The 72,089-nt window shown below is 36.2% G+C and overlaps 1 protein-coding gene across 5 annotated transcripts; it reads right to left on the reverse strand.

Moving 5' to 3' along the window:
• Nucleotides 1-27,454: 27,454 nt before the first annotated feature.
• Nucleotides 27,455-58,639, reverse strand: PWWP3B (PWWP domain containing 3B). 5 transcript variants are annotated; one of them, XM_044235247.1, is made up of 6 exons: nt 58,558-58,639; nt 55,694-55,879; nt 51,344-51,519; nt 48,960-49,140; nt 33,736-33,870; nt 27,455-31,220 (listed from the first exon to the last, which is right to left on the reverse strand). In XM_044235247.1, the coding sequence occupies exon 6, from the start codon at nt 31,002-31,004 to the stop codon at nt 28,914-28,916; it is 2,091 nt and encodes a 696-aa protein (XP_044091182.1). In that variant the 5' UTR covers nt 31,005-31,220; nt 33,736-33,870; nt 48,960-49,140; nt 51,344-51,519; nt 55,694-55,879; nt 58,558-58,639; the 3' UTR covers nt 27,455-28,913. The 5 variants fall into 5 exon arrangements, with proteins under 5 accessions (XP_044091182.1, XP_044091183.1, XP_044091184.1 ...); XM_044235248.1 differs by having other exon boundaries at nt 48,960-49,145; XM_044235249.1 differs by lacking the exon at nt 51,344-51,519 and having other exon boundaries at nt 48,960-49,145; nt 55,694-55,874.
• Between the last annotated feature and the right edge of the window lie 13,450 nt (nt 58,640-72,089).

Raw genomic sequence — 72,089 nt, forward strand, 5'->3', positions numbered from 1 at the left:
ACCTTGAGAACATTATGCTTAATGGAAAAAGCCAGTCACAAAAAAACACATATGGTAAAATTCTACCGAGATTAACTATATAAAATAGTCAAATTTATAGAATGAAAGAGTAAAACAGTGGTTCCAGGGTCTGGGTGGAGAGGAAAATGACAAGTTATTAGTCAATAAGCATCAAGTTTAAGTATAATGCATAAGCTTCAGAGAATCTGTCATATAATATTATACCTATAGTTAACAATAATATACACATAAAAATTTTGTTATGAGGGTAGATTTTATTTCGAGTGTTCTTATTAAAATAAAATAAAAATTTTTACAGTAACAAAATGCCCAAATGCCCCAATTATCAGTTTCCTATGCTTTTTAAAAAAATGATTCATTTTCCCCAATTACTGTTAGGTTGAAATAAAATTGTCAATCAAAAATTTTTAGTTATCTATTGATAGTCATACTCAATAGAAATAGTGATTTGGAAGCTATACTCTGATAATTATTTACCGAGTGATTGATTGGCATATACCTCAAGGAAAAGAAATCTTCGTATGGAGTGCTTTCTTAATAAGTGTACATTTCTTTCTTCTTTTTTTTTTTAGATAAGGGAGGGGTAGGGTGAGATAGAGAGAGAGAATCTTAAGCTCCACACTGGGTGTGGAGCCCATCACAGGGCTCCGTCTCACAGCACTGAGATCATGACCTGAGCTGAAATCCAGAGTTGGTACCTAACTGACTGAGCCAACCAGGTGCCCCAATAAGTACATATTTATTATTTTTTTTAATTGTGTTATGTTAGTCACCATAGAATACATCATCAGCTTTTGATGTAGTATTCCAAGATTCATTGTTTATGCACAACACCATTTATGCATAACACCAAGTGCTCTGTGCAAACATGTCCTCTTTTAATTTTTTATTTTTTATAAACATATATATTTATCCCCAGGGGTACAGGTCTGTGAATCGCCAGGTTTACACACTTCACAGCACTCACCAAAGCACATACCCTCCCCAATGTCCATAACCCCACCCCCCTTCTCCCAATCCCCCTCCCCCTAGCAACCCTCAGTTTGTTTTGTGAGATTAAGAGTCACTTATGGTTTGTCTCCCTCCCAATCCCATCTTGTTTCATTTATTCAAACATGTCCTCTTTAATACGTACCACCAGGCTCACCCATCCTCTCACCCCCTCCCCTTTAAAACCCTCAGTTTCTCAGTGTCCACAGTCTCTCATGGTTTATCTCTCCCTCCAACCTCCCCCTCTTCAGTAAGTGCACTAAAATGTCTCCCATGAACACCAACATCCATAGACTGAAATTTATTTTTTTCACTTTTATCCAAAATTCACATCACTAAAATTCTAACCCATCAGAACTTCTTGTACTATGTAGCCTGTGGAAATTTAGAGGCAACTGAATGGAGTATTTCCTAAAAATAACAAATAAGGAAATTTTACTATACTAAAAGATATTTGTAATGATTTTATGTAATAAAAATATTTTGGCTATTCTGGCACCTAACACTAGATTAATTTTATAATTTCCTTTGTGTAATTAAAGGAACTCCCAATAATTATTTTGGTATTGAATATAAAGGACAATTTAAGGTAAATTTAGATCTTTACTAGAATTCAATATTTTTCCCAAGGTATACCCATTTTGTTAGGGGGATTTTTAATACATAATGTTACATTTTAAAATACTACATACATTTTTTAAAAACCATAAAATTAATTTAACCCTCTATTGGATTTCCACATTTTATTCTATGTCTACTAACAGAATCCAAATGAATGAATCAAAGGTTAAATTGGCTCTCTCTGCACAGGTGTCAGGCTATTTTATGGTACAGAGACCAGGGAATTAAATAAATACTGGTGACTCAGCTCTTCACCACTGCCCTCAGGAGGGGCTGAAACTCTATCAAATTACCAGGGAGATTAGACCGAGATTCTCCAATAAAATAACTCACTGCCTCAAAGACACATGGAAAAAGACACATGATCACAGTCATATTGATAGTAGACTCCCCAGTAGGCCTGTTTTGGATGCATGTATGCCATTCTTTCTGACTATGAATATCCTTGCTAACTGTTTCTCCCTCTGACCGTTAGATAGCACATTCCAGTTGTCATAGAAACCAGAGTATCAGCATAACAATCAGCTTTACATTAGTTTTCCAAGGAAGCTATGAAGTACAAATTCCTCCTCAGAATTGATGCAGTGAAGATATTATCTCAGCAATTCCTCCAAAATTTACATTGGAGTAAAATAAAAGGATTTTAAAACAAGGAGTTAAAATGGATGCTATAAAGGATGGTTAATCATTCCAGATTTCCTGTCATATGCAGCAAAACTGGTTTCAATGTCTCCTTAGGATCACCTCAGAACCTGAAATAACAGATGCTTGTGCTGGAGGGGATTTCAAAATCCACATCACCCCAAAATCAGGGCAGTCAATACCTCCAGATGACCTACTTCACAAAATTACCACATTCTTTCTATTGCATCTTAAGTTTATCATTAATATCATGACCTTACACCATAGTTCAGTGGTTCACTTATTACAGTCCTAAACTAAATGAATAAATGAATGAGATAAAGCAGAAAGTGTTAGAATCTGGACATTGAGATGACTCTAATAAGGAAGGAGAACTGGAGTAGTATTTGAGAATTAGATTTTCCCTCCACCAAGATCTTTGTTGATAATGGAGCTACCTAATTATAACAGGAATATATTGAGGCCAAGTCCAAGGATTTTTGTTTGGTACATTTGGGACAACACAGAGAGGACAAAATTTAGTAAATATTAACCTTCCAGATACAGCATTAGGGAAAACAGTCACTAAGGATCTTCCTGTGTTAAGGGCACTGGTAAATTTTCGGACAAATGTTTATGAAAATGGTAGTATGAAGAAAATGATACCAGGAAAGATAAGCTTACCTCCAGTTTCAGGACAAAATGACATAGACTAACATTCCTTTCTCCTTCTCTCTAAATACTGCAGGAATAATTCAACAGACAGTATTAAAAGGACTCTGAATGTTGAAGGAAGGTGACAAGCCAGGGAACTCAAGATGTGAGGAAAGACACAGTAGTGTCTGTGAGTCTATTGTGTTTTCTTTGTATCTCTTACATATTCCTGATTGGGTGCCAAAGAGGTCTACAATCTGGAAGCTCTCACAGGCATAGACAAAAAACAAAGGAGAACAAGAAATCTACTCTTTCTGTCTAAAGGATCTGGGTGAAGTGTACCTAGCAAAGATTTAGTGAGGAGACCCACCCTTCCCAACTATAGGAGCAGTGGTGGCATATTCAGTAACAGCAGCATAGTCATAAGGACCTAACCAGGGACTTATTCCACATGCCATGTGTGAAGTATTGGTGGACCAGTTTGTCACAGCATCAGCAACCAAGGCTTAATATTTCATGAACTCCTACCCAGTGGTATTGGGCACACAGGTGGCAACTGAAGAGATCAAGAGGGAGACTAGCAGAGCCAAACAGTCAGCCAGAATAGCACTGAATTGAGCTCTGAACACTAAACTGCCATTTGAACTAAAGGTCACAAAAGTTAGCCCAAAGCTATTAGCTAGATCTAAAAAGAGGTGACCACTTATTGAAATGGGATATAAGATCATGAATCTCCCAAAATAATAGTCAAAATATCCAGAATTTGTTTAAAAAAAATCACTCATCATATCAAGCACCATGAAAAACAACTTGAATGAGAATAGACACACAGAACTCCATAGTATTTTGGTACAAAGGAATACAGGACAGAAGATAAATATGAGGCTGCTACTTTAGGGATTATGCTGTTTCCTAAGCAATGATAAAATCTACAGATTTCCATAGATAAAACACTCATAGGTGAATGTTTCTCTTATATACTATGTTAAGATTAATTAAAAAATAAGGAAGAAGTTGCTCTGGCTGAGGTGGAAGAGGTTGCTGCCTGTGTTCTCCTCAAGGATTTTGATGGATTCCTTTCTCACATTGAGGTCCTTCATCCATAAAGAAGATGTGGTGTATATATATACAATGGAATACTATGCAGCCATCAAAAGAAATGAAACCTTGCCATTTGTAACAACGTGGATGGAACTAGAGGGTATTATGCTTAGCGAAATAAGTCATTGGAGAAAGACAACTATTATATGATCTCCCTGATATGAGGAAGTGGAGATGCAATGTAGGTGTTTGGGGGGTAGGTAAAGAATAAATGAAACAAGATGGGATCAGGAGGGAGACAAACGATAAAAGACTCTTAATCTCACAAAACAAACTGAGGGTTGCTGGAGGGCAGTGGGTAAGGAGAGGATGGTGGAGTTATGGACATTGGGGAGGGTATGTGCTATGGTGAGTGCTGTGAAATGTGTAAATCTGGCGATTCACAAACCTGTACCCCTAGGGCTAATAATACATTACATGTTGATAAAAAAAAATAAAAAAGATTTAGGGGCCCCTGGGTGGCCTAATTTGTTACGTGTCTGCTTCAGCTCAAGTCATGATCCTGGGGTCCTGGGACTGAGCCCTGCATTTGTCTCCCTGCTCAGTAGGGAGTCTCTTTCTCCCTCTCCCTTTGCCCCTCTTCCTGCTTCTGCTCTCTCTCTCTCTCTCTCTCAAATAAATAAAATCTTAACAAAATAAAATTTAGGTACATTTGATGATGACCATGATCAGAATAGGTAAGTACACACACAGTTTCCTCTAATACATGCTTATTCAGATTAGAGAGACTGAGCTGGAGTAGGACACAGCTCTGCTTTCTCTTAACAAGCATAGTGCTCGCTTCGGCAGCACATATACTAAAAATCTCTTAAGCATAGAAGGGACCCCTCTGTGGTCAGTTGAGGTACTCAAAAGCAAAAAGAACCCATTTCAAACATCCTGGGATCTATGGAGGATGTGCCAGGAAAGTCCAGAAATATACTTGTATATAAACTGGGTGAAGATTTTCAAAATTTTTTTTAGTGAGGGGAAAATGAAAAAGGATACCAAGACACTTATCCAGACTTTATAGTTACACAAAGAAGATAAATTTAGGTAGGATTGTCAGATTTAGCAAATAAAATTATAGAATTCCTAGTTAAATCTGAATTTCAGATACACAACAAATATTCCCAAACTTAAGGGGAAAACATTTAGTCATACAGCATTAAATATGATGTTGAGTACCCTTTACCATTTTGAGGAGTTTTCTTTTTATTATAAGTTGTTGGGTGGTTTTATCACAAATATATGTTGAATGCTATCAAATGGTTTTTCAGCATTGATTGAGAACACTTTTTCTTTTGTGTGTTGATAGGTAAATTGCATTAATTGATTTTGAATGTATAAGCAATTTTGAATTCATGGGTAGTCTCCACTTATTGATGATATTTATCCTTTTATTATTGTTGAATTCAATTTCTAATACTTTGCTAAGGATGTTTTATCTATATCAATGACAGTTACTGATCTGTATTTTTCATTGTTTTGTAATTATTTTGTTTGTTTATGTCTTTAGTAAAACATTGTTCTTATAAAATGAGTGTGAAGTGACTCTTTACTTTCTATTTCATAGAAGAATTTGTGTAAAACTAATAATATTTATACTTCAAATATTTTCTAGATTTCTAGATTTCCCTAGAATTCCCCCGTGAAGACACCTGGATCTGGAGTTTTCATTATTGGAACAATTTTAACTAGGAATATAATTTCTTCAATATATGTAGAGCTATTAAGGTTATAGATTCCCTTTTGAGTGACTTCTGGTAGTTTCTTTAAGACAGTGAGTTTATATTAATTATGTTGCTCAATTTAGTTGTATAAACATTTTCATATTATTTCCTTATTATATTTTTACTTCTTATAGTATCTGTGGTGATGTCTTACTTTTAATTTCTGATCATTGATAATTCATTTCTTTTGTCCTTTTCCTTGATTAGTGAAGCTACAGTGTTATCATTTTTTTAGTTTTTATTTAAATTCCAGTTAGTTAACATACAGTGTAATATTAGTTTCAAGTGAAAAATTTAGTGATTAAACACTTACATACAACCCGCGGCTCATCACAACTGCCCTCCTTAATTCCCATCACTTATTTCACTCATCCCCTAACCCTCTCCCTTCTTGTAACCATCAGTTTATTCTCTATAGTTGAGTCTATTTTTTGACTTGCATTTCTCATTTAAGCTATACTGATTATCTTCCTGTATCTTTGTTTACTTTTCATTTTTTCACACATTATGTGTGTGAAATTATTATTAATATTGACATATATTATTTGTTTCAGGAGTACTGGTCTGTGATTCCTCAGTCTCATATAATACCCAGTGTCCATTACAACACATACCCTCCCCAAGGTCCATCACCCAGTTACCACATCTGCTTAACCCCTTCCCTTCCAGCAACCCTCAGTTTGTTTTCTAAGATTAAGTATCTCTTATGGTTTGTCTCCTTTTCTGGTTTCATCTTGTTTCATTTTTTCCCTCTTTTCTCCTATGATACTTTGCCTTGTTTCTTAAATTCCAAATATCAGTGAAGTCATATGATAATTGTCTTTCTCTAACTGAGTTATTTCACTTAGCCTACTACCCTCTAGTTCCATCCATGTCATTGCAAATGCCAAGATTTCAGTTTTGATGGCTGCATAATATTCCTCTGCATGCGTGCGTGCGTGCGTGTTGTGTGTGTGTGTGTGTGTGTGTGTGTGTATCACATCTTCCTTATTCATTCGTCTGTTGATGGACATCTAGACTCTTTCCATAGTTTGGCTATTGTGGACATTGCTGCTATAAACTTTGGGGTACAGGTCCCCTTTCAGATCACTACATTTGTATCTTTGAAATAAATACCCAGTAGTGCAATTCTATGTGGTAGAGTAGCTCTATTTTTAACATTTTGAGAGTGGCTGTTTTTCAGAGTGGCTGCATCAGCTTGCATTCCCACAAACAGTGTAGGAGCATTCCCCTTTCTCCCCATCCTTGCCAACATCTTTCATTTCCTGACTATATCGCCCATTTTTGTAAAAAAAACACATATATACGCAGTGTGTAGACACACACACACACACACACACACACACACCCAAAGAAGGAGAGAGAGAGAGAGAGAGAGAGCTATATGTGTGTATGATAGAAGAAGAAATGCTGATAGAATGATCACCAATATATCAATAGATGCTGTGGGATTATGAGGGAATTTTTTTCTTCTTTTCCACTTAATTATGTGCTTTCTAGGGGCATCTGGGTAGCACAGACAGTTGGGCATCCAACGTTTGGTTTCAACTCAGATCATGATCTCAGAGTCATGAGATTGAGCCCCACCTTGGTTCCACACTGATCAAGGAGTCTGCTTGAGATTCTCTCTCCCTCTCTCTCTGCCCTTCCTGCTCATGTTCTCTCTCTCTCAAATAAATAGTAAAAATAAATCTTTAAAAAAAGTATTTATTGGGTCACCTGGGTGGCTCAGTGGGTTAAGCCTCTGCCTTTGGCTCAGGTCAGGATTTCAGGGTTCTGGGATCGAGCCCCGTATTGGGCTCTCTGCTCAGTGGGGAGCCTGCTTCTTCCCCTCTCTCTCTGTCTGCCTCTCTGCCTGCTTGTGATCTCTCTCTGTCAAATAAATAAATAAAATATTCAAAAAAGTATTTATTTTCTAAATTGTATAAAATAAACATATACTTTTGTGAAAAGACAAGTTATTAAAAGTATAATATGGTTATATTATAATATATGTGTTTCACATAATTATATTGCTATAAATAAACAAGTAAATTTTAAAGTTCTTCCTTTGCCTATGATATGCAAAATTATTTAATATATTTTAAAACCATTATTTAATGATTTTTATTTAGGCAAACAAAAACAAGGTGTACAAAAATAAGGAAAAATAAATTACTTCATAAAAATATTTTTAGGGCCCCTGAGTGGCTGAGTTGGTTAAGCAGCTGCCATTCACTCAGGTCATGATCCTAGAGTCCTGGAATTGAGTTCCACATTGGGCTCCCTGTGGGAAGTCTGCTTCTCCCTCTGAGCTATCCCCTCTCATGCTCTCTCTCTCTTTCCCTCAAATAAATAAAATAAAATAAATCTTTAAAACATTTTCTTAAAAGGTCTATTTTTTTATTCTCTCTGCCTCTCTTTTTCTTGGCTTGTTTGTTTTGTTTCTTAAATTCCACGTATGACTGAAATCGTGTGGTACTTTTCTTTTTCTGCTTTATTTTGCTTAGCCTTATACTCTATAGGTCCATTCACGTCATTGCAAATGGCAAGATTTCATTATTTTTGCTGGGTAGTCGACTAATATATCCCATTGTTTATATACGCCTTCTCTTCTTTATCCACTCATCAGTCTGTGGATACTTGGGTTATTTCCATATTTTGGCTATTGTAGTTAATGTTGCTATAAACATCAGGGTGAATGTAATTCTTTCAAATTAGTATTTTTGTATCCTTGTGTGAATACCTAGTAGTGCAACTGCTGGATGGTAAGGTATTTCTATTTTTAACTTTTTGAGGAAACTCCATACTGTTTTCCTGAGCACTCCCACCAACAGTATAAGAAGCTTCTCCATTCTCCACATTTCCCTGATTTGCATTTCCCTCATAATGAGTGATGTCGAGCATCTTTTCACATGTCTGCTTGCTGTCTATATGTTTTCTTTGGAAAAATGTCTGTTCATGTATTCTGCCCTTTTTTAATCTAGATTGTCTTTGGGCATTGAGTTTTATAAACTCTTTACATATTTTGGAAACCAACCCTTTATCAGATATGTCATTTGCAAATATCCTCTCCCTTCCCATAGGTTGCCCTTTAGTTTTGTGCATTGTTTCCTTCACTGTACAGAAGATTTTTTTAAATGTAGTCTCAGTAGTTTATTTTTTGCTTTTGTTTCCCTTGCCTCAGAAGACATATCTAGTAAGAAGTTACTACCATTTTTTGTTTACCTTTTAGAGTCAATTTGTGGGGCACCTGGGTGGCTCAGTGGGTTAAGCCTCTGCTTTCGGCTCTGGTCATGATCTCAGGGTCCTGGGATTGAGCCCCACATCGGGCTCTCTGCTCAGCGCGGAGAGCTGTCTCTGCCTGCCTCTCTGCCTACTTGTGATTTCTCTCTCTCTGTCAAATAAATAAATAAATAAAATATTTAAAAAATAGTCAATTTGTGTTTTCATTCATTTCTCTATTGACATTCTGCTGTTCAGTTTATTGACTTCTACTCTTATTTTGATTATTTCATTCTTCTTGCTGCTGTAGGTATAATTTGATCTTCTTTTTCTAAATTTTTAATGAGGTAACAGATCATTGGGGATTTTTCGAAAGTTTCATCCATCCTCTCTAATTATTATTTTTTGTGATAAAGACACAACATAAGTTCTAACCTTTTAGTAAAGTTTTAAGTATACAGTATATTATTATTAACTACAGGCACTATGCTGTACCATATATCTGTAAGATTTACTCATCTTGCATAACTGTACACTTTGACTAACCCTCCCAATTTATAAGTCTTCAGAAATCATAGGAGTTGAGTGACAAATTTCTCATGGGCTTTACTTTTTTAAAAAATACAAAGAAAGAACAGGTTTCAAGAGATTTTATTTCCATACTACCCTTTCATTCAACTCATATAACATATATTTATACATTCAACATCTCTTATGTGCCAGGCAATGCTTAAGGTACTAGATATGGAGCAGAAATAAGACAAAAATCCCCATTGTCCTGAAGGACATTCTAGGGAGCTCATCATGGGTATGAATAGAAAGCAGAAGCAACTTCCAGATTTGTAAGGCAATTATCCCATGGAAAATAATATTCCAAGAACACAGCACATGATGCTGCCAAAGACCATAGCAACAATTATACAACATTTGGTGCAAAGAAGGTACATAAACAAAATCTTGGCTTCAGTATTGCCAATTATTATATGCAACTGGTTTATATGATAAAGTCTAATCATAAATTCACTGAGAAAAATCTCCTTTTAAGAGGTTAATCATAGAATCACATTGTTAAAACACGCATGAAGACCCACTCATGAATACAGTTTCTTCTATTGGAGAATGTCATTAGAAGGATGGCTATCTTCTAAGTTTAGAAATTGGCAATGATTAACAGCCCCAATCACTATGTCTTACCTGAGGTGCCTATATTTACTACCAGTATATTTAAATCCTCTTAATTACCATCTATACTCTGAGCCTCATGACTTTGGTATGATGATACTTAGTGCATGTATCCCTCTAGTGCATGTGTCACTCTAGTGACAGTTTCTAGGCTCTTTCATGAGCATACATTTTTAATCCTTTACCATAATAGCTGTTACCACTTATTCATACAAAGGAATTGTGTGGGTCTGTGAAACCTGCCTAGAACTAATCAGTCAGATCATCAAGGTCATAGGGTAAAGGATCAACAATCAAAAGTCAATTGTACATCTGTATGTTGAACAGACATGCAGAAACCAAAATTAAAAAAAAAACAATATAATTTATTATAACTTCAAATGAAATGAGATACTTAGGTATACATTTATCAAGGCATGTATAAGATCTGTATGCCGATAATTACAAAATGTGGGTAAAAGAAATCAAAGAAGACCTAAAATGGAGAGGCTTACTGTGTTCATGGATTGGAAGCAACATAGTAAAGATATAAAGTCTCCCCAAATTTATCTATAGATTGATTTCAATTCCATAAAAATATTAGTACTTTTTTAGATAGAGATAACCATTCCAGAAACCAATATTGCACTTTATGTTAAACAGTCTGAGGGGTTTGAAGTGGCGGGGGGGTGGGAGGTTGGGGTACCAGGTGGTGGGTATTATAGAGGGCACAGCTTGCATGGAGCACTGGGTGTGGTGAAAAAATAATGAATACTGTTTTTCTGAAAATAAATAAATTGGGGAAAAAAATAATAAAATAAAATGGGCTAAAAATTGTATATATAAAGGCACAGAATTTAACATACCCAAAACTATTTTGTAAAAGAATAACACCACTCTTTCTAATGTTGTCTGTGTGTGTGCTGTCTCTATATCATGTCTATCTACTTATCTCTGTCTCTATTGCTACCTCTATATCACTAGCTCTTTCTTTATCTTCTATATAGTAATTAACTTATCATTGAACTGGTAGGGAGACAGATATATAGCTCAACCCCGCAGAATAGACAACCAGAAATAGACACATACAACTATGCTGCCCAACTGATCTTTGACAAAGACGTAAAAATAATCCAGTAGAAGACAGATGAGGTTTTCAACAAATGGTGTGGAATAATTGGACATCTACAGACAAAAAAAAAGAAAAGAACTTTGACCTAAATATCATACCTTCTTTAAAATTTTAACTTAAAATGAAAAATCTTTATAAAGCACAAAATTATAAAATCTCTAGAAAATAAAGCATAGGAGAAAATCTTTGGGACCTAAGGTTAAGCAGAGTTCTTAGTTTTTACAATAAAAGTAATGAAAGGGGCACTGGGGTGGCTTAGTTGGTTAAGCATCCAACTCTTGGTTTTGGCTCAGGTCATGATCCATGGGTCATGCTATCAAGCCCTGCACTGGTCTCTGTGCTCAGTAGGGAGTCTGCTTGAGAGTCTCTCCCTCTGTCCCTAGCCCACTCACTCGCTCTCTCTTAAATAAATAAATAAATCTTATCTTACATTTTGTTTAACCATTCTTCTGTCAACAGCCATTTGGGTTGCTATTGTGTATTTATTAGATTCCAGAATTTCAAAAATGTTTATTCTGACAGTTTCTGCAAGCTTATAGTTTGCTTCAGTAGAATGAAAGAGACTTGGACTTCCCTACTCCACAACTGCAGCAGTTCCATTTGAATAAATATTTTTTAAGTTTTACATAACACTTTGAAATCAACACTGAAAATGGGTATAACATATTATAATTTGTGTTTGCAATTATTTTTCCTATAAGTCTGTCTTCCTTTTAAAACATTAACTTGCTGATTAAAAGGGAAGTGGACAATCACCCATCCAATAGAAAATGCACTGTAACTTTTATTAAAGGAGCTTCTGTAAAGTGAGGGGAAATTAGGAAAGTGGTCTCATTCTCCCCACAAATTAAACTACCATAGTCATTACTGTGAAAAAAATATATGTAAATGACATTATATGTGAGATGCACTTGATCTATAATAGTAGATTAAAAACGTAGTTAAGCCCCTAAGTATTTATTTTCACATCAAGTTTTAAAAATAAAATAGTTTTCCAAACATTTATTTTCAAAAAAGGTAATGTTTCAAGTTAAGATAAACAATGAGCTTCAGACTTTAACTTTTAATTTATATTTAACTATACTCAGATATTTGTCAAATTTGGCTAAATGGCTTTTTCTACAATACATTTCCAAATTCTTAGATCCTGGTCCATCTACTTCTTCTAGCAGCCTGGTATAACTTACCAGTCAGCCTTTATATTATCAGAACCTATTAGAGCTACTCTAGAAATAAGCCAGATGATAAAGCTTGCTTCATTTATGACAAACGACTATGTTTTTGGAGACACAAGAGTCAGAACAAAGTGCTTATATTTCTTACAGTTTATAGCAAACTGTATAGAATCTTAAGTAGTTAGCCTTAATATGGATTCATATTCTAGAGTAGCCAGAGAATGAATACAATGACTCTAGCTACCTTCCACATATTGTCAGATGGTTATATTAAGAAGATCCAGTCACTCTCAGGAGGACAGCCAAAATCCTGTCTATTTTAAGAAGTCATTCAGCCATTGAAGAATTGATACTTCCATAAATGGAATTTCAGGAAAGGAAGAGTGAACAATTTTTATCAACGTTGCCAAAATGATTTATTACATGATGAAATTTCATTCACATACATAAAGACTGAAGACAGATACTGCATTAACTTTATTTTTTAATTTCAGACTGTTCTCTTGCAAAGGCAATTGGAGTTAGTGATAATAATTAAGAAAGCATCTTTGTCATTGGCTTAACGTTTGGAAGACATTTTTCCAAAAATAAATAGGTATAATTGGAAAAATTTTATGAATTATGTTTAAAAATCAACAGTTTATATCAATGAAGAAAAAAATGGGAAAAAGTCAATTTATATTTCAGGAAAATATATACAAAATTTTGAAAATTATTAGTTTAATATCTGACACCAGTACTTTTCCATGTAAAAAAAGTGAATCCTAATATAAAATATGAAGTATAGTAAAAAGAAAGTGATAGTAAAAAGAAAGTATCGTAAAAAGAAGAAATTTCTTTCAAATTATTTGAGGAATTGGTCCATTTCATCTAAGTTATTTGTGTGTATTGTATTATTGATAATATTCTATTATCCTTTTCATGTCCATGGGGTCAGTAGTAATGTCCTGTCTTGCATTATTAATATTGGTCATTGGTCTTCTCTCTTTCTCTTACTTACCCTGGCTAAAGTCTTATCAAATTTATTGTTCTTTTCAAAGGGTCAGCTTTAGGTTTCATTGATTTACTCTATTATTGCCCTGTTTTCAATTTTGTTGGTTTATGCTCTACTATATATTTTCTTTCTTCCACTTGTTTCAGACATAATGTACTCTTCTTTATTTTTCTAAGGTGAGAATTTAGGTGATTGATTTTGGCAGGAGGAATGGAGGAAATGTATGACTCCATCCAATCCAGAGTATATATATAATGGAAGTCTGGAAAACTATCTATCTATCATCTATCTATCTATCTATCTATCTATCATCTATCAGTTTATCATCTATCTATATTACTTCCAGTATAGTTAACACCAGCATATTATATTAGTTTCAGGTGTACAATATAGTGATTCATCACTTCCATACATTACTCAGTGATCATCAATATAAGTGCACTCTTTTTTTTTTTTAAGATAAGTGTACTCTTAATCTCCAAAGTGAAACCTGTTTCACCAATTCCCCCACCTACCTTCCCTCTGGTAACCATCTGATCTCTATAGTTAAGAGTTTGTATTCTGGTTTGTCTCTTTGTTCCTTTATTTTCTTTCTTAAATTTGATGTATGAATGAAATCATATGGTATTTTTCTTTCTCTGACTGGCTTATTTTACTCAGCATTATACTCTCTAGTTCCATCCATGCTGGTACATATGGCAAGATTCCATTCCATTTTATGGCTGAATAATATTTCTTTTTATATATATATGATATACATGTATAATATATATACATAAATATATATATATAAACTGATTTATTTATTGATGGACACAGGCTGCTTCTACTCTTTGTCTATTTTAATATTGTAATATCGTAATAACACTGCAATAAACATAGGGGTTCATATGTCCTTCCAAATTAGTGTTTTCATATTCTATACCCTGTAATGTGATTCATGAATTGTAGACTAGTTCTAATTTTTAAAAATAGTATGATTTTATAATTTTTAATTCAAGTATAATTATACAGCATTTTATTAATTTCATATATACAATATAATGATCCAACATTTCTTTTTTTTTAAGAGAGGGAAGGGGGAGGGACAGAGGACAGGGGATAGAGAGAATCTTAAGCAGGCTCCATGCCCAGTGCATGAGCTCAATGTGGGGCTCGATCTCACAAACCTGAGATCATGTCCTAAGCAGAAATCAAGTCAGATTTTTAATGAATGGACTGAGCCACCCAAGCACCCCTGATTCAACAATTTTATACATTACTTAGTGCTAATAATGGTAAGGGAACACTTGTTCCCCTTCACCCATTTATTATATTATATATTTACTAAGTTTTCATTTTAATTCCAGTATAGTTAATATACGGTGTTATATTAGTTTCAGATGTTCAATATAGTGATTCAGCAATTCCATACAAAAACCACTCTTCATAGCAAGCACACTCCTTAATCTTTGTCACCTATTTCACCCAATCACCCATCCTATCCCCCCTCTTGTAGTCATCATTTTGTTCTCCATAATTAAGACTCTGGTTCTTGGTTTGTCTCTCTCTGTGTATTTTTTACTTTGCTTGCTTGTTTTGGTTCTTAAATTTAGCATGAGTTAAATCATATGGTATTTGTTTTCACTGACTAACTTATTTTGCTTAGCATTGAATGATTTAGTTCCATCCATGTCATTGTAAATGGCAAGATTTCGTTCTTTTTATGGCTGAATAATATTCCATTGTGTGTACACACCACTTTTTTTTCATCCGTTTATCTATTGATGGACATTTGGACTGCTTCTGTATCCTAGCTATTGTAAATAATGCTGTTATAAACACAGGGATACATGTATCCATTTGAAGTAGTGTTTTTGTATTTTGGGGGTAAATATCCAGTAGTGCAGTTGCTGGATCACAGAGTAGTTTGTTGTTGTTGTTGTTGTTTGTTTGTTTGTTTTTAATTTTTGAGAAACTTTCTTACTGTTTTCCATAGTGGCTGCACCAGTTTACATTCCCACTGACAGTGCAAGTGGGTTCCTTGCCAAAACTTGTTGTTTGTTGAATTTTTTATTTTAGTCATCCTGACAGCTGTGAGCTGATAATGCATTGTAGTTTTGATTTTCATTTTCCTGATGATAAGTGATGATGAACATCTTTCATATGTCCATCTGGATATCTTCTTTGGAAAAAAATATTCATGTGTTCTGCCCATTTTTAAATTGGATTATTTGTGGGGTTTTTTTTTTGTGTGTGTGTGTTGAGTTGTAGAAGTTCTTTATATATTTTGGGTGCTAACTCTTTATCAGATATGTCATTTCTAAATATCTTCTCCCATTCAGTAGGTTGACTTTTAGTTTTGTTGCTTGTTTCTTTTGCTGAACAGAAACTTTTTATTTGGATGTAGTCCCAATAGTTTATTTTTGCTTTATTTCCCTTACCTCACGCGACATATCTAGAAAAAGTTGCTGTGGCTGATGTCAGAGAAATTACTGCCTCATCTCTCTTCTAAGATTTTTATGATTTCAGGTCTCACATTTAGGTCTCTACATAATTTTGAATTATTTTTTGTGTGTGGTGTGAGAAAATGATCCAGTTTCATTCTTTTGCATGTAGCTGTACAGTTTTCCCAACCCCATTTGTTGAAGAGACTGTCTTCTTCCCATTGTATATTCTTGCTTCCTTTGTCAAAGATTAACTGACCATATAATTGTAGGCTTATTTCTATATTTTCTATTCTGTTATATTGATCTAGGTGCCCATTTTGTGCCAGTATCATACTGCTTTGATTACTACAGCTCTGTAATATAACTTGAAGCCTGAAGTTATGATGCCTCTAGTTTTATTTTTCTTTTTCAAGACTGCTTTGACTATTCTGGGTGTTTTGTGGTTCTATACAAATTTGAAGATTGTTCTAGTTCAGTGGAAAATGCTGGTGGTATTTTGGTAGTGATTGTATTAAATGTATAGATTGCTTTTGGTAGTATAGGTATTTTAACAATATTCATTCTTTCAATCCGTGAGCATGGAATGTCTCTCCATTATTTTATGTCATCTTCATTTTTTAAAATTTGTCCATTGAATTATTTAAATCCATTTGGACTCACAACTTCTTATTCAATGGGTTGCAATCCATTATTACCATTATTAATTTCAATGTTCAATTTGGCCTGAATTTTGCAATGCCTTCCCTTCAAGTTGGTTTCTCTGTTCTTTTTTTTTTTTTTTCCAATTTATTTATTTTCAGAAAAACAGTATTCATTATTTTTTCACCACACCCAGTGCTCCATGCAAGCCGTGCCCTCTATAATACCCACCACCTGGTACCCCAACCTCCCACCCCCCCGCCCGTCTACGGCCATACCACCCTGAACGCGCCCGATCTCGTCTGATCTCGGAAGCTAAGCAGGGTCGGGCCTGGTTAGTACTTGGATGGGAGCAACGTTTTTTTATATCTTCTCTAAGTCATTGCTATTTTGCTGGGGAAATATAGACCAAGGGCAAGAATCCTGGCAGCTCCTGAGATTCTTGACAGGGTGATATCAATCCTGTCTTTTATCACCAGGCTTGGAATGGAATTGTGAGCTACTGGTGAAATTCCTGACTGCTCTATCACGCTGCCCACAGTTCTTGGTAACCAGAATAGTATGTCCAGTTACCAAAGTCCTCGTGGACAGCCACATACATACCATCCACAGCATTCCCGTTATCTACTCACCCCTCAACCTTATCACAAAATGTAAATCAGGTTAATTTGTTATTCAATTTCTGTGGTATCTTTGGAATACCACTTTTTTTTTCCACTTAAAAATCCATTCCACAATTTGCTGAGCATATGATTCTTCATAAAACATACAAATAGTTAAGCAGTATAAATTCAGGACTTATTTTATGACCTTATACAAAATACATGGTACTTACATGGTATTTTATAGGAGATCAGAACAAAACCTTAAAACCACCTGTCTCAAAATTAGCCATTTCTGTGCTTTCTAATGGCCTCATTTTATTTATTTATTTATTTATTTTTTTTTCCCCTTTTTTTTTTTCCCCAATTTATTTATTTTCAGAAAAACAGTATTCATTATTTTTTCACCACACCCAGTGCTCCATGCAAGCTGTGCCCTCTATAATACCCACCACCTGGTACCCCAACCTCCCACCCCCCCGCCACTTCAAACCCCTCAGAGGTGAACCATGAGAGACTATGGACTCTGAAAAACAGTCTGTTCTTTTTTTTAATGTTTGTTTTGTGTGTGTGTGTGTGTGAATTTGCAGGTTTTTTAAAAATTGTGTTGTGTTAGTCACCATACAGTACATCATTCTTTTTTTTTTAAGATTTTATTTATTTATTTGACAGAGAGAGAGATCATAAGTAAGCAGAGAGAGGGCGAAGCAGGCTCCCTGCTGAGCAGAGAGCCCGATGCAGGGCTCAATCCCAGGACCTTGAGATCATAACCTGGGTCGAAGACAGAGGCTTAACCCATTGAGCCACCCAGGTGCCCCCATCATTAGTTTTTGATGTAGCATTCCACAATTCATCGTTTTTATATAACACCCAGTGCTCCATGTGTCATCTTCAATTTCTTTTATCAATGTATTATAGTTTTCAGAGTACAGGTCTTTCACCTCTTTAGTTAAGTTTATTCATATATATATATAAATAATATATATTATATATATTTTATATATATATTTATATATATAAATAAATATATATCTATATATATATCTATATATATAGATTTAGATATATATATATTTAGATTTTATTTATATATATATAGATTTAGATTTTATTTATTTATGATAGAGAGAGAGAGATAGAGAGAGAGAGAGAGAACACAAGCACAAGGGAGTTGGAAAGGGAGAAGCAGGCCTCCCAACAAGCAGGGAGCCTGATATGGGGCTCAATTCTAGAACACTGGGATCATGACCTGAGCCTAAGGCAGACACTTAATGACTGAGCCACCCAGGTGCCCTTCTTAGATATATTACTATTTTTGCTGTTATTGTAAAGGGGATTGTTTTCTTAATTTCTCTTTTTGATGCTTCATTAGTAACATACGGGAATGCAATAGATTTCTGTATATTTATTTACTGAATTCATTGATTAAATCCAGTAGATTTTGGTGGCGTCTTTAGGGTTTGCTATATATAGTATGTCATCTGCAAATAGTGAACTTTATACTTCTTCCTTACCAATCTGAATGCCTTTTATTTCTTTTTTTTTTTTTTTTTGGTCTGATTCCTGTGGCTAGGAATTACAGCACTATGTTGAATAAAAGTGGTGAGAGTGGTCTTGTTCCTGAACTTAAGAACAAACCTCTCAGTTTTCACCATTGAGTATGATGTTACCTATAGGTTTTTCATAAAAAGCCTTTATTATGTTGAGGTATGTTGCCTCTAGACCTACTTTGTTGAGGGTTTTACCATGGATGGATGTTGCACTTTGTCAAATGTTTTTTTTTTTTTTTTTTTGCATCAGTTGGAGTGCTCATAGGGTTTTTATCCTTTTATTTATATGATGTATCATGGTGCTTGATTTGTGAATATTGAACTGCCCTTGCATCTTGGAATAAATCCTATTTGACCATGGTGAATTATTTTTTAAATGTATTATTAGATTCAGTTTGCCAATATTTTGTTGAGGATTTCTACATCTATGTTCATCAGAGATATTGGTCTGTAGTTCTCATTCTTTGTAGCTTCTTTATCTGTTTTTGGTATCAGGGTAATGCTGACCTCAAAGAATGTATTTGGAAGTTTTCCTTTGTGTCCTATTTTTTGGAATAATTTGAGGAGACTAGGTATTAACTCTTCTTTAAATGTTTGGTACAACTTACCCATGAAACTGTGTGGTCCTGGACTTTTGCTTGTTTAGAGTTTGTTGATTACTGATTCAACTACTTTGCTGGTAATTGGTCTGCTCAAATTTTCTATTTCTTCCTCCTTTCGTTTTGGTAGGTTATATATTTTTAGGAATTTATTCATTTCTTCTAGGTTGTTAAATTTGTTGGGATATAATTTTTCATAGTATTCTCTTACAATCTTTTGTATCTCTGTGGTGCCAGTTGTTATTTTTCCTTTTTCTTTTCTGATTTTGTGTATTTGAGTCCTCTCTCTTTTCTTTAATGATTGCAGTTAGAGGTTTATCAGTTTTGTTGATCTTTTTAAACATCAGCTCCTGGTTTCATTGATCAGTTTTTATTATTTTTTCAGTTTCTAAATAATTTATTTCTGCTCTAATCTTTTTTATTTCCTTCCTTCTGCTGGTTTTGGACTTCATTCTTTTTCTAGCTACTTTAGGTGTAAGGTTAGGTTGTTTGAGATTTTTCTTGCTTCTTGATGTATGTGTGTATTGTTATAAACTTTCCTCTTAGAATCATTTTTACTTAGAACCATTTTGGGTCATTGTGCTTCATTTTGTTTCTCTCCATGTAATATTTCATTTCTTCTTTGATTTCTTGGCTGATCTATTCATTGTTGAGTAGTATGTTATTTAAACTCTATGTAATTGTATATTTTCAGATTTTTTTTGGTGATTGATTTCTAGTTTTATGGTGTTGAAGTAAAAAAAATGCATGGTATAACTTCAATCTTTTTTAATTTGTTGAGGATTTTTTTTTGGCCCAATATATGTGTTCTGGAGAATGCTCCATGTTCACTTCAATAGAATGCATATTCTGCTATTTAAGATGGAGTAGTCTGAATATATCTCTTAAATCCATCTGGTCTAGTGTGTCATTCAAATTCATTGTTTCCTTGTTGATTTTCTGTTTGGATGATCTGTCCATCAGTGTAAGTGTGGTATTAAAGTCCCCTATAGCAATTGTATTACTATTGATTAGTTCCTTTTTTAAAAGGGTTTATTCTTTATTTTTTAAATTTAATTTCATTTTTTCAGTGTTCCAAGATTCATTGTTTATGCACCACACCCAGCGCTCCATGCAATATGTGCCCTCCTTAATACCCACCACCAAGATCACCCATCCCCTCACCCCACTCCCCTCCAAAACCCTCAGTTTGTTTCTCAGAGTCCAGTCTCTCATGCTTTGTCTCCCACTCTGATTTACTCCAATTCACTTTTCCTTTCTTTCTTATGTCTTCCATGTTATTCCTTAAGCTCCTTGTGGAAGGTGCGTGAAACCATATGATAGCTGACTTTCTTTCTTTGCTTGACTTATTTCAGTCAGCATAATCTCCTCCAGATTAGCTCCTTAATATTCAATATTAAAAGTTTTATATATTTGGGTGCTCCCACATAGGGTGCATAAGTATTTACAGTTGTTATATCTTTTTGTTGGATTGTTCCCTTTATTACTATGCAGTGACCTTCTTTGTCACTTGTTACAGTCTTTGTTTTAAAGTAGTTCATTTAAGTATTGTTACCCCAGTTTTCTTTTGACAAACATTCAGATGAGAAACGTTTCTCTATCCTTCACTTCAATCTGCACTTGAAGATTGTGTCTCTTTTTAAACAAGTTATTTATTTATTTGACAGACAGAGCTCACAAGTAGGCAGAGAGGCAGGCGGAGGAGGCGGGGAAAGCAGGCTCCCCACTGAGCAGAGAACCAAATGCAGTGCTCGATCCCAGGACCCTGAGACCAGGACCCAAGCTGAAGGTAGAGGACCCAACCCACTGAGCCACCCAGGCACCTCCAGATTGTGTCTCTTGTAGGCTGTATGTACATGATCCTTTTTTTTAATCCATTCCATCACCCTATATTTTTTGATTGGTGTGCTTAGTCTATTTACATTCCAATAATTATAGTTACATATATTTTTTGCCATTTTGTTGATTTTTTTGTGGTTGTTTTTGTAGTTCTTCTTTGATCCTTTCTTCTCTTGCTCTTTTCTCTCACAGTTTGCTGGCTTGCTTTAGTGATATACTTAGTTTCCTTTCTCCTTGTTTTGTATATCTATTACTGGTTTTTGATTTGTGGTTACCATTAGGTTTGTATATAAATCTTCTAAATATACCAGTCTAAATTAAGTTGATGGTCGCATAAGTTTGAACCCATTCTATTATTTTTTTAAGAGAAGAGAGGAAATGGGGGAGGGGAGAGGCAAAGGGAGATGGAGAGAAAGACTCTTAATCAGGCTCCATGCTCATTGTGGAGCCTGATATGGGTTTCTGCCTCACAACCCTGAGACTGTGACCTGAGCCAAAATCAAGAGTCAGATGCTTAACTGATGGAGCCACTCAGGATCCCCTGAATATTCTTTATTCCTTTTCTTCCGTGCTTTCGGTATATGTTGCCATACTTTACATCCTTTTATTTTGGGAGACACGACTAATATTTACAGATATACTCATTTTTAGTGCTTTTCTCCTTCCTACTTTTCTTAGGCTTTCTTATGGTTTTCCCTTTCCCCTTCAGGAATCCCCTTTAACATTTCTTTAGAGCTGGTTTGTGGTTGTGATTTCCTTTAACTGTTGTTTGCCTGGGAATTCTTTTATCTCTCCTTCTATTCTGAATGGTAGTCTTGCTGGATAGAGTATTCTTTGCTGCAGATTTTTTTCTTTCAGCACATTGAATATATCATGCCACTTTCTTCTGGCCTGCAAAATTTCAGCTGAACAATCCACCAGTAGTCTACGGGGCTTCCTTTGTACATAACTTCTCTTTTCTTGCTGCTTTTAAAATTCTTTATCATTACATTTTAATTACTATGTGCCTTGCTGTGGCCTTCCTTGGGTTGATTTTGTTGGGAGAGCTCTGTCTCCTGGATCTGGGTATCTATTTCTTACCCCAGATTATGGAAGTTTTCAGTTATTACTTCTTCAAGTAAATTTTCTGCCCCCCCCTTATTCTTCTGGAAAACCTGCAATGCAAATGTTATTACAATTGATAGATTTGTTGAGTTCCTTAAATCTAGTCTCATTTTGCATAATTTTTTCTCACTAGCTCAGCTTGATTACTTTCTATTATTCTGTCCTCCAGGTTGCTAATTTATTTCTCTGCTTTCTATCGCCTGTTATTTATTCCATCTATTATATTTTTTACTTCATTTATTGTGTTCATCTCTGACTGCTTCTTGTTTATATGTTCTGTTACTTTGGTAAGGGTCTCACTAAAGTCTTCCACTCTTTTCTCAAGTTCAGTGAGTAACTTTATGATCAGTACTTTAAATTCACTGTCAGGAATAATACTTATCTCCATTTCATGTATGTCTCTTTCTGTGGTTTTGTCCTGTTCTTTCATTTGGGACATATTCCTCTGTCTCTTTTGTCTAAATCTATTTGTCTGTTTCTCTGTATTAGGAAAGTCAGCTATGTCTTTTGCTCTTGAAAGTAATTGCCTTATGAAGATGAGGTCTTGTAGTGGCCTGCAGTGCAGTGTCTCCTGTCCACTAGAACTTGACAGTACACCAGTGTCTTCTATGTGTGTTTTGTGTACCTTACGGTTGTGCCTTGGTTATTTTTTCTTTCAGTTTAGTCAGTTGTAGTGACTCTCTTTGCCTATGTGAGCAGTATTTTGTTCCTGTCATGTAAGTGGACCAGTCTGGGGTCATCTTGAGTTTGAGTTGAGTCAGGCTAGGCTTTTGCCAAAGATGCAATAGTACCAAACTGCAGAGCACTTTCCCTGTGTCATTTCCTGAGAAGTTTTCATTGGTGCGTGGGACCTGCATTCAGACCAGTTTTCTAACTCCTTCCCACTACTGGCGCTACAGTGGGACTGATGTGTGTAGTTATCTTTTCTTCTTCCCTGGGCATGAGTCACTTTGGAGTAGTGCTGGTCCCTGTTGGAGCTGCTTACACATTGTCAGTCTTATGGTATAGCTTTGGATGGGCTGCAACTGAGAGTGTATTGAAGGGTTCGTGCTGCTGCTGCTGGGACTGGGCCAGAATGGGGCACTTGGTTTTAGCATGGTGCCTGCTGGTCTACTTATGAAATATTTGCTACTGTGGCTCTCAGGACCAGGGTTGGCATGGGCAGTTCTGCATAGACCATGTGCTTCGTGCAAACAATTTCAACAAGTTGCCTATTGGTCTTTTGCGGGACTAGCTTCTGTTGCCCCCGCTGCTGCCAGTGGAACCATGGCCCTGCAAAATGCATGGGTCAGGAGACATAGTGTTGGCAAGGTTTGTACTGGTCTTTTGGAGGAGGGGACTCACAGTGGTGGAACTGAGGTAAGCAGGACTAGGAAGGGCAAATCAGTGGAAGCTGAGGGTGGGTGGGGCATATTTTTAGTAAATTTGATAGTGAATTCCAATACTGTGTGGGTTCCCAGCTGTAGTCATGTGTTTATGCTGGGAGGCAGGGGTGGGAAATGGTGCCTGCCAGCTACTTTTTTTTTCCTAGAGAGGCCTTCCTGTGATCTCTACCCCTCTCAGATACACTCTGGAATGAGTAAACTACTCTTCCTCCTGTGTGTCCCAGGTGCTTTTCAAACAGTTGTTTCTAGGCTGTATCTCTGTGGTTTATTTGTCCTGCTGTCTCTTTAAGAAGCTCTCAGCTTCCTCTAGTCCTCTAGACTCTGGCAGAGCCAAGTCTGCTGATTTTTAAAATTCCCGGTTTTAAATTCTGTTGGTTTTAAGAAGTTATGAAAATTTGGTCCCTTTCCCTTTCAAAGCCAAATTTTATGGAGATTTTTCTTCCCTGTGTGTGCCCCCTGGTGTGACAGTCTGTTTATCCCCTTCTCTGTGCCTGACCCTCTCCCATCACAGAGGGCTATTGTCTATTTAGCTCCCCATGAGTCTCTACGCTTCTTACACTCTTTGATGTGGCCTCTTCTCTCCTTTTAGTTGTGGAGTTTGTTCTGTCAGTCTTCAGGTAATTTTCTAAGTTGTTTATACTGATGTGAGTGTTAACTAGTTGTATCCATGGGATAAGGTGAGCTTAGGGTCCTCTTACTCTGCCATTTTCCCAGGCTCCCCTGGAACACTTACTTTTAATAGCTTTCATTTATGAATAAGCTTAAAATCTTTAACACCTTTTGACATAGCACCTACTTATATTTTATAAAATATACATAATTACTGCTGGTTATCTTAGTCTGAGTTCCCTTAAAAGAGAGTGCGATATAAGTTTCTGCATGAATAGTTCATTTGGCAAATGGTTCTAGTGAGTCAGAGTGAGGAAAATAAGTGGTGAAACAAAGAAGGTGGAAAAGTCAAACAAAGATGTGTTATGAAATTTCACACCACTACAGGCAAGTGGAGGTGATCCTATGGGTCCAAAGTTGGTATGCATTTTTATGAGGACAATTAACTGCCATGACCTATTCTAAGATAGAATGAGTGCAGTGTATTTAACATGGAATGAGGTAGCTCACTAAATGATATCTTTGAAGGAAGGTGCAGAATTGAGGGCCCAGAATCAGAGGTTTCTTTTGGGGAATTATACATTCAGCAGTGACAGTAACTTAATTACCCTTGGAGTCAGATCCAGTGTTACTGAGCTTACACTCAGTCTCCATCCCTGCCATCATGAAAATTCATCATACCCTGTGCCAAAACTACGATGATTGAGGACACAAGCTGTTTCACATCCACAGCATGAGCCATCAGAACCACTTGGGTCAGTGTCTTCTGTACAGTCAGTTGCTTGGATGACCATTAATACAAGGCATAGAGATGCATAAGCTTTGTTTCCATTCCCACAGTCCATCTACATGCCTTTTATTTAAACTTTCTTATCTTCAATTTCCAACTCTTCTCCTTCCAAGGCCTTGACATAACAAATCATTCTTCACAGTTCAGGACATGACCTCAAGATACTACTCCTTCCATTAAAAGTGGAAGATCTTGTGTAATGCTCACAGCTCTGCCAACTGGAGCATTTTTCCTTTCAACATTATTCTTTGGGGCTATTCCAACTGAAGCTGAAATATGGTGGCAGTTCATTTACAACTATCATCAATATTTAATGTGCTGACATATCTGTACACTATGCTTGATAATTTCCTCTTCCATTGGCTGGCCATAGATCACCTTATAACTTATGAGGGACATCATTGCAACTGTAGTCAATAACATCTTGGTTTATTAAATCTTCTGATTTATTTGTGCCTTCTCGGGTTGGATCCTGAATGTAGTATTTCCATCATAGGGTGGACTGCTCTTAAACCTGCCAAACTCTATCAAACTGTTTGATACAGTTTATGGTGGGAAGCTCCTGTATATGTTGTCTCTTAGCTAGGTGCCCTATAGTTACCAAGCCTTTAATAGCATACAATGAGATTTTTAAAATCTATAACAAGTAATTTACTGATATAGGGTGTATGATTTTTGTTCAGAACCTCAAAATTCTGTGTTGGAGCTCCCGTATTATGGCTTAGAAGACTAGAGAGTACATCCTTATCCACATAGATACTGTTAGCACTAGCAGATATGCTAAGTCATATGTCCTCAGTAGTGGGACAACTTGCACTGTATATCTGATAACTTGGTGGGGGATCATGATATTCCACCACAGCTGCTAACATCAGACTTTGGCTTGCCAACTCTTGTGTTTTTCTTTTTGCACAAAGGACATAATACCGCAGACAGCTGTCCATACATTTAGCTTTGGAATACTATCTGCAAGGCATTGCCACAGATTTCTGACTGTCAAAATAGCCTCACTCCACTCTGACCTTGTTTTCCATTACGGTAATGATGCCCAACTTGTCCCTAAAGCTTTGTGCCACCACCTGGGTACTGTCATTCCAGAATCTTATCATCTTTATTGCAACATAGTTTACTTCTAATCTTGGTTGGCAGAGGAGAGCCAACACTGACCTTCTAAAAAAATGTGTTTCTCCAGGGTGCCTGGGTGGCTCAGTCAGTTAAGCATCTTGATTTCAGCTCAGGTCATGGTCTCAGGGTTGTGAGATAGAGCCCCATGTTGGTCTCCATGCTGAGCGTGGAGTCTGCTTGAGATTCCCTACCTTCCTCTGCCCTACCCACTGCTCATGCTCTCCATCTAAATAAATGAGAAATCTAAAAAATAAAATGAAATAAATGTGCATCGCTTCACCCACAGAGTCATTATAGTAATCTCTTCTCTGCCCTTCCAGGGAAAATAGATTAGAGATAGGGCACCTGGGTGGCTCAGTCAGTTAAGTGGCTGCCTTCAGCTCTGGTCATGATCTCAGGGTCCTGGGATCAAGTCCCTTGTCAGGGGGTCCCTGCTCAGTGGAGAGCCTGCTTCTCTCCTTCCCCCCCTCAATTGTGCTCTCTCTCCAATAAAATCTTCAAAAACCCCAAAAAGAATATAGATGTACGTCTGAGGAACATCTTCCTCACTTCAATAAATGTCATAATATGAAATCCCAGGAGGAATTGTGTACTCTTCCTTTACCCCAAACTATATATCCAGGAACTCCCAAATATGGGGAAGTGTAGGGTTCTGGTTTTCAAATTCATGTGATCAATAAGATTAATAAATATTTCTACTGTGATGTAATGCTTCCTACCCATTTAAGAAATTAGATTGTCATCTGACTCACCCTAAATCTGACCCTCTCATTTGGGTCACATTAAATGTTCAGAGCTGGGCTTTGAACCACACATTTCTGCTCTTCTGACTTAGATTTGTATGAATGAATGAATGGGGTAGTAAAGAAAATATTAGAACCAAGTGATAGGGTTGGCTCTACTCAGAAAACTGAAGGTGGGTAACAGATTGGAATGAAAGGAACACAATTTTATAGAGTAAATACAGTGTTTTCCCAGGGTATAAGATCTGCATATAATGTAGTGATTTCTGTTGTCAAATATGTCTCAGGATCATGAGGAAGCTATGTGAATTGGTATAGGCTGTACACCCAAGGAGACTACGTCTTTGTCAGGCAGGGTCCAAATAAGGTTCTGTGGAATCTGAAGCTTATACAATTTGGCTTATACAAAGATGGCTTATACAAAGCCATCTTTGATGTATAAGATGTATACATCTTTTAAATACAAAATCAATCATGATAATGAATATTTATTTAGAATGATAACATATAACAAGTGTTAAAATTATGACTACAACAGGCAAAAATTTCAAACAAATTATAATATATATATGTGTGTGTCTGTATGTTTCTTTTCACAGAAACACCACTTATGTAGCTGTACAATCTGAAATATGACAAAGTGACCATCCAAGGTGAAAGATATAATAGCTTTATTGCAAATCAAAACATCAAATTTGCAAATTTTACATAAACTTGCAGCCATGTGTACACATAACAAAAACCCAAGAGTGACACTTGTCTCACTAAGTAAAAATGCAGACAGTTTCATGTTAAGTCTTTAGCATTTATATTTATGTCAAAATTTTAAAATAAAGTAGCTCCCCTAACATTCTCACTGAAGTCTTGTTTCAAGTTAGAATAAACACTTCATTGGCTTCAAACATTAACTTTTAATTGTTTATTTTAAAACAGATTCAGATAATTGTCAACTTTGGCCAAATGGAGGCCTTATCTGTAACCCATTTCCAAATTCACAGATTCTGGTCCATCTACTCTTTCTAGTAGCCTGGAATGACTCACCAGTTGGCATTTATATTGTTGGAACCAATGTGAACTATTTTACAAATAAACCAGATGATAAAGATTGTTTGGTTTGAAACAAATGACTATGTATTCAGAGATACAAGACTCAGAACAAAGTGCTTGGATTTTCTATAGTTTATATCAAACTAGATGGCTCTTAAGCAATAGGCCTGGACTCTCATTCATCTAGAGTAGTCAGACCGTGAATACAATGACTCTAGCTGCCTTCCACATGTGGTCAGAAGGCTATATTAAGATACTGTCACTGTTACTAATGAAGACAGCCAAAAGCCTGTTTTAAGAAACCATTCAGCTACTGAATAACAGACACTCTCATAAATGGAATTTCAGGGAAACATAAAATGAGCAATCCTGTTAAAGGCTGCCAAAATTATTTTCTGCATGCTGAGATGTTATTCACACACATATAGACTGCATGCAGTTAATCTATTTACTTTATTTTTGAATTAGAATGTTTTTTTTTTGCAAAGGCAATTGCAGTTAGTTATAATATATAGCAAAGCATCTCTCTATCTTTGGTTCCATGTCTCAGAGTTATTTTTTTCCAAAAATAAATAGGCATGGCAGGAAAAATAATTCAACTATCTTAAGAGAAAACCTAATATTTTATAAAAATTAAGCAAAAAATATATAAGTGATGTCCTTTAGACTATTTTCTAATTATCTCCCTTAATATCTAATACCAGTGCAATTTTAATATTAAACTGATTGTGCACACTGTATTTAACCATACAGCAGAGACACAAAAAATGTCAAAAAACAAAACAGTACTTTCCCGTAAAAATAATTTAGGAATTATGCATTCTAAAAATGTATGGGAAAGTAGAACTGCTGATATATGTTAATAAAACTGACTTTGAAGAAGCATAAGAAAAAGAAACAAAGATGTAGTAATACTTGCAAATCTTAAAGATGGCAAAAAAAAAAAAAAGTGAACACAGTATCCAAACTCTCCCGTTTCTGGAAAATATATGTTAGAACTGTTCAGCGACTTTTTAAAGCTAGTATCTATGAAAGTTTCCTGTTATGGTTTGGACTCTCAAGAGATTTAATGAGCTTCATTTGTTAATGGTTTCCGTCTCTTTTCAAATAAGATTTTTGCATCAAATAATTCTCTTTCCCTATATCCTAGAGATGGTCCCTTTAGATACTTTGCTTCAGCTGCCTTATAATCTAATCCATCAACAGCAGAAATTGAACAAATGATTGCTTCTGGCAGAAGAACTTCCAGGATAAATTTAATTTTATCATCTCTTATCAGAGTCAGCATTTTTTCATCTATTTGTTTGTAGATTTCTTGTAAGTATTTCACAACCTCATCCAACTGATCTTCATCTTCAAAGTATGTTTCAATACAGGGAGTGAATCTATTTGCATTCAAAAATGACTTCAACCACCTGGACCCTTTCGTGCCTTTTAAAATGGCTAGAAGATGGTTCTCTGTTCCCTTTGCATTCACAATGAAGTCCACTAGGTTCTTGTTGGCTCGGTCCCGAGCAGCCTTCATTCGGTCAGGAAGAATTTTCTGGAAGGACATTTTCTTGGTCTGGGAAGTGACAACCATCTGTTCTGCAGAATTCTCATTATGCAACTTTGGAAATAAGTTCCTAAAGGTGTCCTGTTTGATTACTTTTCTAAGTGGATAACTAATATCAGCAGCATAATATTCAAGAAAAGAACCTGCAAAAGAACCACAACCTAGTCTAACTCTGTAGTCACAAATCAGCGAGATGCACCAGTCAATACTTTCACTGTATTCCTCCCTGGCTTTATCCACTAGTGCTTGTTTCTCTTTACAATCAAATTTCTTTAATCTTCTAAAAGGCACCCTAATGCCTCTCTTTTCAGGATTCATGCTTGCCTCAACAAAAAGTACACTTGCTTTTCTCTCTTTTCGCCGGATGCTTTTCACCACTGCTGGCCAAAATGGGTATTTTTGATATTTAAACCAGACTATCATTCCTGTTTCAAATGAACGAGGTTCATAATTAAAAACAAAGCGTGGAAGTTCTTCATCTTCCTCATTGTCATCTAATATGGAAGCATCAATAGGATTTAGCTGTGCTGACTTATCAGAAGCTTGAAGTTCTTCCCCAAGTTCTTCAAAATCCAGTCTCTGAAGATTTCCTTCATTATTGCTAAGAAGGAGTGAATAATCCAGGACACGGTTAGAGGCACTAAGTGAAACCTGACATTCCCATGAACAATGCCTGGGGGATGCCGCGGCACCTGCTTCTGATTCAACAGGTTGATTCTGGCTGGTACTTGAGCACGGATTTGAGGGACCCTCTCCTGGATCTTCAGTATTCTCTGAGAAGGTAGAGCATTCAGAGGAAACAGCCAGGGTCTCTGGGCAAATATCCTGTGCCTCCTCTTTCACAGCTTTGGGAACAATGAAGGTGTCTGATGACCAAGTTGGAGTGAACTTTTCATCTTTAACACATATGTCTTCTTCTTTGATTGTGGAATACAGAGGCATAACTGCCAAGATATCAATCTTTTTCTTGCTTTCTTTTTCATCCTCATCTTCTGAAAGTGAAGGAAAAGTTTCATACCAGCTGGAGTTTTCTGATGACTTTGTTTCCATTTCACTTGCAAGAGTATCAATGGTTGCATGCACCCGTGATTTATCATCACACAGGGAATCATTATTCTCTAAATTAGCTACTGACAGGGATGTTGCTTTTTCACTTTCCTCAAGACACTTTGATAAGTCTCCATCTCCTTCATGCCTCCGATACTTTTTACGAGAGGGTGAATCAGAAAGATTTTGTGGATCATTTTGAGACAGAGTAGAGGTTGATTCTTCATCTGAACTGCTTGCTTGGCTCAAATCTGTTTTTTCATTCAGAATATCCAGTGCCACTTTTAGTGACCTTTCATAGGCTGTTTCCTCTCTAGGTGGAGAACTGACTTCTGACTGTGCTTCTAGTGAGGAGGCAAGGGCTTCAATCTGAGATTTATTTAGAATCTTTGTTTCTGTGCTTTCCACTTTAATTTTTTCATCCAGTGAGAGTATTTGAACTTCTAGGGAAAATGTCTTTTTTCTCTTGCTGTTTGATGACATCTCAGATCTAGATAAAACTTTTGCTGGCCATAACTGGTCTTTCCAATTGCACAGGACATACTCGGCATCCATTATGATTTAGTGTGTGCCAAAAGGTTACTAGCAGAACTTGAGGTGTTTGGCTATTCTTGACACTATAAGGCAATTTCTACCAAAACCTATACTCTGACCAAAGCCTCTTTTGTCCTAGAACTACAAAGGTACACAGCTTGTGTGGCCTGTTCTTCTCCAGCTGAATTTCCCAAGGATGCGTGAACGCGTTGCTTGAATGGGACAATATGGAGGATACTAGAATATGGAAAAGGAAAAGAAGAAAAGTATCAGCAAATAAAATTATTTTGCCAAAGTAGAAGTGAGCAGCTGCAAACAAAGATGAGGTAAAAGAAAGAACAATGTTTGGCGAGGAGAAAAATGCAACATAATGTAAGTTGGGGGAATGAGAAGTGGAGAAATGGTTTTATAATATCCCAAATTCAAGAACATGCCCTTGTTATTGCACATGAATATTAAGGAGTAAATTTGTGTACATATTTCAGAGGTTAATGAGGCTGAAGTGGTGTGTCAGGGACTCTATGTTATTACATACCATGGGACTTTGGTGCCCCTTATATTATACCTAGGGCAGGGGGACTCTACGCTAAGATAAAATCTCATCTGTAATTTAGATATGTTTCTTTTTCTTCTTGTTCTTATTATTTTAAATTCTCTCTGTGTGATACTGTTAATCTGTTTGGTTCATGTTGAAATAATTGGTCTCAGGAATACTGTGAGGTGGGGAGAAGAGGGAAAGGAAGTAACAATTACCCTGTGTCTACTATGAGTCAGACCATAGAGTTTTGTTTGAATCCTCACATTGACCATTATGTGGATTCTTCCTTCTTTAAATATATAACTTTTTCAACAGAATTTTAATTACACTCGATATACTGTCTCATAGTTCAGAAATACAAAATATGTTTCATTGCTTTCCCTACTTCATAAAAATGGTTGTTTGGAGAATTTCGGGAAACCTGGCAAGTGCCATCTTGTGACCAAAGCCAGAACTGCAGACTCCTCAAGAAGTACAGACAGTGCCGCAATCACTATCATATCCTTCTCTAGAGAGGGTGGGAACGACATTTAGCCAGCAAGGAACTGTCTCAGGCTTCTATAATTTTTTGTTCTAGGCCCAAGGGTTTTGTTCTTTAGGATTATAACAAGATTATAATGTCTTCAATTACAATATTTCTGGCTATGAAACATACAGAAGCTTATTAAAAACTGAAATGATACAAAAAGATATATGCAAAATAAAGTACAGCTCTATACAAATATTCACTAGGAATATTTTCTATCTTTCCAGAATTTTTTATGTGTATAAATAAATGCATATCACTTCAAACCATCATTAGATCTCAAGAGAAGAGTTTGAACATCATTCCACACAAAAAAGTATTTTCCACATGATTTTGTATGAATTACTTTAAATGAGGCTTTTCCCCAGTTTTGCAACATTTTATGTCAATATATTTCCCTGATGATGTAAACCAAGTAAATGAATAAATATAATAATAACATCCTAACAGTATTTTAAATAGAGAGCCTGTTTCTCCAACCACACAGGTAATCCCATTAATACTGTGACAGACATGTTTTTCTCAGCCTTGTTGCCAGTCCAGTAGTAGCATACATACCTGTCATTAACCTACATATTTAATTTTAAGAGAGCTCCTATGATAAATACTATGTTATAATTTGCTTTGCTCACGTCATCCTATTTCTCAGACATTTCAAATCACTAGATGTAGAAGTTCATGTTTCTATTCCCCAGATACACAGTATTCTGTTGTATGATTAAATCAAGCTGGATAATCATTTTAAGAAGTGCTTATAGAAACAAACCACTCTTCCTCTCTGTCAGACCACAGCCCTGTTGACCATAGCCATATCTGTGGTCTGGAAGAATGAGTTGCAAGGAGGACACATGCAGGACTGTAACAGACACAGCAGCCAGGTTACATGGCTTCTGATTAGGTCTAGGAAAATTTCCCCTATCAGCAAAAAACAAGGTATGTTTGCATGTCTGCATGTGTCTATGAATTCTTATGTGTTTGAAACAAAATGGGTATGTTGTTTCAGCTTTATTTTTCTTTCATGATTATAAAAATTATCATGGGAAATCTACTCTAAAAATGCTGAAACAGACTGAAAAATAACATTAAAATAGTAACCTGGCCACCCAGAAATGCTAACATCTTTTATTTTCTCCCAAATTTTCTTCTACTCACAGATATATACACGCATGGGTATGTGCAAATGGCTTCACTCATCTACATACATGTTCCCCTTTCCATACTCATGTGCAGATGACAAATACATAATCTTTCTATATGGCAATCTATTTAAAGTATTTTCTTCCAAGCTGTCAAATATTTTTATGTATCATGTTTTGTGTGTAGATCAATAAATACCTAAAAAATCGAAGAATAACAGAATGTCTAACAATATAAACATGGAATATCAAGTCAATAAATTAACAATATAAACATGGAATATCAAGTCAGTAAATTAGCATGAACGGCTATGCAGCACAGAAGCCTTAATATAGAGACTGTAATCTGATCACCTCTTCTCTTACTGTGGACTTTTAAAGCATTGGGAGAGAAAAATTTCCAAAGGATCAATTCCTTCAAAACACCAGCAGTTCTCTCAAAAGCATATACCCTCCCCACCACTCTAAGACCACCCTCCCTATTTTCCTCATCTTTACTCCAGGGTCCTGAGAAGTCCCTAGAAAATAACTAGCTTTCAAGACAGCCATTACCTTGAAGCTTCTTGTCAGCTGCAGACTGGTGAAATGCAGCTCCTCCCCCAAGACTGGCCAGGCACAGCTTACTTCCAAGCTTCTCAAAGAATGCTCCGCCCCCTCCCTGTGATAGGAATGACAGAAGGCACCTCCCTGAATTAGAGAAGGGAGAATTGCCAAATTAAACTGCTGAAGTACGAAAGGGTAGAAATCGTTTATTTTCCCAAAAAGTTTAAAGTAAAATGGCAAGTGTCCATTTAATTTCCATTCAAGTCTGAGGGTGTGTGATATTTTGATAAAAAGAGGTTAGCAACCACTTTGTTAAAAAAACAAAAGACTAGTTTAAAATATTCCTAACATATTTTTTACCTTGCTTTTGCTGGCACCTTACAGGTAAATTTTACAACCCAGCTGATAAACCTCCGTTAAGATAGCTCATTTAGATTGTGACTGGGAATGCACTAAAATAGTACATATTTTAGAGAGAATGGTTTCTTTACAAATTTTTTTTCAGTTTCTAGAACATGGCAAGTCTTTCCTTTTATTCAGTTCTTCTGCTAAGTGCTTTGGGAAAGTTTCAGAGAATTCTTCACAAACATGGCTACTTTTGACTAAAGTCAGAAAAATCCCTGGTTTGGCAGGAAAGTACCCATTTTACATACCTCCATCAATAATTGGAAATTCCTTCTTATATTTTGTTGGTATTTTTCACTCAGGCTATTCAATGTGGGGATAACTAAATTTTCAAAATTTACATGTCTTTATTTGTATGTCTGAAATGTATTTTGTAAATTTTGTTCATTAAAATTCTCCTGTGTTGAATTTAAATTTAGATTTCTGGTTTAACTTAGAAAGCCATTTTCTATATAATTAGTGATAATTTTGGGAATAAAGATATTTAAGGATGAAGTGTTTTATTTGGCCTCTGTATCATATAGCATAGAATATACATATTATAAAAATCCACTTTTATATAAGCTTTAATATTGGAACAATAAGTACCAATAAATTAATGAAGATCATCTCTAGACTGGCGTATTACTGAGGGCTCTAATAATTAAAGTATGTAATGTTCTGTACTATAAACAACCCCTAAATCTCAGAGGCTTAGTCACAGAAGTTTGTTTTCCTGATGTCAAAGTACAATGTAGGTCATTGAGTGTCTAGAATGGGAGGGATCACTCTTCCTAGCAGTCATTAAAAGATTCAAACTTCTTCCATCTATGACTGTACCATCTTCTTTAGCCTTGAAGTCCTCCACCGCATTTTTTGCAGCTGACTAACAATCTTATGAAGAGGGAGGCTGGAGAATCTTGTGGCAGGTTTTAGGGGTAGGGCTAGCAAACATCACTGCTGGTCACAGTCAACTAGATAAAACAGCCATAGAGGCCAGGGAAAGAAGTCTCACTGTGACCCAGGAGGAAAATGAAACAGAGTTGGTGCAGCCTCTTCGGAGATCAGTGTGGAGATTCCTCAAGAAATTAAAAATAGAGCTTCCCTATGACCCTGCAATTGCACTCCTGGGTATTTACCCCAAAGACACAGATGTCGTGAAAAGAAGGGCCATCTGTACCCCAATGTTTATAGCAGCAATGGCCACAGTCGCCAAACTATGGCAAGAACCAAGATGCCCTTCAACGGATGAATGGATAAGGAAGATGTGGTCCATATACACTATGGAGTATTATGTCTCCATCAGAAAGGATGAATACCCAACTTTTGTAGCAACATGGACGGGACTGGAAGAGATTATGCTGAGTGAAGTAAGTCAAGCAGAGAGAGTCAATTATCATATGGTTTCACTTATTTGTGGAGCATAACAAATAGCATGGAGGACAAGAAGCGTTAGAGAGGAGTAGGGAATTTGGGTAAATTGGAAGGAGCGGTGAACCATGAGAGACTATGGACTCTGAAAAACAATCTGAGGGGTTTGAAGTGGCGGGGGGGTGGGAGGTTGGGGTACCAGGTGGTGGGTATTATGGAGGGCACGGCTTGCATGGAGCACTGGGTGTGGTGAAAAAATAATGATTAATGTTTTTCTGAAAATAAATAAATTGAAAAAAAAATGAAATAGAGTTTGGTGAACCCCATAGCATTCTCTCTGTCACAAGTTTTCCCTTTCAAACTTTTATAAATTTCCTTTGTTTGTAAAAAAAATTTTTACAACCATGTATCATAGTTATAATGACTGGGACAGAAACTTTTAGTTTCTCATGCTAAGTCTATTGTTTGCATTCATCCTCATTTGCAGAACCCGAGTTGCATTCAGGATGCAGTGTAAACTCTTAAAATATTACTTTTCCAAGATTCCCTTACTATATAAGCTACTGTCATATGACAAAATTTCTTGCCAAAGAATGTATGCAGAAATATTTGTAAAGGTTCTAGAGAAGGTACCTCCAAATGCAGTAAAGAGTCAACTAAGGCTTTTTTCACGTTCCCTCTTTCTCTTGCTTTCCCCTTAGGAGCTGACCATGACAAAATTCAAATAGTCATTCTGGACCAAATTACTTAGAAAAAGAATGCAACTCACTAGGGATGGAACATCCTGAACCCCTGAATAATGGGGCCAGCTCCTTGCAAACACTTTAACTCAGTGACAAAATGAACTCCATCTTATCTAAGTCATTGTTTTCCAGTCTCTCTAGTAGTAGAACAAAATAGTGGATCTTGCAATCATTAACAAAAGTAGTATCATTTGTATTACAGAACTAATCTTTTCAAAGCTTTCAAAGTATTACTATATAATTTAAAGAGGATTATCAGGTCAGTGTAAATATGTCTTTATTTAAATAAAGATATATATTCAATTATATGTTTTATAATGAAATATTTCTTATTCTGTCTTCTCATTTCACGTGTTTGGAAAAAGAAACAAATGCAAATAAAGTACAGACATTACATCAAAACCGTAATTTCTTTCATTTGTCTATTTTCTATATTGCACATATATCAGGAAATGCTAATTTACTATTTTCCAAACAAAATGCAAAGGAGAAAAAAATTCCTTGGATTATATTTTCTATTTCACAGATCTGTAGAAATAAGAGGAAAAGGATGATAACCAATAATAAAAAGCCTGTTATTACTACTATTATAATGAAGATAGATACTAATTATAGATCTAATAGTATCTAAACCTGTTCTTAACACTTGACACATTATCTCATTTAATAATTAGATAGTTATTTCATGGAAGAGAGTCCCGTAACCAATTCATTTTTGCCTAAGAACAGTAGTATTATTCATAATAATGACAAAGATTGTAGAAGCCAAAAGTGTTTCTAATCATGTGCCATATGCTCTGTCAGGATCTCTGTATACACCATCTCCGTTGATCCATGAACTCTTATTAAGTGGGTATTATGAGTATTCCCATTTCAGAGGTAAGGCTTTAGAGGTTAATGGACATTTACCAGCATATCTAGAGAGCATGTGGTGCACAGAACGTTAATCCAGGTACTTTGACTTCAGAATCCATGCTCTTAATCACTAAGATACACTGTACCTACCTCATTGCAAATAAAAACTGTCTGTAAATGTGCCTGGATGAATAGGTGAGTTAATTAATGAATTTGAAATGGTTATGTAATGGGAGTCATGGAACTTAAAATTCCGTACCTGGTTCTGCATCTAATTTAACATAAAATTATACAACCTAATATAATCACAAGAATGATTACCATCATGTTTGCTGAAGTCTATTGATTAGAAACAAGTCACAGGATCTACCCATACTTCTCAAGAGGGGGAATTACAGAAGGAGGTGAGCCACCTTGGTTGTGTCTGCCACAATACTGTATGATTCCATTTATAGACATTTTCAAAAAGAGAAAAGTATAATGATGACCATATGATCATTGACTGTCAGGAATTACAGATGGGGGAGGGTGTGGCAATATACAAGAACAGCACAGAAAGTTGTGGGGTGATGAAACTCTTCTGTATTCTGACGGTGGTACTCATTATATGAATGAATCTATACATGTGTAAAATTCAAAGTGTATACAAAGAAGTCATGTATTTGTGTATACAAAGAAGTCATGTATTACATATGATACTATAAAATGATTTTAACTAATAATAATTTTAAAAAATAAATTTAAGTAGAAACATTTCATAAACATTATATAAAAATCCATTTATGAATATGCTTTAGAAACTATCTGCTTCTTTCTTTTTTTAAAAGATTTTATTTATTTATTTGACAGACAGAGATCACAAGCAGGCAGAGAGGCAGGCAGAGAGAGAGGAGGAAGCAGTCTCCCCGCTGAGCAGAGAGCCCGATGCGGGGCTCGATCCCAGGACCCTGGGATCATGACCTGAGGTGAAGGCAGAGGCTTTAACCCACTGAGCCACCCAGGCGCCCCGTGTCTGAAAAACAGTCTGAGGGGTTTGAAGTGGCGGGGGGGTGGGAGATTGGGGTACCAGGTGGTGGGTATTATAGAGGGCACAGCTTGCATGGAGCACTGGGTGTGGTGAAAAAATAATGAATACTGTTTTTCTGAAAATAAATAAATTGGAAAAAAAAAAAAAGTGAAAAAAAAAAAAAAAAAAAAAAAAAGAACTCTGGTAAACTGACTTACAGAGGGTGACAAGCCCCATTAAAGGACACATGTACTGCTTTCCTTTTGGCAAAGCATGGGGCAGAGATGGCTGTCATGCAAGCAGGTAAAAAGAAATCAGCTGAAATTTTAATGAATTCTTAAATTCTTAATGGGCTAGTATAGTTTGGAATACCTGGCATCCCAGACACTTATACACTCACTCACTGCCAAGTTCTTTTTAAGTCCTTAACCAGAAACACATAACTGGGGCCAAAGCAGGAGATCAAAAAGAGCCCACATCAGTGGTTGAGGTATGTAGAGGGCAAAAAGCTATTGCTGGCAGACAGACACACAGCACCATACACTTATCCAAACCCTTCAATTATGAAAAGCAAAAGCCTTAAGTCACCAGAAGAGAAGCAAGAAACCTTTCCCTCCTGGGTACAGGTAAAAAGCCACTGCTTCTGGGGGAAGAGTAGAAGCAAAACCCACGTATCCAGGAAGGGGGAGACAGGAAACCTTCCTATCCCCAGGACAAAAGCAAAGATCCTTTGCTGCTGGATGGGTAGGGAGTGAAGTAGAAGTAAAAAACCTCTGCCCCACGCCCCATGCTAAAAGACCTCAAAAGAAATTTGGGGTAGCAATTCTCATATCAGACAAATTAGATTTTAAGCTAAAGACTGTAATCAGAGATACAGAAGGACACTATATCCTTCTTAAAGGGTCTATCCAACAAGATCTAACACTTGTAAATGTCTATGCCCCCAACATGGGAGCAGTCAACTACATAAGCCAACTGTTAATAAAAATAAAGAGACATATTGATAAGAATACATTAATAGTAGGAGACTTCATCATGCCACTCTCAGCAATAGATCAACTAAGCAGAAAATCAACAAAGAAACAAGAGTTTTGAATGACACACTGCACCAGATGGACCTCATAGAAATATATAGAACATTCCACCCTCAAACAACAGAACACTCATTCTTCTCATGAGCAAATAGAACTTTCTCCAGAACAGACCACATGCTGGGTCACAAATCAGTTCTCAACTGATACCAAAAGATTGAAACTATTCCTTGCATATTCTCAGACCACAATGTTTTGAAACTGGAACTCAATCACAAGAAAAAGTTTGGAAGAAATTCAAACACTTGGAAGCTGAAGACCATCCTGCTCAAGAATGTTTGGGTCAACCAGGAAATCAAAGAAGAACTTAAATAATTCGTAGAAACCAGTGAGAATGAAGACACATCGGTTCAAAACCTATGGGATACAGCAAAGGTGATCCTAAGAGGAAAATACATAGCCATCCAAGCCTCACTCAAAAAAAAAAAAAAAGAAAGAAAAGAAAGAAAAATTTTGAATACACAAACTCTCTTTACACCTTAAAGATCTGGAAAATCAACAAATTAAACCTAATCCATGGATGAGAAGGGAAATAATTAAGATTAGAGCAGAGATCAATGAATTAGAAACCGGAAGTACAGTAGAAATCATCAACGAAACTAGAAGCTGGTTCTTTGAAAGAAGTAATAAGATTGATAAATCACTGGTCAGACTTACCCAAAAGAAAAGAGAAAGGACCCATATTGATGAAATTATGGATGAAAGGGGAGAGATCATTACCAACACCAAGAAAATAAAAACAATTTTCAGAAATTATTATTGACAGCTATATGCCAATAAATTAAGCAACCTGGAAGAAATGGATACATTCCTGAAAACCTATAAACTACCAAGACTGAAACAAGAAGAAACTGATGATGTGACTAGACCAATAACCAGTAATGAGATTGAAGCAGTGATCAAAAACCTCCCAAAACACAACAGTCCAAGATCTGATGGATTCCCTGGGGAATTCTACCAAACATTCGAAGAAGAAATAATACCTATTCTCCTGAAGCTGTTTCAAAAAATAGAATCAGAAGGAAAACTTCCAGACTCTTTTTATGAGGACAGCATTATCTTGATCCCAAAACCAGATAAAGACACCACCAAAAAGGAGAATTTCAGACCAATATCCCTGATGAATATGGATGCCAAGATTCTCAACAAGATCCTAGTTAATAGGATTCAACAGTACATTAAAAGGATTATCCACCACAACCACAACCAGGTGGGATTTATCCCTGGGATGCAAGGGTGGTTCAATATTTGCAAATCAATCAATGTGATAGAACACATAAGTAGGAGGAGACAAGAATCTCATGGTCCCCTCAACTGATGCAGAAAAAGCATTTGACAAAATATAGCATCTTTTCCTAATTAAAACTCTTCACAATATGTGGATAGAGGGAACATTCCTCAATTTCATAAAATCCATCTAAGAAAGACCCTGAGCAAATATAATTCTGAATGGGGAAAAGCTGACAGCCTTTCCCTTAAGATCAGGAACATGACAAGGATGCCCACTCTTGACACTATTGTTCAACATAGTACTAGAAGGTCTAGCAACAGCAATCAGAGAACAAAAGAAATAAAAAGTATTCGAATTGTCAAGGAAGAGGTCAAACTCTCTCTCTTTGCAAATGACACAATACAATACAATATGGAAAACCCAGAAGACTCTAACCCCAAATGGCTAGAACTCATACAGCAATTCAGAAATGTGACAGGATACAAAATCAGTGCACAGAAATAAGCTGTTTTCTTATATATCAACAATGTAACTGTACAAAGAGAGATTAGAGAATCGATCCCATTTACAATAGCACCAAAAACCATAAGATACCTTGGAATAAACCTAACCAAAGGATCTATATTCTAGGAACTACAGAACACTCATGAAAGAAATTGAAGAAGACACAAAAAGGTGGGGAAACATTTCATGCTCATGGATTGGGAGAATAAACACTGTTAAAATGTCTATGTTGCCCAGAGTAATCTATACTTTCAATGCCATCCTGATGAAAATACCAATGACATTTCTCAAAGTGCTAAAACAAACAATCCTAACATTTTTATGGAACCAGAAAAGACCCTGAACCACCAAGGAAATGTTAAAAACAACAATGACAACAACAACAACAACAACGCTGTGGGTATTTGTTGCTTAATTTCAAGCTCTATTACAAAGCTGTGATCATCAAGACAGCATGGTACTGGCACAAAAGCAGACACATAAACCAATGGAACAGAATAGAGAGCCCAGACATGGACCCCCAACTCTACTGTCAAATAATCTTCAACAAAGCAGGAAAAAATATCCAATGGAAAAAAAGAAAGTCTCTTCAGTAAATGGTGCTGGGAAAATTGGACAGCTATATACAGAGGAGTGAAACTTGATCATTCCCTCACACCACACACAAAGATAAACTCAAAATGGATCAAAGACCTCAATGTGAGACAGGAATCCATCAAAACCCTAGAGGAGAACATAGGCAGTAGCCTCTTTGACATCAGCCACAGCAATTTCCTCCAAGACATGTCTCCAAAGGCAAGGGAAACAAAAACAAAAATGAAACTTTTGGGACTTCATCAAGATAAAAAGCTTCTGCACGGCAAAGGAAATAGTCAACAAAACAAAGAGGCAACCCACGGAATGGGAGAAGATATTTGTGAATGATACTGTAGATAAAGTGCTGATAGCCAAGATCTATAAAGAACTTCTCAAACTCAACACCCAAAAAACAAATAATCAAGTCAAGAAATGGGCAGAAGACATGAACAGACACTTCAGTGAAAACATACAAATGGCCAACAGACACATGAAAAAATGTTCAACATCATTAGCCACCAGGGAAATTTAAATCAAAACCACATTGAGATACTACCTTATACATATCAGAATGGTAAAAAAATTGACAAAGCAAGAAACAATAAGGGTTGGAGAGGTTGTGGAGAAAGGGGAACCCTCTTACACTGTTGGTAGGAATGCAAGTTGGTGCAGCCACTTCTGAAAACATTGTGGAGGATCCTCAAAAAGTTAAAAATAGAGCTACCCTATGACACAGCAATTGCACTACTGGGTATTTACCCAAAAGATACAGATGTAGTGAAAAGAAGGGCCACCTGTACCCCAATGTCCATAGCAGCAATGTCCACAATAGCCCAACTATGGAAAGATCTGAGATGCCCATCAACAGACAAATGGATAAAGAAGATGTGGTCCATACACACAATGGAATATTATTCAGCCATCAGAAAGGATGAATACCCAACCTCTGCATCAACATGGATGGGACTAGAGGAGATTATGCTAAGTGAAATAAGTCAAGTACAGAAAGTCAATTATCATATAGTTTCACTTACCTGTGGAACATAAAGGAATAGCACAGAGGACATTAGGAGAAGGAAGGGAAAAATGAAGGGGGAGAAATCAGAGTGGGAATGAACCATGAGAGACTATGGACTCCGAGAAACAAACTGAGGGTTTTAGAGGGTAGGGGGTAGGGTGATGGGTGAGCCTAGTGATGGGTATTAAGGAGGGCACATATTGAATGGAGCACCAGGTGTTATACGGAAACAATGAATCGTGGAACACTACATCCAAAACTAATAACATACTGTATGGCGACTAACAAAACATAATAACATAAATTAAAAACAAAACAAAACAAAACCTCTGCCCCTGAGGTGGGGTACGAAACCCTTAGTTAGGTTCAGGGTCCTACATGAATAAAAGCAGGGGTCAGCTACTGATGAGGAAGGGGCAAGAATATATCTCTTGCCAAAGACCAACTCCAGGTACAAATCAGAGGTTAGCTAATAATAAAAAAATTAGCTAATAAGCTAAAATAATGTACCCTATGCAAGCGAGATGACAATAGTGAAAAAAGGTAAAGTAAAAAAAGAAGGATACAATCTACAATATATTTTGATATCAGCATTAACCTGATACTAAAACTAGAAAAAGAGCCATAACAAGAAAACTGAAGATCAATGTCTCTCATAAACAAACAAATAGATCCAATGATATTAGTTAGGTATAGAAATGATGTAGAAAATTATCTAGAAAAAGGCCAATGATATGGAAAAAGAATAATATATCATGACCAAATGGAGTTTATCCTGAGAATGTAAAGATAGTTATACATTTGCAAATCAATGTAATTTACTGTATCCGTATTACAGACCAAAGGGGGAAAAGAAGATCATCTCAACTGATGCAGAAAAAGCATCTTATGTAATGCTATAGGCACTCATGATAAAAAAGCTCAAAAAACTGGGAATTAAAAGGATCTTTCTCAATATGATCAAGGATATCTATTAAAAAGCCTGAAGTTAACATCATGCTTAATGATGATATACGGAAAGTTCTTCCCCTAACATCAGGAACAAGGAAAGGATGTATACTCTCACCAATACTATTCAACACTATATTGGAGATACTAGCCAATACAGTAATGCCTGAAAAGTAATTTAAGGGCATACATATTGGAAAGGAAGACATAAAACTGTCTTTATTTGCAGACATGATGATCCATGTAGACAACTCCCCCCAAAAGCTATTAGACCTAATAAGGCAGTTTATCAGTATGAGCAGATGTAAGGTCAATATAAAATAATTTATTTCTTTTTTAAAAAGATTTTATTTATTTATTTGACAGACAGAGATCACAAGCAGCCAGAGAGAGAGAGGAGGGCGCAGGCTTCCCATTGAGCAGAGAAGCCGATGTGGGGCTTGATCCCAGGGCCCTGGGATCATGACCTGAGCCAAAGGCAGAGGCTTTAACCTACTGAGCCACCCAGGTGCCCCAATTTATTTCTATATAGTGACGTTTGGAAGTTTTTTTTTAAGATTTTATTTATTTATTTGACAGAGAAAGACACAGCGAGAGAGGGAACACATGCAAGGGGAGTGGAAGAGGGAGAAGGAGGCTTCCCGCACAGTAGGGAGAATGCAGGGCTGGATCATGACCTGAGCCAAAGGCAGATGCTTAATGACTGAGCCACCCAGGCGCCCCTAAAGTTTGGAAGTTTTATGAAGTACCATTTATAATATCATAAAAAAAAACACTAGGAAATACTAAGGTAAGACAAATCTAACAAATATGTGTACATTTGTATGCTGAAGACCTCAAAAAATTGATGAAAGATATCAAGGAAGACCTAAATAAATGAAGAAATATACCATGTTCACTGACTGACAGATTAATTATTTTTAGGATGTAACTTCCCTCCAAACATATCTGTTGAATCATTGCAATCTCAACTGAAATCTCAGAAGACTTTTTGAAGAAATTGAAAAATATCTCTACAGTGTACATGGAAAAATAATGGAACTAGAATAGGCAGACCAATTTTGGGATGGAAATACCAAAGTGGAAAATTCATGCTATCTGATTTTAAGACTACAGCTATCAAGGGGGCCTGGGTGGTTCAGTCAGTTAAGTATCTGACTCTTAATTTTGGCTCAGGTTGTGACCTCAGGGTCATGAGATTGAGCCCTGCATCAGGCTCTCCCCTGGGTGTGGAGCCTGCTTAAGATTCTCTCTCCCTCTCCCTCTCCCTCTGCTCTTCTCCTCCCCTAAAAAGTTGACTATAGCATTCAAGTACGTTATTAGTTATCAATTATTAATCATTATAGTGTATTATATTATAAAATAGATTATATACTATAAAATAGATGTACAGATAAATAGAACACACATAGACCAGCAAATGTGGTCAGTAGATTTTTGACAATGGTAATTAAGTGGAGAAATGGTCTTTTCAGCAAATAGTGTTGTAAAAATTGGACATTATAGGTAAAAATATTCATCTTGGCCCCTTACCTAAGACCATATAAAAAATTGATGAATTGGACTTGAAAACTTCTCTTAAAAATATAAAATGAAAATCCACAGGAGGTTATATTTGCAAAACACATATCTAATAAAGAACTTTTATCCAAAATATATATCCAGTAATAAGATTAACAACCCAGTAAAAAATGGACCCCCAATTTAAATAGATCATCATCAAAGAAGGTATATGAATATCAAATAAACACATTGAAAGATGCTCAACACTATTAATAATTAAGGATATGTAAGCAAAACCACAGTAAGACATCACTAATACTTTTATAAGAATGGCTTATATTAAAAAGAGAAAAAACCGGGGTGCCTGGGTGGCTCAGTGGGTTAAGCCTCTGCCTTTGGCTCAGGTTGTGATCTCAGGGTCCTGGGATCCAGCCCCACATTGGGGTCTCTGCTCAGTGGGAAGCCTGCTTCTTCTTCTCTCTCTGCCTGCCTCTCTGCCTACTTGTGATCTCTGTCAAATAAATAAATAAAATCTTTAAAAAAGAGAGAGAGAGAGAGAGAGAAAACCTGACAGTATCAACTGCTGGCAGTGACGCAGAGCTACTAGAATGCATACACCGCTGATGAACATACAAGATCTCAGAGCTACTTTATAAAACAGTATGGCAGTTTCTAATATAGTTGGACATAGGCTTACCAGGTAATCCAGGAATTCCACTCCTGGGTATTTATCCAAGAGAAATAAAAATTTATGAACAGACATAGATCTGTTCTGGAATGTTTATAACAACTTTAATCATAATTACTAAAATTATAAATCTACTTATAAGTAGATACACAAATTGTAGAAAAACAGAATAACAAAGTACTGATACATACATCAATATGGGTAAACACCAGAAACATCATGCTAAGTGAAAGAAACAAGATGTAAAAAAACTACATATTATATGACTCCATGTATAAGATATTTTGGAAAATAAAAACCTGTAGGGACAAAAATTAGATCAGTGGCCATCAGGAATGAGGGTAAAAAGTGCTGACTACAATGCGGCAAGAGGGAACATTTTGGAATTATATCTATAGCCTGATTCTATTGGTTATTACATGACTACAGACCTTTGACAAAACTCATCAAACTATACACCTAAAAGAGTGAATTTAACTCCATGTAAATCATATCTCAATAAACCTGAGCCTTAACAAGGCATTCAAAATCAGAATATAACCAATATAAGAAGTTTGTATTTCACTGTGAGAATGATGGGAATACATATAAGAGTGTGATTTGTACTTTGGGTCACGAATACCAGCATAGATTGTGGGTACCACAAGATATGTATAAAAATATTTTCTGGAGGGTACAAAGAATATGTTAGAAATTTAATTTTTTAAATATCTTTAATTTTTGCTAACTTATATTTCTGAACTCACTTTAAAATACTGGGCAGTTACCTAAGACACATGACTTTTTTTTTAAGATTTTATTTATTTATTTGACAGAGAGAGATCACAAGCAGATGGAGAGGCAGGCAGAGAGGGAGATAGAGGGAAGCAGGCTCCCTGCTGAGCAGAGAGCCCGATGCGGGACTCAATCCCAGGACCCCGAGATCATGACCTGAGCCAAAGGCAGCGGCCCAACCCACTGAGCCACCCAGGCGCCCAAGACACATGACTTTTAATGCAGTTATGTATCTCTTTCTATAAATTTATATACTCACTAAATATCCCTTCATTAGAAATTAGTTAACACAAGATAAATGTCAAGAATCCAGATGACATCAGCACCTTACAGTTTGTGAAACTTATCCTCACTAGCAGAGTCTTTAACTACACTGAAGTTTTCACATGCCACTCAGCTATGTGAATGGAAGGAAAGGAAGGAGTAGTAGCCTAAGTGTCATAATCTGGATATAGAGATATGGTTAAGAATTACGTCCCCAGTGAGAAAGTAGAAGCCAAAGGAGAGATAGTGTAGCTTGAGAATAAACAAATATCAATATCTTTAGTGTATAAGGTTCATATAAAAAAGTAGAAATTGTTCAGTTAGAACACTTGTAAAAACCATGAGGGAGCCATGAGCACTGGTAAAGCAAGGAATTATAGATAATTCATGGATATACAAAATATCGAATGACCCCTAAGGCATAGGCACAAACAAATAACAGAAACTGGTGATAAACAAAGTTAAAATCTTATTATTAATGTTCTTTGGCTGAACGTCAGCCCACCTGAAGAAGAAGAACATCAGAAGAAAGTTTGCTAAGAATGAATATGCCAGGTAAGAAAAAGGCTAGCCAGAGAGTGAATCATGGCCAGAGACAAAAAGATTTCATAATCTCTGGCCAAATGTATGTGAACAGACAGGGGAAAAAAGAAAAAAGTACCATCAGTGACCTAGAGATCACAAGAAGATAAAGCTGCCACGTCTGGAGATTTTGTATTCCCCAGGTAATACTAATACCTACATAGTACCCATGGCTGAAGCTGCTAGGAAATTAAGATTCAGAATGATGGAATGGAAAGTATATTAAAAGAAATAAAATAAAGGTTGATGAGAATGTCACAACTTCATCATTAGAGCATGTAGTAAACAGAGCTTTACTACAATCTTCTTGGAATTAATAAAAAAAGGGACTGGTTAAAATCATCTGTAAAAGTTCAGTAACAGTTGAAGTGTGAAGCAAGGAGTAGGTAAGAACATCAGAAAGGCAAAATAAAAGAAGTTCAAAATGAATCACTGAAGATCTGAACATGTGTGTAATTGATTGGTATATCTGGATATAGACTAGAAATAAATCAGTGAACTCTGAATCATTTAGAAAAATCCTTAGGTCATTGGGGCTGTGTCTGACTGCCCAGCTAACCACAAAAACTGTGATTTTAGAGGCCTCTATTGCCTCAGGGCTACAAAGAATTTTTTGCATTCAGTGCTTAAACATATCCTCCTGAAAACTTGTGAGGAAGATTGAGTAAGTGATTTTGGGAGATAAGAAATATTCACTTAAATGAGGGAGTAAGAAAATAGTCACTAAAGAGAAGGCGAAGAGAAAAGAGAATAAGCAAAAGGATTTCTTCTGTCAAAGGAGAAGGAAGGTGGACAATGAAAATGGAGAAGACATACAAAAAGATGAATATATGCCTGGCACCAAAGAAATATTGTGGTTGGGGGAAAATATGTGAAAATTCAATGAATGAGAAGTAATTCTATAATGTCCTATTATGTAATACTTATTATAGCTATTACATATAAGAAATGAATGAGGGTGTGTATGGTAGGAGATGGGGGGTGTTGGGGAATGTGTCAGGGAGACCATTTCTACTATTGGATGTTTTGGTACGTTGGGGCCTCTTGAGGTTTATTCTAGGGTAATCTTAGCTTTTTAAAAATGATTTATTTATTTACCTTATATATATAGACAGAGCACACAGCCAGGGTGGAGTCGCAGAGGGAGAGGGAGAGAAGCAGATGCCCGCTGAGTGGAGCCTGATGCAGGGCTTGGTTTCATGACCCAGAGATAACCACCCTAAGTCAATGACCTGAGCTGAAATCAAGAGTTGGATTCTTAACCAACTGAGCCACCCAGGTGCCCCTAGGGTAATCTTAACTTTTTAAAGCTGCCAGTGCTGCCCTATCTACCCAAGGCAATCAGACGTAGATACTCGGGTTTGTGTCTCCTGGATTCAGACAATAGCACAATGACCTCATCAAGAAGATGAGCTTAGAAGTTAGATATTTGGAATGGCTACCATAGCTACCTAGTGACTAGGGTAGCTTTCAAAGATTTCTTGAGAGTCAAGCAGTTGGCAGAAACCTATAAGTCTTCCATAAGTAGATTTCCATTTATATAATTCCTTTCTAGAAGTTTAAGATAATTCTTTCCTAACACTAGAATATATGATTTAAAATTTAAAATGCTATGGCTCCCGAGCTAGAAAAAAAATTGTACTGCATATTCTCAACTTGGAACCATGTTTTAACATGAAATGGGAAGAGTCTTACCCAATGTCACGTGGATCGTAGAGGATCTGGTCCTGTGATCTGGCTGTCTTGATTCTCACTCCAGCTGCTTGTCCAGCAGAGCCTTCTCCCTGCTCAGTACTTCCGAGGTCACACTGCCTTTCTGGGGCTCAATGGGCATCACATGCAGATTCCCCAGGTCACGTGTATCTTTGATATTAACCTAGACTGTCCCAAAGGAGACAGGGAATCAAACCAATTCAATGGAAAATGTAGAAAGAAACTTCCCTACCAAAACTTCAGCATGAGGGTCATTCTGAAATACAGGAAATGAGGAAATTTCATCTACAATGTGGATGCCATGTTTATTACCTTTTTGGTTATTACTGAAATGTTATCTGTGATACAGTTGTTATTTGCTTCATGTTGATATCATCTTTATTAGGAAAGGTGAGGTGAGGACAAAAGAGAAGAGAAATAACAATTGCCTTCTGTTTTCTATAGGCCAAATTCTATGTAGTTACTTTAAAAAAAATGCTTTCTTTTTGAGTTCTCCTATCAGTTCTCATGTGGGGCTTTTTCTTCTGGACACGCAGTTTTCTTCAACGAAGCTATAATCATACTCTACGTGCCATTTCATAGTCTGGTAATACAAAATACATTTCATGTCTTTGTTTGCACACTCCATAAAAATAGTTGCTTGGAGAAAATTTGGAGACTCTGGCAAGCGCCATCTTGTGACCAGTGCCAGAACTGCACTCTATTACTACCAGAACCTTCTTATGGAATGGTGGGAACTACATGCTGCCAAGCCAGCAATTTTCTCAGGCTTCTAGAATATACCATGCTCAAATTTACAGTTTTGTTATGCATTATGCAAAACATTGAATGCTAATGTCTTTACTTCTAATGGGCTGATAAAAATTGCATAGTTACTGAAAACTGAAAAGATGATTTATAAAAAGAAAGTGTAATTCTAGAAAAATAGTATTATTTTTTCCTGAATATTTTTCCATAATCTTTATTTACAAATACACATGAATGTATATAATTTCAGACCAGCTTTTCACCATGCTAAAGCACATGGTTTGAAAGTTTTTCCATATCAATAAGTATTTTCATTGATTATGAATGATTTTAAATGTAATTTCCCCCTAATTTGTAACATTTTATCTCAAACTTTTTTTGCTACCTTTAAAAAAATGACTAAATATATATTAAGAATTATTTTTACATAAAGATAGTAAAGACTGTCTTATGCCTCCAACCACACAATCCCATTAGCAGGCAGCCTTATATTTTTTGGTGATCTTGTTAGACATAGAGCATTAAGGCAGTCTTTTATCTTTAAATGACATAATATAGTGCTTTCCATTCTACAATTTCCATTTTCACCTAATACTACTTCTCAGACATTTTTTTTTCAAATCACTACATGTTCATACTTCATCTGTCAGCTATATAGCATTCAATTCTGTGGATGCACCATGTCACATGATATTTTTAAATCTGCTAACAGAAATAAACCAAACCGCCTGAATAGACTTAAAAGATATAGAAAAATAGTTCTTGCTGACCACAGCCATACCTGTGGTCTGAAAGAATGAGTTGCAAGGAGGATACATGCAGGGCGGTAGCCAAAAGAGCAACCAGGCTATGAGCTCGATCAGGTCCAGGAAAATTTCCACTATTGGCAGAAGACAAGAGGGGTATGTTTGCATGTCTGTCGTGTCTGTGAATGTTTATGTTTATGTGTCTGAAACCAAACAGGTATACTGTTGCAGCGTCACTGTGCTCTTCTCATTATAAAAATAATCATGAAATAAAGCAATTCTAAAAATGCTGAATCCAAATAAAAATGTATTTTGAAATCCTCAGTAATCTGAATACTTCAGAGATGCTGACTGTTAACATGGGAGTATAGTTCTCTTTAAGGAAAATGCATATATTTTACACAAATGTTGTCACTCAACAGCATATCTGAATCCCTCCCACATTCGTTCACATACATTTATATTTGTGTTTGTACTTGTCAATCACTTTTTATGCTTACATTTTTCTATCAGTTACTTTTTGTGTAGAATAATAAATGTTTACATCAAAACATAATACAATCTGTAACAAAAATAGAAACATGGAATGCCATGTAAAAATTAACATGAACAGCTTGCCTCACTGGTCTTAATTTAGAAACTGTAATCTGATCACCCATTCTCACACTGTGGACTTCATAAAATATTGAGAGAAACTAAATTTTCATGGGATTGATTCTGTCACAGTAACAGCAATTCTCCCCAAACCGAATTTATTCCATTCCCACCTCTCCCAGGCAATAACGTCTGTTGTCGTTTTTTTTTTTTTTTCCACCATAACACAAAAGCCCGAAGAAATTCCCAGAAAATAACTAGCTTTAAGACAGCCATTACCTTGAAGCTTCTTGTCAGCTGCAGCCTCGTGAAACACAGCCCCTCCCCCAAGACTGGCCCGGCACAGCTCACTTCAAGCTTCTCAGAGAATGCTCCGCCCCCTCCCTGTGATGGGGAAAGTAGGGGGCCTTTCCCTCAATTAGAGGGAGGAGAATCGCCAAGTTAACTGAAATTCACTTAAAGGGGAAAAACGTTCATTTTTAAAAGACTTGAAAGTGAAATGGCAACATGTGTCTCTTTAATTTCCATTCAAACCACAGGGGTAAGGTGATTTCCTGAAAAGACAGCAAATCCCTTTATCATAAAATAAAGATCCAGTTAAAAATAGCTCTTGCATATTTTTCTTGCCTTTTCTGGCACCTTATTTCTACCAGATTTTAAGACCCAGCTGGTCATTGTCCATTAAAAAGACCTGTTAGATTCTTGTTTCTGATCGCCGTGAATGAATACATTAATTTGTGAAGAATTATATCTCTGTAATTTTATTTCTCTGGCCCTGGGACATGGTCTCCTTTATCTTTCAGAATGTTTTCTAGTTTTTTCAAGTACAGTCATTCCTTAGACATAAAACATCAAAATCTTTAAAGAAAAGAGATCTGTATCTGAATATACTGAAATTAAAAAAAAAAATGGAAAAAACACAAAAAAACCAAAGTTGAAAACAGGATGACAAACTTCACAAAACCATTTTCAATTAAAAAAAAAAAAAAAAAAAAAAACCTCTCATCTAAAGTAGAGCTTCCAGGGGCGCCTGGGTGGCTCAGTGGGTTAAACCACTGCCTTTGGCTCAGGTCATGATCCCAGGGTCCTGGGATTGAGCCCCGCGTCCCTGCTCAGTGGGGAGCCTGCTTCCCCACCCCCTCTCTGCCTGCCTCTCTGCCTACTTGTGATCTCTGTCTGTCAAATAAATAAAATATTAAAAAAAATAAAGTAGAGTTTCCAAATTAGTAAGAACAAACAGCAGAATGGAAAAAAATAAGCAAAGGTATAAATAGACAATTCACAATATTCTTTTTTTGGAAGATTTTATTTGTTTATTTCTGAGAGGGAGAGAGATGTTATGAGAGCGGAAAGGTAAAAGGAAGAAGCAGGCTCCCTGCTCAGCAGGGACCCCGATGTGGAACTTGTTTCTGAGACTCCAGGATTATGATCTGAGCCAAGGCTGGTCGCTTAACCAACTGAGTCACCCAGGAGCTCAGCAATCTACAATATTCTGTGGGGATAGCTGTACCCTGCTCCTATTTACTTCCTGTGAGCAAGCTCAAGTAATTTAACTACATGTTTCTCTCTGCTTTTTGTGCAGCTGCAAGCCTCTAGGCTGTTGGGTAGATTTGTTTAAATGTGGTGTTATAAGGCTCACTTGATTTTCACAATAATCAATGCCCTGCAACTTATCTTGCCATTGTACAAGAGCTGATATTTTGGCTCCCACCTGCAACTTTATTGGTTTTATATCAATTTGTTCTGTGGAGAAAGGAAAGTGCTATTCAGTGGGGCTTCTCAAAACCCAATCAAAATAAAAATTAAAAGTAAATGATACATGAAGGATATTCACCTTCCCTAATAATCAAAGAAACGCAAATGTAAACAGCAATGAGATTTTTCTACCTAATTTCACTTACAAAGACACGAAGAAATGATACAATGGACAGTTGACCAGAAAATGAGGAAATGGGCACTTTGGCTCTTGGGCAAGGTCATGAAGCTGGGAAGAGGGCAAAACAATTAAAGCCAAAGTCTGTTTGACTCCCAAACAAAAGGATGTGTTCTTTCTCCACCAGTATTCACTGCCTCCTGGGCTTGGAATCCCGAGTCTTTGGCTGAACCAGAAATGATGTCATTTACCTTCAGATCGTGAGGAAATTGATAAATATAACCCCAGAGTGAGCGTTGCTTAATTTCCTGTCAGTTCTGGGGAACACACTGGTGAACTACAACCACCTTCATAACTATCAGACTCATCTATGAACTCTCCATCTTTGACGTATATTCACACATCAACACAAATTTTAAAAATATTTTTCTGCACTATGTTTTTGCACTGACCATATCTGCATGATAGCATTCACTTGGTTATGTGGTAGATGACATATCTCTTTTGTGTTGCGGGGCTTGGCAGTATCTTCCCCTGAAGATACAGCTATTACAGGGCAGGGGCTGAAAAATCAGTCATTTATGTAGAAAAACGCCCCAGTTCATTCCGTCCTCATTTACATTTGGCAACTCCTTGTTCTTGTGCTTTTGTTGTTTGCTACTTCTAATTCAATATGAGAAAATCGTTTCTCTATCCTCTTTCACTGAGCTTTTGTGTGCACAAAACATTCCATAAAGTAAGACTTAAATTTAGATTTTTAACTTAGAGGTGCTATTTCCCAGGAAGTGCTAAAACCTACACAGTGCCAATGGATCTTTCAGGGGGTTAGTTCTCCTAACATAATGTTTTGCTAGGTTAAAAAACACAAGCAACATATAAAATGTAAGTAAATTTGGTGAGACCCCCTACAACCTCATCCATTATCACAGTGAACAAGTAAACACAACTGCTACCTCCTGCTACCTCTGATTATTCAGGCTGGAATAACAGAGCTGCAGTATGACACAGCTCTTCCTGTAATTAGCAAACGAGAAAGAAAACTATCTGCACTGGGGACTCTAAAGAAAGAAGAAGCCATCATTCTTCCAGAGACACATAACAGCTGGGTCAGAATGGGTCAAAATTATTCAGCTAGCCAATCTGAATAAAGGATGTCAAGGGGTCTTCAGTGAGGATATACGGATTTCTATTGGCAAAATCCAATGTCTTACTTTTAAGAATCTGTCATGGAGGCATTATGACAGAGTCATGTTTTTGAAGGGTTTGAACAGGCAGGCATGCAGGCAGACAGTTGTGGGTTTGAGACCTTTATTAGTTCAGCAGAGAGAAATATATCAAATCCTTGACAACTATGCTAAGTAGTCATCTCCCTACACTAGATAGCATAGTTAAGAAAGACACATGAGTCACATCTATCTCTGATACTAACCTAGGTTGTCTAAATATTAAATCATATTTAATGGTAAAACAAAAAAGAGTTTATTACCTGTCTAAGTGTGCAGTAAGAGACAGATGAGATAGGAAGTACTGGAAACGGGGCAAAAGAAGTCCAATTTAACCACTGAGAAACTGAATTTTCTCATGCTCCATCAGTGCAGCCAGATAGAGACAAGAAATCAATCAATAGATACACAATATGCTAGGAAAAACCTTATGCCACTGATACGGTTTTAGTTGCCTGGTTTTCTAGGAAAGCAGTGTTTTTAAAGAATCCTTAACTCTTCTTATTAGGGCTAGTAGATGGTTCTCACCTGCTATAGCCTCTTATCCTGAAACTTCACAAAAGAGCCTGAATAAAGTATGTTCGATGAGTGAAAACTGAATTAGATTAAAACATGGAAGAAAAGAAAAGGGATCAGACACAAAGTTTACTTTGCTAAGAAGAAAGGATGTGGACAATGAGAATGAAGATAAGATAAAAATCAGAATAATAAATAATATCAGCAGAGGTGAGAGACATGGAACATGTTTTGGGAGAGAGGAACAAAAACAGAGAAGAAAGATTACAATAACAAACCTAATATCCTGTCTTTATTATTTCTATTGTAGTATAGGAAGGGAATGAGTGCAGGAGAGTCTTAGTCAGTGTCAGGGACATTATTTGTGTTCCTGGACAATTTGGAACTTTTGGACTCCACTGGATTATCATGAGGGAATGTGCGGCTTTGCGTTTTCTATACTGCTAGTGCTGTTCCATCTGTCCAAAGCAAACAAAGATCTCATGGACACAGGGGGTAAGATTCAGCACCAACCTCATTAAGAGTATGACTTCAGGAGAGAGAGATTCCTGATGGCTGTTGGGAAAGAATTAAATGTGCTAAACCACTATAAGCTACTATTCCAGAGAGTATACAGATGTCTATGTAAGGAGGGTCAGAAGACCTTAAGCAGGTTTTAAAATTATATTTGTAACTATGTTATGTAGTATGTGGTGATGACAACCTAGCTGTCAAGGAATGGAGAGTCAGACCATTGGCTGAAACCTCAGGTAGATGCCTGAATAGATTCTTGCACAATTTTCTTCACAATGGTTTAACACAAGAGATTTTTTTCCCCAAATGAGAAGCTATGACTCTTAATTACTGAATAGCAAACAAAATAAATTGTACTGCTAATTCACGACCTAACATAATTTTAGTATGAAATGCAGCTTTTAATTCAAAATGCTGTGGATACAGCAGGAAGCAAACGCATCACATACCCTAGGTTCTCAACACATTTTCATGAAATAGTTCATGGAATGGGAGGAGCCTTACCCAATGTCACGTGGATCGTAGAGGATCTGGTCCTGTGATCTGGCTGTCTTGATTTTCACTCCAGCTGCTTGTCCAGCAGAGCCTTCTCCCTGCTCAGTACTTCCGAGGTCACACTGCCTTTCTGGGGCTCAATGGGCATCACATGCAGATTCCCTAGGTCACGTGTATCTTTGATATTAACCTAGACTGTCCCAAAGGAGACAGGGAATCAAACCAATTCAATGGAAAAGGTGGAAAGAAACTTCCTTACCAAAACTTCAGCATGAGGGTCATTCTGAAACATAGGAAATGAGGTGAAATTTCATCTACTATGCAGATGCCATGTTTATCACCCTTTTGGTTATTATTTGAAATGCTCTCTGTGATACAGTTGTTATTTGCTTCGTGATGAAATGAGCTCTCTCATGAAAAGTATGATCTGGGTACAGGCAAGAAGGGAAATAATAGTTGCTGTCCACTTCTATATCTAAATCTCTGTAGCTATCTTTTAAAAAAAATGCATTCTGTTTGAATTCTTACATCAGTCTTAGTGTGGGTGCTTTTTCTGCACCTATGAAAAATTTCAGCAGAGCTGCAATCACACTGTACATACTGTCTCATCACCTGCTAATGAAAAATATGCTTCATTGCTTTGTTTGTCCACTTCTTAGAAATGGTTGCATGGAGAAAATTCAAGACACCGGGCAAGAGCCATCTTGTGACTAGAAAGAGAACTGCAGATACCTGGATCCTTGGTGGGAAAGGGTGGGAACTAGTTATCCAGACAGTGGCCTTCTTAGGCTTCCATACTTTTTCATCCTCGATTTAAGAATTGTGTTAGGCAAAAATGGAATAACAATTCCTCATTTTAATGTCTTTATTCTAATATCTCCCATACATATTGTATCTCTTCATCTTTTAATTTTTCAAAGAAAACAAACCTCCACAATAATGGTCAAAATATAAGGGTTTTCTCTCCATATTTCTAGATTTTTCCTACAGATATTTATACATATGCATGGTTTTTAAACAAGAACATGCTTGATCATCTCTCCACATCGATATTTTCCCACATCACTTTTTTTGTGAATTACTGTTACAAGAGTTGTTTATATTTCTAAAATTTGATCTCATTTTTCTCATAATTAGAATTATTCAAGCTTACTCTTTTCAAAGTAAGATTTTTTAAATGGAGAAATATGATATACAGAAGACTGAAATGTTCTCTCTCTCCAACAATACCTATATCCCCAATTAATAAGGTAGCACGCATATTTCCAGATTTTTCTGGCATATAATGTATTAATATAATAAAGGTCATTCTGAAATTTATTTTTGGAATATACCATGGACATCTTTTTTTATTATTATTTAGCTCATTGTATTAGCTTATTCTTTTTACAGTTGCATACTATTCAACATTATGGATGCACTGTCCTATGTGACTATTCTATAATATGTTTTAAACATTAATTTTTTGAATTATTTCTCAAGAGTACATCAAAATGCAAATACATACCTTCTACTTGAACCAAAGTCTGGACAGAGTCTAAATATCTGGAATTGTAAGAAAAGCCCAAGCAACCAGATAACCAGCCTTCTCAGATCCACCTCCAGGTAAAGACAATGGAGTGTGTGTGGTGCCTATTTAAATATCTGTAACAAAACAGACTGCTCCCTCTCAGCTCCATTATGTGTTTCCAAAAAACTCTAAAGATACGTAAAGTCCAAAGAAGAAAATATAGACCATCATTACTTCAACCACTGAGTTGTTTACTGCTTACATTTGAGTCTAATCCCTTTGGTTGTTCCCCTCATCATAGATACACTAGGATGTACCATCTGAGATTACATTTATTCACCCATATATTTGAAGATTTTTCCATGTTTATGTATATTTATACATTTTGGGGAAGGTAGGTTTCTCCACCATGTTTTAAAATTCTCGGGGCTCCTGGGTGGCTCAGTGGGTTAAAGCCTCTCCCTTCGGCTCAGGTCATGATTCCCAGGGTCCTGGGATCGAGCCCTGCATTGGGCGCTCTGCTCTGCAAGGAGCCTGTTTCCCCCCTCTCTCTGCCTGCCTCTCTGCCTACTTGTGATCTCTGTCAAATAAATAAATAAAATCTTTTTAAAAATTCTCTTATTTATGCTGACACAGGTACTACACGCTAAGTGAAATGTGGAAGAAAGAAGTGGAAAATTTCCTCTCTTTTTTCTCCTAGACATCTTTAACTACTAGACATACTGTTTGTTGTGTTTTATTATATTAACATAAGCCCATTTTTCCTTAGCTTATGATTTTTCAGATTTTAGTAAAAATAGGAACACATTCTTCTGATAGCTAGGTAGGGATGTAGACAAAGACAGTCCTCTGAACTTCCACAAAAAAGCAATTTTTCTAAGGCATTGAGAATCCACTGACAACCAAACTCCTAATTTTCAGAACTACTTAAATCCCCACAGTTATACATTACTATATAAACTCCTTCACAACAGTAAGATTTGTTAGAAACACAATACAATCAAAGTAATATGAAAAGCCAACACCCCAACTAACTTCATTTTTCATTTGGGACTATCACAATCTTTTTTTTTCTAAAGAAAGATTTATTTCTCAACATTTGTTTCATCATTTATCCCTTGTTACCACTGCTTTTCATCTGAAACCTAAATGCACTATTCAGAAGTTAGTTTTGGGCACCTCATGAAGTATTTTTCCCGCAGGTGTAATCTGATCACCACCTCCCCCACTTTCAAAATGTGGACTTTTAAAATATCTGAAGGAATACAAAATTCAGGCATTAATTCCCTCATAGAAACAACGACCCCCACGAAACGACACTCCTTTCTCTCCACTCCAAAGCAGCAGTCCCTTCTTTTCTCACCTTTACTCGAAAGTTTCCAGAAATCACCGAAAATAACTGGCTTTTACGACAGCCATTACCTCCAAGCTTCTTCTCTTCGGGGCGGAAGCCTCCAAGTCTGTATGTAATGCGGCTCCTCCTCCAAGACTGCCCAGGCACAGCTTACATCCAAGCTTCTAGAGAATGCTCCGCCCCTTCTCTGTGATGGAGAAAGCAGGAGGTCCTTCCCTCATTTAAAGGGAGGAGAATCATAAGTTAAACAGCAATACAGTTAACAGAAAGAATTGGGTCCTTTTAAAGAATTTTGAAGCATAATGGCAACATATGTCTGTTCAGTTTCCATTCAAATCCCTAAGGTGGGTGATTTCCTGACAACAAAAAAGAAAAGAAATAGAAGTAGCAAATTTTTTTCATAAGTAAAGATGCATTAAAATTCTCCTTGCATATTTTTTTTCAGACCTTCTCTTATACTTTGTCTCTGGTAAATTTGAAACCTGCTAGTCAAGCTCCACTATGAAAGAATGCTGTGTGTTGATTGGGATTGTTATGAATGAATACTTTATTTTAGGTAGAATTAATTATTTACAAATTTGAATCTGAATCTGGTACATAATGTATCTATTTCTTCTTTCATTTAGGTCTAATACTTCTTTCCTTAAGTCATTTCTAAACAAAATCCTGAAACAAAATCTGGCTATACCAAAATTGAAAAAAATATGTGTATCAATAGTAAAATCACAATAAGCCAAAGTAAAAAAAAAATAACCACAAACATAGAAATGTTTTTCAATGCATATGACTGGATAAACAAAAATATCCCTAAGCTGGTTCTTATATTTCAATAAGAAAGAAATGAATACCAGGGTAGAGAAACTGGTAAAAGCCATAAGAAATTAACAATGTTCTTCCTTATCCCCAATATTCATTTTCCTGTGAAGAAAGCATACATGGTGCACCTTGAAGGTTCTGCTTCTAGACTAGAAAGGCCTCTAGGCTGATGGGTAGTTTGCTCCAATCTTGGGTTCTGTTAGTTTCATTTCACTCTCATAATGAGCAGTACTCTGCAATTCACTTTCCCCTCTGAATAAAGCTGAATTTTGGTTTCTGAATTTTAGTTTCATCTGCTATTTTATTTATGTTGTTGTTGCAATTTGTTCATTATTTCTAAGATGTGGCAATTGTAGGTAGAGACTTACGTATCTTTAACCTCAAAATTATAATAATGCCAAAAAGAATGGGAATACATTACTGGGCAAGCAAGAAAAATTTGTTTAGCCTTAACAGAAGTGGGAGAAAATGCTGGTCAGCTTTTCCTGAGTCTCTTTAAGCATACAAAGCATTTTGATCTCTCCCAGATTAAAGTCCATTTATTTTGGTCGTATATTATCTGATATGATTTCTAACAGCACATTCTCTCAAGAGCTCTAATATAATGTCAGAAACCAATGCTTCTCAATACTGCAATTCTCTAAAAACAGTTTCTGTTCGTGAGAAGTTTTGCAAAATTGCAGAATCAGTTCTGCTGTTTATCAAGGACATAGTACTAAGAAACATTGTTTTTTGAAACGTGGCAACAATTGACAACAGAGAACTGATAAACTTTGTTATTTAAAATGGGAAGACCTTGAGAAACTGTTATTAAGAATGAAAAGGTTCTACTCTGAGGGTTGCTCTTTTATTGTTTTTGGTATTATTTTGTAATTTTTTTCAGTATTAAAAAATGCTTTAAAAAGAAGCCAGTGGAACATTAAAAAATAAACATACCAAAATTTAAAATATTGAATATACCAAGTATAGGTGACGATTAGGAGAAACTAATGGTTTGTAAACTCCTGGAGTATAAATTGGTACTAATATTTTGGGAAATGTTCGACATGATCCCCTAAAGTTGAACAGAGAACATTTAGGGCTTTTGGTAGCAGAGTGGCATGACTAAACAGGTAGTGGAGAAATAATCTCTACAGAGAGAGATACGTATACTCCAGAGCACAAATAAGACTACCTAGTCTAACCTAGGAAGTAAATATCCAAAATTCATTTCTTTTCATTTTATTTATAAGCATTTATTTATAAATACTTTAAAATCGTTATAAAAATCGTTTGTACTCTAATATATTATATACTTTATAAAAATACAAACTGGGGATTATCATCAAATTTTATACAGTGGTGACAATAAAAAATACGTAGAATAATCTGCTTTATGGTACACATAACCCGCCTAAGTTCTCCCACGTGTTTTCTCCTTGATTTGCATTGTTTGGGATTATAATATTATAAAAGACTAATCTGAACTTCCTAGATTGCCTATGTAACTGACTTTGCTGCTTATGGAAGTTGCCATTACTCATTAAATGTTAAAGATAATAATGAGAAACTGAATTATATTAAGTCAAGTTTTTACAAAAGTATTGGTTCTTGCCAACTTCAGACAATGCTACAAAATATGTGGACCTACAGTTTTTCCATTTGGATTGTATTATAATATAGGTTTTCACTGAAATATTACAAAGCCAAATTTTTAATGGCAATGATTGTGGTTTTTTAAATGTCGACTTAATTTCCAAGTTCTCTAGTTGACTTTGAGACTTCAAAAATAATAAGTGAATATTTTTGATACCTGGAAAATTCCAAAGAAAAGCAAAATCCACAGACACAAAGCATCAAACATACCAAGTTGCAATGCAATAATTTTTATTAGAGTTTTACATATAAAAGTATTCACTTTAATTCAAATTAAGATAGTAAAATCAATATGGTATATGCATCACCTTATAATATTTTGAGAAGTTAATATTTTAAAGCTTAAGGTTAAACCTTTCTATAATTTGAATACATTTGTGTGTATCTGGGTCTGTATGCTTACATATATACATATAATGATACATTAATATAAAGAAGAACAACCTAGGGATAATAGAAAGGAGAGGACTAAACAGTTAAAATGAAAAATGATCTTACAATATACAATTTGCATTCACAAAGAGATCATATAGACATAATTTTTCATATATTCTATACAGATTGCCAAAAGATTTAGTATGCCTCATGTGTATGTTTATTTTCAACTCAAAATAGTTAACCTCTATCCTTTTATGCTGCCTCTTATCATATTCATAGATTCTGCATTTAAGGGAAAACTAAAATTTTTACTTATTCCTCTGCTTCTTTTTGCTATGTTTATTTTATTTTATTTTATTATTTTATAGTTTTTTTATTGAAGTATAATTGACATACAATATTCTATTAACTTTAGGTGCTATGTTTATTTTAAATGTTGCATTTTCACTTCGTTAACAACTTACCCTATAATAAAACTGTTCCTTGTTCTTAGGTAACTATGTTCTAATTTTAATTGCGCTGCCAGTTTCTCCTAATAGACAGTCCCTTTTGTTATTTTCTTCTCCAAAATCTAACCCTAAATTGAGAGTAATAAAACTGTCAAGATGTCTCTTACACACAAATCATTTTTGGCAGTTTCTAGATGGCTAGAAGATAATACAAAAGGCTTATTCCCTCACCTTATAAGAGAAGAAATGAAAAACAGACTAAAGTATATTTGGTGTGCCCTTTATTTTGTAATTGGATCCACAGTGTTAGAAGAGCAACTGTTTTTTTTTCAGATATACATTATAGAACAACTGTCAGATTAAAGAGAGAAAATCAACTCCTACGTTAATTTTGTATAGCTACAATACTATTGATGTAAATATGTTTCATCAACTGCTTCTTCAGGATTTGTAGAAGCATGTTCTTATGTGCATGGGCAGACACAAAAACTTTTTGCAAATTTATGTACAAGATTTTATTACTAGGTCATTATTCCTTGCTTACCAGTGATGATTGTGGTCCACACCTTACAGGGAGTTTTTTAAAGCCCTGGAGATTTGTCAATCATAATTTATAAAATGGTTTACACTAATTTTTTTTGGAGACAGTTCATATTACAGAAGTTTATTACCTCCAAAGCAATATACACATTCAGTACAATTTTAATAAAAAAAACTTACCATATTTAAAAATTTTTTCAGTGTTCCAAGATTCACTGTTTATGCACCACACCCAAAGCTTCCTGCAATAAGTGTCCTCCTTAATACCCACCACCAGGCTCACCTATCCCCCCTAAACCCTCAGTTTGTTTCTCAGAGTCCACAGTCTCTCATGCTTAGTCTCTCCCTCTGATTTACCCCAATTCACTTTTCCTTTCCTTATCTTAATGTCCTCCATTGTTTTACACTAACTTTCAACAGGTATTGCCTAAGTCTCTAAGAAAAGGTCATGGTTAGGTCCATATTTTTATATATTTTATCCAATAGGGAAATCCAGGCTCCTATCCTGATATATTCTATCATTCTAATAAATTAACCAAAACCTGTCATTCTTGTATCTTCCTCCCCTGCACACATGAACCTAAGGATTCTTGTCATAAGCTATCAATTGATGGTTGGATATAATGGAAGAAACTCCCAAGAACGTTGGCCTTAGAGCTGCAATGAAATGGATTGTATAAAAGACAGGAAATTCAAGTTTTCCAAGACTATATCAACCCAGAAACAAACTTCAAGAAGTAGACTGTTGATTCAAGAGGAGTGGAACAAGAATTAGAGACTATGGGAGGACCAAAAGAAATTAATAAGAAAAATCTAATTGTGATTTTTTGCATTGGGATGTTTAGGGTATTGGGCTTGATATTCTCTATTTGGACAGTCTATTACTGCAGAGTTTTTTTAAAAAAAACTTTTTCTTCTTTTCCTTTTCTCTTCTCTTCTTTGTCCTCCTCTTTTAAAAATTCTAACTGTCGAAATCATAGGGTAACAGCAGTATTTCACTCCTTAAGTGGTATGAAATTCAAGTGATTATCCAAAAGCCCCATGCTAAGAATGCTATGTTTTAGCTCATGTCATCAAACTTTGGGACTCAACAGGTTAAATTCCTCAGAATATTGCAATATGGAGTAGTAAAGTATGGAGTACATTAAAATCCAGAAACATAAAATTTCCTATATGTCTGTATTATGACATTTTAATGTAAAAAACTGGCCATAAATGTGAATTTTCAGTGGAATAAAAAGACTTAAAGATGGTGACTCTAGATATATGGGAGACTGTTCAAAAGGCCCACTCTTTATATATTGCCAGGGAAATATATGGCAAGATGATTACCTATTTGATATTTCCATTATGACAAGCAGACTGTTAGATATGAATTTATTTCTCAATTATGCTACTTAGATTAGTTGTATCATCTTAAATATGTTCCTCAACTTTGGGGTGCCTCATTGTCTTCAGCTATAAAGTGTGTGTAATCTTAATGTCTATATCTGAATTTGACAAAAGTATTTGAAACAATACTGTAGTTTATCAGATATCAAATAAAATTTGTAACTGCAACCATATAAGAAATGCCACATTTGAAGGTAAAGTCACTGAATTAGAATTAATAAGCCTACCATCAAGAAACAAATATTACACTTGAGAACAATGCCTAAATAGACCTTTCAGGGAACTGGTGCTTGTTCTGTTGTCCAAAGGGTCTCAGCCTCAGGTAGGAAATATCTTTTCCGGCGGGTTAGGAACCTTGGAAATTTGGGGTGAAGTCGGTGGACTGCTGCAGAGTAACAGGTATTGCAAACAGATGGAATTTCTTGGTCCTCATTCTATAACTTTGGATGAGGCAAGAATAAGATTAAAATGGTAAAGGGCATTTCTGAAGTAATAAAGACCATTTAAGACAGCTTTGGAGGCACATAGGTGGCTCAGTCGGTTAAATGCCTGACTCTTGGTTTTGGGTAGGTCACAATCTCAGGGTCATGAGATCAAGCCCTGCGCAGGGCTCCATGCTCACTTGTGAGTCCGCTTGAAGATTTTCTCCCTCTGCCCCTCCACCCATGTGCGTGTGCCCTCTCTCTCTCTCTCTCTTTCTCTCTCTCTCTCAAATAAATAAATAAATAAATAAATCCTTAAAACAAATAAAACAGAGCTTTGTATTTCTTTCATAATCTTCCAGCAAAAGTTATCACGTCTTGGTAGTTTCTCATCCTGAAAGTTGTTAATTATTCAATAAGAAGGAATGTGTACATTTAGTAATGTTATTGATCCACTTTAATGACTATCTGAGGTTATGTGTAGAAAGAACACACTCTGAAAGCCAAAGTTCATAAACAAAATTAATTTGTTACCATTAATATTGATTTACTTTGGAATTTTATTTGGAAAAATTTCCTAGATGTTGGAAACTGATTTAAAGGAATAATACAAATAAAAAACTTTCTGATCATCATGATGATAATAACAGTATATAAATAAGCATATGTCTATTTTTGTTATATTCAAAATTTGTGCAAAATGATTATTCAAACAGTAAGTTAAAGTGAGAATTATTATTGCTTTGTGGAGTAGGAAACCAGAGGAATGACAGTCAAAGAAAAGAAATCCTCCCCAAGCTAAGAAATGACCAACTATATATTCTGTGTCTTTGTTTCAGCTTTAAAAAAATTACTGGCACTAACATTACTTAGTGATCTGTTTCCAATCTCTGTTGGCTATGTTTTATGCTTTCCTGATAGATGTCCCTATTTACACAATATTGCCAGAAGATAAAACCAACCCCCAATCTCAGGCAGATATATTCTGAACATTTGCTACTTAAATGCACCTTCTTGTTATCTTCTGACTGATAGCATGTACCATCCAGTTACAAGCTTCCTTGATAATAATTGGAACATTATGTGTTTAAGGACATTATTTGTTTAAAACATTGTGAAAGGAAATGTTAATTAGTATAAAACCCCACTTGTTTATGTAAGCATCCCTAGTTCCCACACTTGTAATCATTCCATTTCAAAATCCTCTCTGACCTGGCACACTCTCTCTCAAATGACTCTGTCATCTTCTTGGTTCCCTTGTCAGTGAGTTAATAAAATTTGATACCTTAAAGGTAAATGTATTTAAAGCAAATTTTCATTAGATAATATACAAAGCATGTAACAATTATTAAGTCATAGGCCTGAACCAATAACCAACACTGCCTATAATAAGCAAATAGTATGGCCATAAGAATGTATGCTGGCTACCCACCTTCATTGCAAGAACAGGAGAAAAGAACTTCCTGAAGTTGAGTGCTCAGATACAGAAAAAGACAAACTGGTCAGTGAGTCAAGGGGGCTGAGAAATTGCTTGTCAAATGTGTGGGAATATGGTGGTGAAGGACAAAGTGCTTCCAGTGGAGAGAAATGAACTTCCTCTGACACACTGCTCACAGGCATACAAGTTTGAGTTTGCTTCATTTTGGGGATTTTGTGTTCCTGACATTTTGAAGACCTGACAACTGCATTATCACAGTGCACAGGAATTAACAACAACAGCCAACCAACCAACTCTTGTCCCACTCTGAGATAGCAGGTTAGAGTTGCAGTATAGACACAGCTCTTCTTGGGATGAACAAGCCAAGAGCAGGACCCTCTGTGGTCTTTCTTGAGGACTCTAAAGCGAGAAGGAGCCATCTGACTCTCTAGGGCACCCGTAAAAGAAGGACAAGGCTGTATCAGAATTATTCTTATATGTGCATTGAATAGAGGTTATCATCATTTTTTCATAAAAATATATGTGTGACAATATTCACAAGGCCCACTGTCTGGCTTTTATAAATTGTCAGGGAGGTTTATTCCAGGATGTTTACATATTTGATATTCTCAGTATAATAGGCAATCTGATAAATAAGAATTTATTTCTCAGCTCTGCCACTTATTAGTCATGTGATTGTAAGTTAGTTCCTTAACTTGTATGTTACCTTAGTTTCCTGAGTTCATAAATATAAAATGTGAGTAATCTTAATATCTACCTCTAAAGTTGATACAAGTAATCAAAACAATTTTATGGTTCACTTGAAATGAAAACCTCAGAGAATTTCCAGGAAACTTCTGATAAAGAAGTATAAGTGGAGAAGACTAATGCCATCATATATGAAGCCATATAAACAAAGTGACAATGATTAAGTGTTTAGTACTAACCTACCTAGGTATATATTATCTCAGTTTCAGCATTTTTAATTTCAGAGTGACTAGATTTTAATTCTTTCATCTCTGCAGTAAGGGATTCTCTAGTGTCTTCCATGCTTTTTTCAAACCCAGCTAGTATTCTTATAATCATTGTTTTAAATTCTAGTTTAGGCATCTTATATTTGTATTGATTAAATCCTTGGCCATGAGTTCTACTTCCTTTTCCTTCTTTTGGGGTGAATTTCTCTGTCTTGTCATTTTGTTCAGAAAGGAAAAGAAACACATACACACAAATTTTAAAAAATACAAACAAAAACACTCACCCACACACACCCCGATCCTGAGTGTGTTTGGTCTGCTTGATAAAAGAATCTAGATCCCAAAATAAAACAAAATAAAATAAAAACAAAACAAAACAAAACAATTTAAAAAATATGAAGAGTATATATAAAATAAAATTAAAAAATAATTAAAAAATTAAAAATGAATTGAAAAAATAAGAAAATAAATGAAAAATTAATAAAGAAAGAAAGAATAAAATTAAAAAGGAAGCCAGATTTTATTTCTCCTAGAGCTGCAGCTTTGCAGTACTCTGATTAGTAGTCTGGGTGCAAATGAGTGGTTTGTGCTGGTCTTCTGGGAGAGGGGCCCTCTGTGCTGATTTTCTGGCTGACTTATTTCAGTGGAAATACTCCTCCAGGCTACAGGGGGGATAGGGCTTGATGTAAGCCATTCTGGCTTCCACTAAACGGTGCTTTTTTTTTTTCCCAATTTATTTATTTTCAGAAAAACAGTATTCATTATTTTTTCACCACACCCAGTGCTCCATGCAAGCTGTGCCCTCTATAATACCCACCACCTGGTACCCCAACCTCCCACCCCCCCGCCACTTCAAACCCCTCAGACTGTTTTTCAGAGTCCATAGTCTCTCATGGTTCACCTCCCCTTCCAATTTACCCAAATTCCCTACTCCTCTCTAATGCCCCTTGTCCTCCATGCTATTGGTTATGCTCCACAAATGAGTGAAACCATATGATAATTGACTCTCTCTGCTTGACTGATTTCACTCAGCATAATCTCTTCCAGTCCCGTCCATGTTGCTACAAAAATTGGGTATTCATCCTTTCTGATGGAGGCATAATACTCCATAGTGTATATGGACCACATCTTCCTTATCCATTCATCTGTTGAAGGGCATCTTGGTTCTTTTACTCTTTGAAGGCTTTCAGTGCTGATGGGGGGATGAATACTGTGGCACTGCACTCTCTAGACCTGGAGTTGCAAGTCCCTCCTCCCCCCTCTTCAGTGAGTCCTCAGAGAAGAGCAACCAGTCACCCCTCTTGTGTCCCTGGTTTCCATCTGAATCTGGCATTCACCTTGCTTGTTGCTTATGTCTGAAGTACTTTTTTTTTTTTTAATCAGGCATGAGATAGAGTTTCAAAACTCCAAATTTTAAGGACTTCTGTGGCATAAACCTGTGCTATTCTTCCAGGGTAGGGTCTCACCATGTTTTTGCCATTTGCCAGTCAGTCCCAGGGAAGTGGTTGTTAGACTATGCAGTGGTTGGAATTTTATGGTAAAGAAGAGCAGAAATCCGGCACCAAGATCCACTGCTCTCACCCAGCTTCCCAGCTCTTATGCCTAGGAAAAATGCACCATCCTTTATTATTGCAACCCAGTGGCTCCTCAGACCATGCTCTCATACTTAGGGTTCTGCCCCACTTTGCTACTTGAGCACCTTTAAGCCAGGCCAGTCCTCACTGTAGCAGACTTCTAAAAGTTTAGATGTTGTGCTCCACTGCTAATAATACTTTGCAGTAGCCTCCATAAGCTGAATCCCTCCTAGTCACAACTATATCCCCCCCCAAGTCAACTCTCTGCTCCCCCTACCTTCCAAAAGGGGGTCATTTTTCTCTCTGTAGACTTGCAGGTTTTGTTCTCTCAAACCTCCGATTGATTTCTTAGGTGTTCAGAATGATTTGATAACTATCTAGCTGTGTTTGAGGGACAAGACAAACTTGGGGTCCCATACTCCTCTGGCATCTTAACTATTCCTCCCAAAATGTATTTTAAATTAGCAATTTTATCTTTTTAACATGTTTTTCCCATGGTATTTCACTTTTTTTAGTTGAGGTACACATTTCAAAAATTAAAATAAATATTGTACAGCTCAATATCAGTTTACATATAAAAACGTCCTTATAACCACCAGACAGTTCAAGATACAGGATACTTATTCCATTATGGAAAGTTTTCTTATGCCTTTTTCCAATCAATACTTGTAGCTAGTGAGCCAACAGTTTTTCTGACTTGTATCAACATAAATTAGTTTTCTCCGATCTTTCTTGAACTTCATATAAATTGAATCATACAGCTTATATTCTTTTGTGTGGATGGTTTCTTTCAGTAAACATCATGTTATATTTATCCATGTCAAATTTATTAGTAATTTCTTGTTTAATTGGTGCATAGTAATTCATTGTATGAGTGAATCTAACATACTTCAAGAAAAATGCACATAGGTCATTCCTGACAGCAGTTCCCCTCGCAAGAAGATCGTCTAGCAGTTATACACAGACAAGAAACCACTTTGAAAGTCCCAGAATGCAAGGGTGAGACTGAAACATACCCCTGCGCCACAGAGGCCAGGAAATACCACATTAGAAAAGTCAGAAGAGTGGCTTCTCAGAAAATCAATAAAGAAACAAGAGCATTGAATGATACATTGGACCAGATGGACCTCATAGATATATACAGAACATTCCACCCTAAAACAACAGAACACTCATTCTTCTCAAGTGCACATGGAACCTTCTCAAGAATAGACCACATATTGGGTCACAAATGAGGACTTAACCAATACCAAAAGACTGAGATTATTCCCTGCATATTCTCAGATCACAGTGCTTTGAAACTGGAGCTCAATCACAAGGAAAAGTTCAGAAGGAACTCAAACATCTGGAAGCTTAAGACCACCTTGCTTAAGAATGCTTGGATCAACCAGGAGATCAAAGAAGAACTGAAACAATTCATGGAAACCAATGAGAATGAAGACACTTCGGTCCAAAACCTATGGGATACAGCAAAGGCGGTCCTAAGGGGGAAATACATAGACATCCAAGCCTCCCTCAAAAAAAAACTGAAAAATCCAGAACACAGCAGCTCTCTCCACATCTTAAAGAACTGGAGAAAAAACAACAAATCAAACCAACTCCACACATAAGAAGGTAAATGAGGTAGAAACCAGAGATACAGTAGAACATATCAATGAAACTAGAAGCTGGTTTTTTGAAATAACCAATAAGATCAATAAACCATTGGCCACACTAATCCAAAAGAAAAGAGAGAAAGCCCAAATTCATAAGATTATGAATGAAAAGGGAGATATCACAACTAAAACAAAGGAAGTAGAACAATCATCAGAAGTTATTATCAACAGTTATATACCAATAAGCTAAGCAACTTAGATGAAATGGATGCATTCCTGAAAAACTATAAACTCCCAAAATTGAACCAGGAAGAAACTGACAACCTGAATAGACTGATATCCAGTAACGAGATTGAAGCAGTGATCAAAAACCTCCCAAGAAACAAGAGCCCAGGACCTGATGGATTCCCTGGGGGAATTCTAAGAAACTTTCAAAGAAGAAATAACACCTATTCTCCTGAAGCTGTTTCAAAATATTGAGGCAGAAGGAAAACTTCCAGACTCTTTCTATGAAGCCAGCATTACCCTGATCCCCAAACCAGGCAAAGATCCTACCAGAAAGGAGAATTTCAGACCAATATCACTGATGAATATGGATGCTAAGATTCTCAACAAGATCTTAGCAAACAGTATCCAACAGCACATTAAAAAGATTATCCACCATGACCAGGTGGGATTCATTCCTGGGCTACAAGGATGGTTCAACATTCACAAATCAATCAATGTGATAGAAGAACCACATGGTCCTCTCAATTGATGCAGAAAAAGCATTTGACAAAATCCAGCATCTGTTCCTGATTAAAACGCTCCAAAGTGTAGGGATAGAGGGAAAATTCCTGAACTTCATCAAATCTATATGAAAGACCCACAGCAAATATCATCCTCAAAAGGAAAAATCTTGCAGCCTTCCCATTGAGATCAGGAACACGACAAGGATGCCCACTCTCACCACTCTTGTTCAACATAGTATTAGAAGTCCTAGCAACAGCAATCAGACAACAAAGAGAAATAAAAGGTATCCAAATTGGCAATGAAGAAGTCAAACTCTCTCTCTTCGCAGATGACATGATTCTTTATACGGAAAACCCAAAAGACTCCATCCCCAAATTACTAGAACTCATACAGCAATTCAGCAACGTGGCAGGATACAAAGTCAATGTACATAAATCAGTGGCTTTCTTATACACTAACAATGAAAATACAGAACGGGAAATTAGAGAATCGATTCCATTTACTGTAGCACCAAGAACCATAAGATACCTGAGAATAAACCTAACCAAAGAGGTAAAGGAACTGTACTTGAGGAACTACAGAACACTCATGAAAGAAATTGAAGAAGACACAAAAAGTTGGAAGACCATTCCATGCTCTTGGATCAGAAGAATAAACATTGTTAAAATGTCTATACTGCCTAGAGCAATCTATACTTTTAATGCCATTCCGATAAAATTTTCACCAGTATTTCTCAAAGAGCTGGAGCAAATAATCCTAAAATTTGTATGGAATCAGAAGAGACTCCAAATCACTAAGGAAATGTTGAAAAACAAAAATAAAACTGGGGGCATCACGTTACCTGATTTCAAGCTTTACTACAAAGCTGTGATCACCAAGACAGCATGGTACTGGCATAAAAACAGACACATAGACCAGGGGAACAGGGTAGAGAGCCCAGATATGGACCCTCAACTCTATGGGCAAATAATCTTTGACAAAACAGGAAAAAATATACAGTGGAAAAAAGACAGTCTCTTCAATAAATGGTGCTGGGAAAACTGGACAGCTATATGTAGAAGGGTGAAACTCGACCATTCTCTTACACCGTACACAAAGATAAACTCAAAGTGGATAAAAGACCTCAATGTGAGACAGGGATCCATCAGAATCCTAGAGGAGAACATAGGCAGTAATCTCTTCTATATCAGCCACAGTAACTTCTTTCAAGATATGCCTCCAAAGGCAAAGGAAACAAAAGCAAAAATAAACTTTTGGGACTTCATCAAGATCAAAAGCTTCTGCACAGCAAAGGAAACAGTCAACAAAACAAAGAGGCAACCCACAGAATGGGAGAAGATATTTGCAAATGACAGTACAGACAAAAGGTTGATATCCAGGATCTATAAAGAACTCCTCAAACTCAACACACACAAAACAGATAATCATGTAAAAAAAATGGGCAGAAAATATGAACAGACACTTATCCTATTAAGACATACAAATGGCTATCAGACACATGAAAAAATGTTCATCATCACTAGCCATCAGGGAGATTCAAATTAAAACCACATTGAGATACCACCTTACACCAGTTAGAATGGCCAAAATTAGCAAGACAGGAAACAACATGTGTTG

Source organism: Neovison vison, chromosome X (genome assembly GCF_020171115.1).
Source record: "Neovison vison isolate M4711 chromosome X, ASM_NN_V1, whole genome shotgun sequence".
In the NCBI taxonomy this organism is placed as follows: domain Eukaryota; kingdom Metazoa; phylum Chordata; class Mammalia; order Carnivora; family Mustelidae; genus Neogale; species Neogale vison.

Bases quoted from the DNA above. Each gene is read 5' to 3' on its own strand.
- PWWP3B (XM_044235249.1), bottom strand. From the start codon at position 31,004: ATGGATGCCGAGTATGTCCTGTGCAATTGGAAAGACCAGTTATGGCCA.